The sequence below is a fragment of the Bufo gargarizans genome, chromosome 2 (genome assembly GCF_014858855.1).
Source record: "Bufo gargarizans isolate SCDJY-AF-19 chromosome 2, ASM1485885v1, whole genome shotgun sequence".
Lineage (NCBI taxonomy): Eukaryota > Metazoa > Chordata > Amphibia > Anura > Bufonidae > Bufo > Bufo gargarizans.
The window spans coordinates 20,265,006-20,337,094 of NC_058081.1; the positions used below are offsets into that span (position 1 = coordinate 20,265,006).

The window sequence follows — 72,089 nt, forward strand, 5'->3', positions numbered from 1 at the left end:
ACTAAAGAAGGTTAAGACTGTCACGCACATCTCCTCAATTAAGCAGCCAAGCGGCAATCTGACCAGAGATACTCCAGAAATAGCTAATGCTTTTAAAGAGTTTTATTCAACACTTTACAATCTACACCAGAAAGGTTCCGTCGATGAGGAGCTCCAAAGAGAGAACCGCATCAACACCTTCCTAAACTCCCTTCATCTCCCGACTATCACACCAGAGGACTCAAAATGCCTTGTCAGACCGATATCAGCTGAGGAGGTAATTAGTACACTCAAAACCTTCCCCCCCGGAAAAAGCCCGGGTCCGGACGGTCTCCCCCTACTTTACTATAAAAAGTTTCAGGACATACTCATTCCTAGGTTTACCGAAGTGTGCAATTCACTCATACAAGGGAACTCTCTCCCTAAACAGACGCTCGAATCTCATATCACCCTGATACCTAAAGAGGGTAAGGACCCCCTGGACTGTGGCAGCTATCGTCCGATTTCCCTCCTGAACCTGGATTTAAAACTATGGGCCAAGATTTTGGCCGGAAGACTAAGTAAGTTCCTGCCAGCTTTGATTGGCAATGAACAATCTGGCTTTATCCAGGGTCGGGAGGGTAAAGATAACTCTCACAGAGTATTCCATGCTATCCACATGGCACGCAGAAAGGGGCTTCCATTAGCCTTACTAAGCATTGACGCCGAGAAGGCATTTGATCGAGTCAATTGGCTGTTCATGAAATTAACTCTCCAACGGTTTGCCTTCCCAGATGCATTTATTAGAGCAATATTTACTCTATATCAAAACCCATATGCTAGGTTGAAAGTGAATGGCACGCTCTCGCCATCTTTTGACATAACAAATGGAACTAGGCAAGGTTGTCCCTTGTCCCCCTCATTATTTATTTTAGTTGTGGAGTCACTACTGCAGTTAGTTAGACAATCTCCAGAAATCTCGGGTGTTAAATATGGAGACGGGGAATTGAAATGCACTGCATTCGCTGATGACTTGCTGTTCCTGATAATGGAACCGGAGAAAGGGTTAGATCCACTAGTTGGGAAAATAGCCGAGTACAGCTCCCTATCAGACTTTAAAGTCAATCATTCTAAATCAGAGATACTGAATATCTCCCTTCCCGAATCCAAAACTACTTCATTGAAGGCTAGGCTCCCGTTCCACTGGACCAAAGGCCCAATTAAATATTTAGGGATACTAATCCCCAGGAATGTCAACGACTTATATCAACAAAACTACACCCCTCTCTTGGGAGATATTCAGCGTCTGTTACATTCATACAATCTCCCTTATCTCTCTTGGATGGGGAGAAAGAATGTTCTGAAGGCATATGTTTTACCAAAAGTCCTTTACACCATGCAGCTGGTCCCGATATGGCTTCCCAAATCATTCTTTCTGAATATGAAAAGTCTGTTCTCTAAATTTTTATGGAACGGCAAGAAACCCAGGTTATCACATGAAATTCTAGTCAGAAGCAGGGAAAAAGGAGGACTAGGCTTGCCAGATGTTGCTAAGTACTATAAAGCGGTACAACTTAATAGGTGGATTGAAATGGCGGAGCCAAAAAGACGTCCAGATGTTCAAGCCATTTGCAGACACAGCGTAGGGAAGGACTTTCAGAAACATCTATGGCTCCCAGAAAGGAGCATTCAAAATGACATGAGTTTAGACCCATTGTTTAGAGGTCTCTGTGGGGTATGGAGAGAAGTGAAGGGACATTTGGCACCTGACCCATCACCTCTACTACCACTGAGTCTCTTACCAGACTTGATGCACCAGGGCAACGTAGATAAATCGCACATATGGAACCTACTTCAGTCAGTGAAATTAGGAGATATTGCCCCGATTTTTGAAGACTCCATACTAAAAAAGCTTCCGAGCTCGACCACTGAATCCCCAGGTTTCTTTATAGTTAAGCCACATATTAAAGCTGTGTGTGGGGAGTTGACGGCAAAGTACCCTACACAGAGGTCCTTGACTGACTTCGAAAAAATTATCTTGTCACCAGTACCTGCGGTTAGGAAAGTGTCAAATCTCTACCCGGAGGTGGGAAGTGAGGGTGAGGCTTTGAAGCAGGTGTACAGTGGAGGAAATAATTATTTGACCCCTCACTGATTTTGTAAGTTTGTCCAATGACAAAGAAATGAAAAGTCTCAGAACAGTATCATTTCAATGGTAGGTTTATTGTAACAGTGGCAGATAGCACATCAAAAGGAAAATCGAAAAAATAACTTTAAATAAAAGATAGCAACTGATTTGCATTTCATTGAGTGAAATAAGTATTTGAACCCTCTAACAAAAAAAGACTTAATACTTGGTGGAAAAACCCTTGTTTGCAAGCACAGAGGTCAAACGTTTCTTGTAATTGATGACCAAGTTTGCGCACATTTTAGGAGGAATGTTGGTCCACTCCTCTTTGCAGATCATCTCTAAATCCCTAAGGTTTCGAGGCTGTCTCTGTGCAACTCTGAGCTTGAGCTCCCTCCATAGGTTTTCGATTGGATTAAGGTCCGGAGACTGACTAGGCCACTCCATGACCTTAATGTGCTTCTTCTTGAGCCACTCCTTTGTTGCCTTTGCTGTATGTTTTGGGTCATTGTCGTGCTGGAACACCCATCCACGACCCATTTTCAGTTTCCTGGCAGAGGGAAGGAGGTTGTCGCTCAGGATTTCACGATACATGGCTCCGTCCATTTTCCCGTTTATGAGAATAAGTTGTCCTGTGCCCTTAGCAGAAAAACACCCCCAAAGCAAAATGTTTCCACCCCCATGCTTGACGGTGGGGACGGTGTTTTGGGGGTCATAGGCAGCATTTTTCTTCCTCCAAACACAGCGAGTTGAGTTAATGCCAAAGAGCTCTATTTTGGTCTCATCAGACCACAGCACCTTCTCCCAGTCACTCTCTGAATCATTCAGGTGTTCATTGGCAAACTTCAGATGGGCCTGCACATGTGCCTTCCTGAGCAGGGGGACCTTGCGAGCCCTGCAGGATTTTAATCCATTGCGGTGTAATGTGTTTCCAATGGTTTTCTTGGTGACTGTGGTCCCTGCTAATTTGAGGTCATTAACTAACTCCTCCCGTGTAGTTCTAGGATGCTTTTTCACCTTTCTCAGAACCATTGACACCCCACGAGGTGAGATCTTGCGTGGAGCCCTAGAGCGAGGTCGATTGATGGTCATTTTGTGCTCCTTCCATTTTTGAACAATCGCACCAACAGTTGTCACCTTCTCTCCCAGCTTCTTGCTAATGGTTTTGTAGCCCATTCCAGCCTTGTGCAGGTCTACAATTTTGTCTCTGACATCCTTGGACAGCTCTTTGGTCTTTCCCATGTTGGAGAGTTTGGAGTCTGCTTGATTGATTGATTCTGTGGACAGGTGTCTTTTATACAGGTGACTAGTTAAGACAGGTGTCCTTAATGAGGGTGACTAATTGAGTAGAAGTGTCTAACCACTCTGTTGGAGCCAGAACTCTTAATGGTTGGTAGGGGTTCAAATACTTATTTCACTCAATGAAATGCAAATCAGTTGCTATCTTTTATTTAAAGTTATTTTTTCGATTTTCCTTTTGATGTGCTATCTGCCACTGTTACAATAAACCTACCATTGAAATGATACTGTTCTGAGACTTTTCATTTCTTTGTCATTGGACAAACTTACAAAATCAGTGAGGGGTCAAATAATTATTTCCGCCACTGTACATTAGGGAATGGGAGAAGGAGTTGGATAGGGTTCTGTCGACTTCTGAAACAAAACAGATACTAAGAGGTTCACATGGAATCTCTAGATGTACACGTTTACAGGAAAACCATTTTAAACTCCTATCAAGGTGGTATAAAACCCCTGATTTTCTATACAAAAGAGGTCTATCGTCCAATAGGGAATGCTGGAGGTGTGGAGAGGGCGTAGGGTCTCTGTCGCATATCTGGTGGAACTGCACACTGATTCAACCCTATTGGAGAGAGGTAGAGGCCCTGATTAGGAAACTCACAACCCCTGGATTTAAGCTCACTTTGGAATCAGTAGTGCTTGCACTCCCAACGCCGCAATACTCCCCCTCAAAAAAGAGCTTAGTCTCGCATATCATTGCAGCTGCAAAAACATTGATCCCCCTTCACTGGCTTGACACCAACCCTCCATCCATACAGGAAATGTCAGCTAAGGTGAATCAAATCTGCAAATTTGAGGAAATCTCTAGCTGGATCAATAGGACGCATGATAAGTTCACACGAATGTGGAGCCCTTGGAGATCTTTGGCGCAGGTTGGTCCTAGCGATTCGGACATAGCTGAATGAGGCCCTGGATATAAACATTGTGGACCCCGGCCTTTCCCCCCCCCCCCCGCCCTCCCTCGTCCCTTTCCTTCCTCTTCCCCCTCCTTCTTCTTTTCTTACTTCATCTCTATTCTTTTTCCTCTCCATCTTTTGACTCTATCTCTCTTGTTCTTACAAACATTATTTGGTGTTATTGTTCATGGCTGGACTGAGAATAACGTGAATATACCGGAGGAAACAAGTAGAAGATATATACTCTATCCTCCTCTGGGCTTAGAATCGCACTAGCCAAGTTTCTTAGGTTTTAAGTTGGTCACATGTATGTACTCTATACAAAACCAATTACCTGTTATCCAAGTCCTATGTACATGTGACTTACCTGCTTATGATACTTTGTTTATTCATTGCAACCTGACTGATTGAATATCTGAATACTTGAAAAAATTGAAAATAAAGAATTGATAAAAAAAAAAAAAACAGCACATGGCCCTTGCTGAGGCTGTCTGGTGCATGATGAAATCAGCGTACATACGCTCCAGGATATGCAAAGTGGAATTCCAGAGATTTGGAATGTCACAGATCAAGTAACCATTCTGTCACTGCAAGTCCAGGAGGAAGTTCCTTGCCATGTAAGAATTGTTGAAATGCAAGGACAGTCTTCTGGACATGGTAAGCCCCTTCTGCAAGCCACAGTACTAAATGAAAAATCATTGCACAATGAAACAGTACTCATGCCTTTTTTTTTTGGCCCGTATGCGGAACCATTGACTTCAATGGGGCCTAAAAAAAAAGGGAAATTAACCCATGTCCGCATGATCATTCTGCTAAAAAACTAAGTAGAACATGTCCTATTTTTGTCCGCATTACAGACAAGGATAGGATTGTTCTATTAGGGGGCGGCTGTTCCGTTCCACAAAATTCAGAAAGCACACGGCCGGTATTTATGTTTTGCAGATCCCCAATTTGCAAACCACAAAAGGTACAACATGCATGAGCCCTTATATTGTGCGCCATGCAGGGATCATGTGTTATTTCCCCCAAATGCCACAGAGCCATGTTTCTGTTGGGGATGGGGGATGTCCATTAAGGATGGTGTGGATGAGGTGGATAATTAGTGTTGAGCGAATCAAAGTGAAACAAATTGACTTTGATCTGAATTTCAATAAAAATTGGATTTGCCACAAATTCGAATTTTCTCTTGTTTTGTTGTAAAGAATGTTTTATTTTATTTTTCTAAAATGGCGCTACACATGTTACAAAGTGAAAGAAAGAAGCCAGAGAACATGATATGTCCCATACTGTTGTGCATTCAGCCAATAAGCAGATCCGTCCCCTGTGATTTCAAAGTCCTATAAAAGCCTCATCCCGAGCAGTCATCGCCATTGTACTGTGAACTGAGCATAGGAAGAGACATGGCAAGTACTAGGGACAGTGTTTTAGCAAGCTTTTAATTGTAGACTATTAGATAGGGAGACTGCAGGGACAGTACAGAGACAGTACATTTGCTACACCATTTATACTTAATCTGTTCTGTTATACATAGACTCACTGTGCATCAGACTCATTGTTAACAGCTAGTCTAATATATCGGTGCATGTACCTAGTTCACCTACTATGTTATTTATACCAAATATGTTCTCTTATACATAGACTTACTGTGCATCATACTTATAGGATCATTTATCAAACTGGTGTAAAGTAGAAATAGCTTAGTTGCCCATAGCAACCAATCAGATTCTACCTTTCATTTTCCAAGGGAGATATAAAAAATTAAAGGTGGAATCTGATTGGTTGCTATGGGCATCTAAGCCAGTTCTACTTTACACAATTTTTATATATGACTCCATTAGTCTCCACAGGCGGTCTAACCTATAGACTAGTGTTGAGCGAGCATGCTCGGTCGAACTGCTGTTCGGCTCGAGCATCGCTATGCTCAGCACATTGGAGTGCTGGGCCGAATACTGCGGGTGCTCGAGTACAATTAAATACAATAAAAGTCAATGGGAGACCCGAGCATCAAACAAGGCACCCCCTGCTCTGAAGAAGAGAGGTTGTCTGGTTCACAAAAAAAGGTTAGAAATTGATGGAAACCCCATCAAAATGTTTTTCAACCAGCATTAAGAGGATAGCTGGATGCGTCTTGGACTCCGATTATCTACGACATACAATAGACAACCACACAAAGGCTATATGCCAAAAGCCAGGTATATGCAATCCATCAATCTATCCATGAGACAGATGACAGGCTGGGTCAGCATACCTTACAATGGCAGTCTTGTGCACTATTCCAAACCAGCTCTCATCTGACTGAGAGCCAGTAAGCCTCAAAGTTGCTTCACATCTGTTGGATGGCTTGGGTGGACCTGGCACCTAGATCAATATCATTAGGGTGACAAAAAGTTTTCTGATTGTCATAACATAATGTTCAATAACCTTTCTATACAGTTTTGTTATATACAAACTAATTTGCATAAACATGGGCATATGGGAAAGACATGCAAATGGGCAGAATCTAATACATGGCGCTGTTCACTTTTGGCATATAGCCTTTGTGTGGTTGTCTATTGTAAGTTGTAGATAATAGGAGTCCAAGACGCATCCAGCCATCCTCTTAATGCTGTTTCCAAACCATTTTGATGGGGTTTCCATCAATTTCGAACCTTTTTTTGTGAACCAGACACCCTCTTCTCTTCCGAGCAGGGGGTGCCAGGGGTTCTCCCATTGACTTTCATTGGGCTCGGTAGAGCACACGAGCATACTGATGTATTCGGCCAGAGCACACTAGCACTTTGGTGCTCGATCAACACTAATATAGACGTGTTTGTCTGATTCATCTACTGTGCCATTTATACTTAATCTGTACTGTTATACATAGACTTACTGTGCATCAGAATTAGTCTCCATAGGTGGTCTGATATATAGGTGGTTTACCTAGTCCATCTGCTGCGTCATTTATACTTAAACTGTTCCGTAGAGTTGAGTGAACACCTGGATGTTCGGGTTCGAGAAGTTCGGCCGAACTTCCCAGAAATGTTCGGGTTCGGGATCCGAACCTGAACCGAACTCGTCCCGAACCCGAACCCCATTGAAGTCAATGGGGAACCGAACTTTTAGGCACTAAAATGGCTGTAAAACAGCCCAGGAAAGGGCTAGAGGGCTGCAAAAGGCAGCAAAATATAGTTAAATCCCCTGCAAACAAATGTGGATAGGAAAATGAATTAAAATAAAAAGAAAAAAAAGAAAAATTAACCAATATCAATTGGAGAGATGTCCCATAGAAGAGAATCAGGCTTTATGTCAGCCAAAACTGGAACAGTCCATTGTCATATATTTAGGCCCCGGCACCCAGAAAGAGGAGAGAGGTCCCATAGCAGAGATTTAGGCTTCATGTCAGCAGAGAATCAGTCTTCATGTCATAGCAGAGAATCAGGCTTCACGTCAGCCAAAACTGGAACAGTCCATTGTCATATATTTAGGCCCCGGCACCCAGACAGAGGAGAGAGGTCCCATAGCAGAGATTCAGGCTTCATGTCAGCAGAGAATCAGTCTTCATGTCATAGCAGAGAATCAGGCTTCACGTCAGCCAAAACTGGAACAGTCCATTGTCATATATTTAGGCCCCGGCACCCAGACAGAGGAGAGAGGTCCCATAACAGAGATTCAGGCTTCATGTTAGCAGAGAATCAGTCTTCATGTCATAGCAGAGAATCAGGCTTCACGTCAGCCAAAACTGGAACAGTCCATTGTCATATATTTAGGCCCCGGCACCCAGACAGAGGAGAGAGGCCCCATAACAGAGATTCAGGCTTCATGTCAGCAGAGAATCAGTCTTCATGTCATAGCAGAGAATCAGGCTTCACGTCAGCCAAAACTGGAACAGTCCATTGTCATATATTTAGGCCCCGACACCCAGACAGAGGAGAGAGGTCCCATAGCAGAGATTCAGGCTTCATGTCATAGCAGAGAATCATGTTTCCCGTCACCCAACACTGGAACAGGCCACTGTCAGATATTTTTAGGCCCCGGCACCCAGACAGAGGAGAGGTTCATTCAACTTTGGGTTGCCCCGCAATATAATGGTAAAATGAAAATAAAAAGAGGATTGAATGAGGAAGTGCCCTGGAGTACAATAATATATGGTTAAGGGGAGGTAGTTAATGTCTAATCTGCACAAGGGATGGACAGGTCCTGTGGGATCCATGCCTGGTTCATTTTTATGAACATCAGCTTTTCCACATTGGCTGTAGACAGGCGGCTGCGTTTGTCTGTAATGACGCCCCCTGCCGTGCTGAATACACGTTCAGACAAAACGCTGGCCGCCGGGCAGGCCAGCACCTCCAAGGCATAAAAGGCTAGCTCTGACCACGTGGACAATTTGGAGACCCAGAAGTTGAATGGGGCCGAACCATCAGTCAGTACATGGAGGGGTGTGCACACGTACTGTTCCACCATGTTAGTGAAATGTTGCCTCCTGCTAACACGTTCCGTATCAGGTGGTGGTGCAGTTAGCTGTGGCGTGTTGACAAAACTTTTCCACATCTCTGCCATGCTAACCCTGCCCTCAGAGGAGCTGGCCGTGACACAGCTGCGTTGGCAACCTCTTTCTCCTCCTCTGCCTTCGCCTTGGGCTTCCATTTGTTCCCCTATGACATTTGGGAATGCTCTCAGTAGCGCGTCTACCAACGTGTGCTTGTACTCGCGCATCTTCCTATCACGCTCCAGTGCAGGAAGTAAGGTGGGCACATTGTCTTTATACCGGGGATACAGCAGGATGGCAACCCAGTAGTCCACACACGTTAAAATGTGGGCAACTTTGCTGTCGTTGCGCAGGCACTGCAGCATGTAGTCGCTCATGTGTGCCAGGCTGCCCATAGGTAAGGACAAGCTGTCCTCTGTGGGAGGCGTATCGTCATCGTCCTGCGTTTCCCCCCAGCCACGCACCAGTGATGGTCCAGAGCTGCGTTGGGTGCCACCCTGCTGTGAACATGCTTCATCCTCATCCTCCTCCACCTCCTCCTCATCCTCGTCCTCCTCATCCTCCAGTAGTGGGCCCTGGCTGACCACATTTGTACCTGGCCTCTGCTGTTGCAAAAAACCTCCCTCTGAGTCACTTCGAAGAGACTGGCCTGAAAGTGCTAAAAATGACCCCTCTTCCTCCTCCTCCTCCTCCTCCTCCTCCTCCTGGGCCACCTCCTCTTCCATCATCGCCCTAAGTGTTTTCTCAAGGAGACATAGAAGTGGTATTGTAACGCTGATAATGGCGTCATCGCCACTGGCCATGTTGGTGGAGTACTCGAAACAGCGCAACAGGGCACACAGGTCTCGCATGGAGGCCCAGTCATTGGTGGTGAAGTGGTGCTGTTCCGCAGTGCGACTGACCCGTGCGTGCTGCAGCTGAAACTCCACTATGGCCTGCTGCTGCTCGCACAGTCTGTCCAGCATGTGCAAGCTAGAGTTCTACCTGGTGGGCACGTCGCATATGAGGCGGTGAGCGGGAAGGCCGAAGTTACGCTGTAGCGCAAACAGGCGAGCAGCGGCAGGATGTGAACGCCGGAAGCGCGAACAGACGACCCGCACTTTATGCAGCAGCTCTGACATGTCGGGGTAGTTGTGAATAAACTTCTGCACCACCAAATTCAGCACATGCGCCAGGCAAGGGATGTGCATCAAACCGGCTATTCCCAGAGCTGCAACGAGATTTCGCCCATTATCGCACACCACCAGGCCGGGCTTGAGGCTCACCGGCAGCAACCACTCGTCGGTCTGTTGTTCTATACCCCGCCACAACTCCTGTGCGGTGTGGGGCCTGTCCCCCAAACATATGAGTTTCAGAATGGCCTGCTGACGTTTACCCTGGGCTGTGCTGAAGTTGGTGGTGAAGGTGTGTGGCTGACTGGATGAGCAGGTGGAAGAAGAGGAGGAGGAAGCCGAGTAGGAGGAGGAGGCAACAGGAGGCAAAGAATGTTGCCCTGTGATCCTTGGCGGCGGAAGGACGTGCGCCAAACAGCTCTCCGCCTGGGGCCCAGCCGCCACTACATTTACCCTGTGTGCAGTTAGGGAGATATAGCGTCCCTGGCCGTGCTTACTGGTCCACGTATCTGTGGTTAGGTGGACCTTGCCACAGATGGCGTTGCGCAGTGCACACTTGATTTTATCGGATACTTGGTTGTGCAGGGAAGGCACGGCTCTCTTGGAGAAGTAGTGGCGGCTGGGAACAACATACTGTGGGACAGCAAGCGACATGAGCTGTTTGAAGCTGTCTGTTTCCACCAGCCTGAATGACAGCATTTTATAGGCCAGTAGTTTAGAAATGCTGGCATTCAGGGCCAGGGATCGAGGGTGGCTAGGTGGGAATTTACGCTTTCTCTCAAATGTTTGTGAGATGGAGAGCTGAACGCTGCCGTGTGACATGGTTGAGATGCTTGGTGACGGAGGTGGTGGTGTTGGTGGTACATACCCTGTTTGCTGGGCGGCAGGTGCCAACGTTCCTCCAGAGGCGGAGGAAGAGGCCGAGGCGGCAGCAGCAGAAGAGGCCGAGGCGGCAGCAGCAGAAGAGGCCGAGGCGGCAGCAGCAGAAGAAGCCGAGGCGGCAGCAGCAGAAGAGGTAGCAGGGGGAGCCTGAGTGAGTTCCTTGTTTTTAAGGTGTTTACTCCACTGCAGTTCATGCAGGTGCCTGGTCTTGCAGGTTGTGCTAAGGTTCAGAACGTTAATGCCTCGCTTCAGGCTCTGATGGCACAGTGTGCAATCCACTCGGGTCTTGTCGTCAGCACATTGTTTGAAGAAGTGCCATGCCAGGGAACTTCTTGAAGCTGCCTTTGGGGTGCTCGGTCCCAGATGGCGGCGGTCAGTAGCCGGCGGAGTCTCTTGGTGGCGGGTGCTCTGCTTTTGCCCACTGCTCCCTCTTTTGCTACGCTGTTGGCTCGGTCTCACCACTGACTCTTCCTCCGAACTGGGAAAGTCAGTGGCACGACCTTCATTCCATGTGGGGTCTAGGACCTCATCGTCCCCCGCATCATCTTCCACCCAATCTTCCTCCATGACCTCCTGTTCTGTCTGCACACTGCAGAAAGACGCAGCAGTTGGCACCTGTGTTTTGTCATCATCAGAGACGTGCTGAGGTGGTATTCCCATGTCTTCATCATCAGGAAACATAAGTGGTTGTGCGTCAGTGCATTCTATGTCTTCCACCGCTGGGGAAGGGCTAGGTGGATGCCCTTGGGAAACCCTGCCAGCAGAGTCTTCAAACAGCATAAGAGACTGCTGCATAACTTGAGGCTCAGACAGTTTCCCTGATATGCATGGGGGTGATGTGACAGACTGATGGGCTTGGTTTTCAGGCGCCATCTGTGCTCTTTCTGCAGAAGACTGGGTGGGAGATAATGTGAACGTGCTGGATCCACTGTTGGCCACCCAATTGACTAATGCCTGTACCTGCTCAGGCCTTACCATCCTTAGAACGGCATTGGGCCCCACCAAATATCGCTGTAAATTCTGGCAGCTACTGGGACCTGAGGTAGTTGGTTCACTACGACATGTGGCTGTGGCAGAGTGGCCACATCCTCTCCCAGCACCAGAGGGTCCACTAACACCACCACGACCATGTCCGCGTCCCTTACTAGATGTTTTCCTCATTGTTACTGTTCACCACAATAAGAAAAAAATTATTTGCCCCATTGTATTGAATTAAAATTCAGGCCCTTTTTTACAGACACCTAACACTATCTGGCTATCTATTTAGGTACCGTATTACACTAATACAGGCACAGCAGTAACGACAGATTTAGCTGAATATAAATTGTAGGCCTAGTATTTAGGCGCTGGATGACAGTTATACGTTTACAGACAGAATTAGACTTAGAAATGTACGGTAGCGTGTGAAGTTATTGAGGATGACCCTATCCGCACCTTCATTCTAATATACCCTTTTATGGATAGATTTAAAGTAGGCCTGATACAGCAGAAACCACTGATTTAGGGAATTGCTAAGTTGGGAATTGTATTTCAACCCAGAACAAAAACTGTGCTTTGGCGGACACTAAATGAATTGACCAGCCACAGCAATAATGACAGATTTAGCTGAATATAAATTGTAGGCCTAGTATTTAGGCGCTGGGTGACAGGTATACGTTTACGGACAGAATTAGACTTGGAAATCCACGGTAATGTGTGAAGTTATTGAGGATGACACTATCCGCACCTTAAATCTAATATACCCTTTTATAGATCGATTTAAACTTGGCCTGATACAGCAGAAACCACTGATTTAGGGAATTGCTAAGTTGAGAATTGTATTTCAACCCAGAACAAAAATATATCCTTTGCCAGACAGCAGACAGTATTACAATTGGCTAGCCACAGCTGAAACACCAGATTTAGGGTACTGATATTTTGGTAATTGTATTTCACCCCTCAATAAAATAGCAAGCACAGCCAAGCCCCTGATGTAGGATATAGCAAAAAAATAACCACACTATTGATGGTTAAATGGACTTGGTGGCAGCTTGTGCTGGCGCACCACAAGACACAAAATGGCCGCCGATCACCCAAGAAAAAAGTGACATAAAAACGCTCTGGGCAGCCTAAAAACAGTGAGCAATTGAATAGCAGCAGTTCAATGATCCACAGCTGCAGATCGATCACTGACTTAAGTGTTTTTGAGGAGTTAATCACTGTCTAATCTCGCCCTAACAGCAGCTGCAACCTCTCCCTACACTGATCAGAGCAGAGTGACGTGCGGCGCTATGTGACTCCAGCTTAAATAGAGGCTGGGTCACATGGTGCTCTGGCCAATCACAGCCATGCCAATAGTAGGCATGGCTGTGACGGCCTCTTGGGGCAAGTAGTATGACGCTTGTTGATTGGCTGCTTTGCAGCCTTTCAAAAAGCGCCAAGGAAGCGACGAACACCGAACCTGAACCCGGACTTTTACGAAAATGTGCGGGTTCGGGTCCGCGTCACGGACACCCCAAAATTCGGTACAAACCCGAACTATACAGTTCGGGTTCGCTCATCCCTACTGTTCAGTTATGCATAGACTTACTGTGCATCAGACTCATTGTCAGCAGGCAGTCTAATATATAGGCAAATTTATCTAGTTCATCTGCTGCACCATTAATAATTAATCTGTTCAGCTTCACAGAGACTTACTGTTCATCAGACTCACTGTCAACAGGTGGTTTAATATATAGGCAAATTTTTGGAGTCTATCTATTCATACTTCATCTGTTACATTACTGATTCAATTACTTTACACTATGGCCAACAGACAGTTGCCTGGGACCTCAAAAGGAATGGGCAGTGGCAAAAATGTTGCTGTAGCTGGCATAAGTAGCTGCAGAAGAAGGGGGTGGTAGCAGCAACAAGCCAGAGCTGTCGTGTTTTGATCAACAATCCAACTGTACTGGAATGGTGGACCTACTCTTCAACATCATCTCAAGCGACAACAGATACACACAGCCAGGAATCGGTGGTTTCCGTTGACACCACACAGTTGGCATGTCCCAGGGACAACCTCTGTGCCATCACCTGTCCTGAACTGTCTCTTTTGCTGCTCCTTCTGCTCGGGAAGTGCAACGGACGCCTCTCCCCAGGACCCTCCTATATACCATCCCAGGTTTGGTAGGAATGCGTAGTGGAGTAGTGCGGCCTAAATATCTCTTTATGTGTGTCACGATGCTCTTACCTGGATACGGGTGGACCCCAGGCTTTGGCTCCAAAGCAATAGATAGGGGGATAATTGAGGGGTTTGAGGAAATAAGGAAGTCCAGACCTTGATATGAAGTTCAATGGCAGCTTTGCTTGAATAAACATTTCTCGAAACAGTTTTAGGCTTGTACCTTAGTTCCAGCATGCTTTAGCATTAAACTGGCAAGTAAATTCAACTCTGCTATATCTTTCTCTCACTCTGCTGTACTGACAAGCTAATATGGTGTCTTTGTTTCCTCTTTATGCTGCACTTCACTCTTGTAGTTGGACTTATGTTCAGCCAAAAAGTAGGTTAGAATCCTGGCAGCTCCAACATGGAGTCTCAACCTAGAACAATACAGAACTGCCCCACCTTCCTTCTGGTAGCCAGCATGACTCACCCACTTCTGTCCAAAAGGGGGGAGAATGGAATGGTGAGTTCTATTCTGTCTAAGATAGCTCTGCCAGAAACTTCTGCCACCTGCTGATTAACCAGGCACATTATACACTGCCCTGTCCCCGAAAAAATCGTCCACCTGGATTTAACTAAGCAAATAGTTATGAGCCTCCTATTGGATAATTACTGCATGGGCGATTATCTTTCAGCTAGCAATAAGTTGTTTAACCCCAACTGGTGCAATGAGTTGCTTCTCATTTTTTAAACAACCATGTCGAAATACACATCTCGTGGTTGTGGAAAAGATGTTCGTTTGGCATGCATCACGCAGAGAAAACATCTAAGGAGATTGCAGAAACTACAAAAATTGGGTTAAGAACTGTCCAACACATTATTAAAAACTGGAAGGATAGTGGGGACCCATCGTATTCGAGGAAGAAATGTGGTGGGAAAAAAATCCTGAATGATCGTGATCAGCGATCACTTAAACCTTTGGTGAAATCAACAGTAAGAACTCAGGGCTATGTTTAATAGTGAAAGTAAGAGCATTTCCACACGCCACGCACAATGCGAAGGGAACTCAAGGGATTGGGATGGAACAGCTGTGTAGCCGTTAGAAAACCACTAATCAGTGAGGCTTCAATTTGCTAGGGAGCATAAAGATTGGACTCTGGAGCAATGGAAGAAGGTCATGTCATGTGGTCTGATGAGTCCAGATTTTCCCTGTTGCAGAGTAATGGGCGCATCAGGGTAAGAAGAGAGGCAAATGAAGTGATGCAGCCATCATGCCTAATGCCTACTGTACAAGCCTGTGGGGGCAGCGCTATGATCTGGGGTTGCTGCAGTTGGCCAGGTCTAGGTTCAGCAACAGTATGTGCTCCAAGAATGAGGTCAGCCGACTACCTGAACATACTGAATGACCAGGTTATTCCATCAATGGATTTGTTTCTTCCCTGATGGCACGGGCATATTCCAAGATGACAATGCCAGGATTCATCGGGCTCAAATTGTGAAAGAGTGGTTCAGAGAGCATGAGACATAATTTTCATTTTCACCACAGAGTACAGACCTTAACCCCATTGAGAATCTTTGGGATGTGCTGGAGAAGGCTTTGCGCAATCAATTCAAGATCTTGGTGAAAAATGTATGCAACACTGGATGGAAATAAATCTTGTGACATTGCAGAAGTTTATTGAAACAATGCCACAGCGAATGCATGCCATAATCAAAGCTAAATGCTTTTTTTTGGTGGCGACTTTTTTGTTTGGACAGGCAGTGTATATGAACAATTGCAATTAGGAATGCACATTGTGGAGGACCTGAACAAAATACATAGGATGATGTTTTGTTAGCCCATTAGAGATAGTAGCATGATGCAGGAGTGGTAACACCACTCTGGGGTGTTACAGAAGTAATGCATGCTGTCGTCTGTTCTGCTTTTCAGAAAGGACGAGCTTAGATAGGATAGTCAGCAGCTACAGGCCAACACAGGCTTGGAGGAGAGGTTCGCTGCATCCTCTCTTAGGCATGCAACTAGCGATAATGACAGTCAGGTGGGAGTACGTGTTGAGAACGGTCAGGGAAATGGCCATGAAGCTGGTAAGGGTGACATAAGTGATGAACAGATATTAGTGTATGATGATTTTGTCGATTACATGTGGGAGCCGGGTAAAGAGGGGACATCATCATCTTCAGCGGGTAAGGGTGGCAGCAGAACCATGAGACTATTGGCAAAGGGATGACTATTTGCTCTCCACAATGTTAGACCCTTGCTACTGGGTCAAAATGGGGGCCTTTTTTACACCTTCTGAGGGATGAAAAACGTAATCACTATCGAGACATCCTTTGTATTCGTTTGGTTGCTGCCTACACATGCCATCGCCCATCCTCACAAAGGTCTAACCGGGGGGAACCCTGTGAGCTCATTCTCCACTGCCATGTTAGCCTAAAGGGGGGTGAGGGTCGGGGGCAAGAGCAGCACCAGCTCTATCAGCAGCAACTTAAGTCTTGAGCCTCTAATGAGCACTTTTCTTGCCCGCCTCACCAAAGAAGCCACGCAGCAGCAGGAAATGAAGCAGAACCTGAATCTGGAGGTGGTGACCTACATGGACTATACCCTGTCACCTAAGATCCAAGATCCCCTGATTACTGGGCAGCCAAACTTGAATTCTGGCTGCAAGTGGCCGAGTTTGCCCTGGGCAAGCTTTCCTGTCTGGCCAGTAGTGTGACATCAGATCAAGTATTAGTGCGGCGGGTGGCATAGTTACCCCAAAGAGAACTCGCCTTTCAATACCAAATGTTGAGCGACTAACCTTTATAAAGATATATCAGTCCTGGATCAACCAGGATTTCCAGACACCGGTACCTGATACAACAGACTAATAATAATAATCTTTATTTATATAGCACCAACATATTCCGCAGTGTTTTACAGTTCAGGGCTTCATGTACAAACAGTCAAATAGCATAGCAATAGACAATTCAATAACTACAACAAGAGGAATGAGAGCCCTGCTCGCAAGAGCTTACAATCTATGAGGAAATACGGGTGACACAAAAGGTAAAAGTTCTTGTTTTGTACAATGGTAGAGCCATCTTGAGAAAATAGGGGAGCAGCTATAAAGCTGCATGAGCCAGTCACCAGCTGATATATAAAGTGCTTCTGGGTGCATGGATGCAAAGGAGAATTTAGTGTAGGATCAGGTTCAGGAAATGATGATAAATGGGCTATATATGGAGAAGGGTTAAATCAGGGGATGTTATAGGCCACCCCCAAAAAAGATGTGTTTTTAGGGAGCACCTAAAACTGTTATTGTATATTGTTATTTAACCTCCTAATTTTTCGGGGTAGGGCATTCCACAGAATTGGTGCAGCTCGGGAGAAGTCTTGGAGCCGTGAGTGAGAGATTCAGATTATGGTGGAAGTCAGTCGTAAATTGTTTGCAGAATGAAGGGCACGGGAAGGGTGGAAGACAGAGATGAGGGAGGAGATGTAGAGGGGTGCAGCACTGTGGAGAGCTTTGTCGGTGAGAACAAGCAGTTTAAATTGGATTCTAAAATGTGTGGGCAACCAGTGCAATGACTGGCACTGGGCGTAGATATCGGAGTAGAGGTTGGACAGATACATGACCCTGGCTGCTGCATTAGGGATAGATTGGAGAGGGGAAAGTCTGGTGAGGGGGAGGTCAATTAATAGCGAGTTACAGTAATTGAGGCGTGAATGGATCAGGAAAACAATGAGAGATTTAGTTGTTTCCATAGTGAGAAAGGAATAGATTCTAGAGATATTTTTAAGGTGCAGGCAACATAGGTAGGTGAGAGATTAAATATAGGGGGTGAAGGAAAGATCAGTGTCAAATATAACACAGAGAAATCGGGCATGCCACCTAAATGTGATGGTAGTGCCCCACACTTTAGGTTCAGCTAGGACGGGTTCACAGCAACGTTACAAATTCCATTATTGTTTTCCGTTATAACATAGTTAAAACGGAAAATGACAGAATTTGCAAGACGGAATTCAAAACGGAATTATAGAGGTCTATGGGCAGCATAACAGATCCGTCTGGTTTCCATTACCCAGGACGGAAAACAAAGTTCTGTCTAAAGGACTTTGTTTTCCATCCTGGTATGTGGGTGGCCTGCACGATGATGTGCACATCCGTATATGAGACCTGCCTGTCATTCTGACGCACAGTAACTGTTTCGCTACCAGAAAGGACTAGCTATGCATGTTTCTGCATTGCACAGTGATGTACACCAGGATACATTCTCCCTAAATTTTAACTGCAGGCCGGGTAAGACCTGATTTAACATGCTTCGTGAAAATTAATTTGCTATGAAGCAAATTTTTGGGAACAATTTGGCTTAGCGACCGAGTAGAATTTTTTAAAACTTTGCTCATTTCTAGTCACCACTGTAGACAATGAATGGATGAGCGAACATTTTTTTCCATTTCTTTTGTGTCAGGCTGGGCTTAGAAAGTGAACAGCGGCAGGGACTGGAGCAATATCAGAATAGCAGCAGTGGGAAATCATTGAGGTAAGTAATGTTTCTTGTCTATTTTTAAAGGGCTTGTCCATGGTTTTACTATTAAGGACCTATCCTCAGGATAGGCCATCACTGTCTGATCAGGGGGGATCAGGCACTGGAAATAACTATACAGCTTCATCTATTGGTTACTGAAGCTCTGCTCCTATTCACTTCAGTATGACCTGTACTATAGTAGCCAGCTCCGGTCTCTACACAATGGAACTGTGTAATTCCAGCACTGACATCAGGGTACTGGAGCTTCTGCAGAACACCTGATCTGCAGAACCAGTTATTTACCTCTCCTCTCTTCTATGGTGTCCACACGGCCCTCTTCAATCTGTAGATATGCACGCACAACATGCTTATGCTGAGAACAACAAGCATTTTTTATTGTAACCTGGGACAACAAATTTTAAAGAGAATGAAGAAATTTTGAAATTAGCAATTTAAAATGTGTTGGGATTTGTGTTTTATTAGTGGAAATAGTGAGAAAAATATACAGATATCTTAAGCTATTATGTAGGTATTTTTTTGCTTTTCCCCATTAGATATTCTCTGGAGTTCATTGTCGGCCTGAATAACACTACGAAACATTTAGGCAGAAACATACAGACCACCAATGCCCAACTTGATGACTGAATGGCGAATATCTCCATGGCCACAGTGTATTTCCCACTGGCACTCAGATAGGCTGGAATAAAGGATATCCAGACACTAAGGAATGACACCATGCTGAAGGTTATGTACTTGGCTTCATTAAAACTGTCCGGTAGTCTTCTAGCCACAAAGGCAACAATGAAACTAATGGCAGCCAAAAGACTAAGATATCCCAACATGCACCAAAAGGCGATGGCTGAACCTTCGTTGCACTCAATTACGATGACCCCAGGCTTTGCATTTATGTTCTGTTCTGGAAATGGAGGAGAAAGAGACATCCAAAGAACACACAAGGTAAACTGCAAGCAGGTGCAGAGCATGATGGTTATGTAGGACACCCAAGTACTAGCTAACTTTTTTAGTTCACTTCCTGGCCTAGTTGCCATGAAAGCAAAAACCACCATGATAGTTTTGGCTAAAATACAAGACATGCAAAGAGCAAAAGTCAGACCAAAGGTAGCCTGGCGTAGTAAACAATTCAAAGCCACAGGGTATCCAATGAAGGCTAAAGAACAAAGGAAGCAAAGACAAAGAGATCCTAGAAGAAGACAACTCAGTGAGTAATTATTGGCTCTTACTACAGGAGTCTTCTTAAAATGAAAGAAAAGTCCAAAAATAGAAACTGGAATGCTTGAGGAGAAGATGCTGGTGGCTGCTAATGCAGCTCCCAGAGGTTCTTCAAAGGAGAGAAACTCTATCTCCTTTTCAAAACATCTGTCTTTTTGGAGATTAGGCCACTGATCCCATGGACACTGCATGCAAGCAAGAGAATCTGGAATACAATAACAGATACATGTAAGAGAGGGTCAATCTATGTAAAAAGATCTGGACTTTAGTCATGTATTTCACCTGTTTGGTTGGAAATCTCTCCTTGAGGGCAAGGAACACATTCGAAGCAACATATAGGTTGTCCTCTTCTCGAAACTTGTGTGAAGCCTGGAAGGCAACTCTTACTGCATACAGAATGGGGAATCTGAATGGCCAATGCAAGGAAAATACATCAACAGTTACACATTTTTCATTTTACTTGTTTATAGTAGACATCTACATGTGCTATTTCTGTGTTACTCAAGACTGTTACATGCAATAAGTGTAGACCCACTGTACCAGCCAACTGGTTTAGATTAGGGCTAACCCTAAGGGCGTTATCCCAATATTCCCCGTAATTCAGCCTTTAAACCCTATACAGTGATCTGGACGGGAGGAATCACTGGGCTGCTATCTCTTGAAATAACCCCCAGTGTGGTTTGTGGCTTACCCATTGTGTCAGAGACACAGAGAGGGATCAAAAAATATGCATAATTTGAGGCGAGATAAGTCTGAGGTCAGGGCAGGGGGCAATGGAGCAATACAAGGAACAGGCAAAAGTCAGGGCAGGTAGTCTGGCAGGTATTCGGGACAAGGGTATTCAGACAAATATTTGCACCTTCACTTGCATCTAGAGACTTGGAACCTAAACCTCAGGCATCCTACCCTTGGGAAAGGTTATTATATACCATTGGGGGGGCAGCCATGTGATGGGGAAAAATTTTGCATACCAGAAGACCTTCCAATAGGGATAAGCACACAGAGCACAGCCTGCAGAAGACTCCACATGTACTGTCAGTCAGTAAGACAAGAGGGTCTCTTGGGTGAGTAACGTGATGTCTGTGCCCACAAGGGACAGCAGGGCAGCGGTGGGCACACAACACCAGCTCAACAAAAATATGTCTCACCATCCAAGGTTAGGACTTGGTTAGATGCCTCTATCTATAAAGCTACTGTACATAACAGAAGTTAATGTATTATGTATGAAAAAAGCTTACTTGACCATGATTAAATGTCCACATTTCAACACCTGGGTCAAAATTAAGGGTCTTTCCTTCAGGCAATGTTATATCATAACTCCCGACTTTGACGTGTTGTATAATCCCATTCTCATTGGTCTGCCAGTAAACAATATCATAAATTGCAGGCGGGTCACCGTTTTCATCAAAGAATACTTCACGTCCACTGCCCAACTTTACTCGTGCAACCTGGATGAAGTGAGAAAGCTGCCAAGAAGGCAAATCAAATCTGTGTACTGTGTATGTATATTTTAATCATTGATGCTCCTAAATCCTTGCCCATCCTTGCTCTAGAGATAAAAACATCTGTCTAACAATCCCAATTAACATTCTATGATGCACCTAACTTGCAGTTGCCCCTATCATCAGGTTTCTGAGGGGATTCAAATGCACACCTGCCATAAAGAAAAGGATAGCCATGCTACAAGTTAAAAGTAACAGTGGGGGTGGGCCCCTGGCAAATGGCATTGTGACTCAACAACTTGAAACTTCTTCCACTAGTCACTCCATCATGGATCATAATAGGGTTAAAATCCATTATAAATGTAAACAGTGAGCAGAAGCTTCTTTTCTTAGTCCTTCTATTCATCATTTAAAGAGGACCTGTCACCAATCCAAGATATTTGATTTCTGACACTGCATATGTCAATCTGTAGTGACTAGCCACAGAGGTCTGGCTAGTCACTTTGCTTCTTTGCTAGGGGAGAACTGGGACTTCAGTTGAGACCATGCTGTAACATCACTGTACTATCTCTTCCGGGGCAGCATCTCACTCAGAACAAAGTGAAACGCCACTGTAGAGAAGGCTGTCTGATGAAGATCATCACAGCAGAGAAAAACTTCCCCTAGCAAAGAAGCAACATTACTAGCCACATTTCTGTGTTTATTCACTTCAGATTGGCATATTTGGTGTCAGAAATCTTGGGACATTACTAAAGAACGGAGGAGCACATAATCATAAGAGAAAATATCTCACGTTTTTTGGATTAATGATCGGTGCTCTTTAATTATTTCGCAGGGTCGTTCAATCAGATCTATTGTTATTTTCTCAACATAGATACTCTGCAAATGTTAAGAAACATTCCCCTATCAACCCTTCTCCAAAGAAAGATTTCTACCTGCCAGGGCTTTAAGTTCTTAATTTTTCCACAGCCCTCATTTTCAAGTGGTTCATTCTTCATATGACACTTGCACAAGTCATGAAAAGCCTCAGCTATGACATACAAGGCAGCATATAAGTTGTGTGCCCCTGGTAAGCTGGAGACATTACTGAAACTATTGAAGAAAGTCTTCAGGTCTTCCTTCTTGCCACACATGTTTATAGAATTATTGAGTAACTCAGTCACCATTTCCTTATTGTTAAGCTCACAGTCATATGTCCAAATATCTCCTGGTCCATGGAGGGGATGGATATTGTTGAGGTATTGTTGAAAATTGGGAATGACTGAGCTGTGAAAGGAAAAGCCAATTGATCCAGAAAGTATTGAAGAATATTTACTATCTGACAGTAATAGTGATGTAGACCAGGCCTCACTGGCTACAAAGATCTTCTCTGTTACATTGTTCTTTAACATCTCATTTAGAAGAGGCACCATTTCTGCATCTGTGGAGAAGACTATGACCACCATGGCAGATGACTCTCGAATGACTTTTGTAAGGTGTTGAGCATTCTTATCCTGACGGTTGGTCAAGATGTATTCCATAAAGGCAACACAAGCTCCAGCCTTATGGAGTTCTTGCTTAATGACTTGGATCCCCTGTTGGCCATAATCTTCACTCACGGCTACTAATCCAACCCAAGTCCATCCAAAATGCAACACAAGTTGTGCCAGACCCCTGGACTGAAAGACATCACTAGGTACAGTCCTGAAGAAGGAAGGAAATTGTGATCTTTCACTTAGAAGAGAGCTGGTTGAGTAGTGGCTGATCTACGATGAAAAACAAGAAAGTGTTCTTCAGGGTCTGGTCTTAAAAAGTTAAGGTCATAACAATTATAATATAAACAGGATTGTTAATATATTAGGGTTCTCCCTCCTGACCAGACCTGCAAATGGAAGCACACTTACCTGCAGTGTCAGACTGTGGTGCCTATCGCCCACCAGTGATTGTAGAGCTGCATGCAAAAATTACTTGACCCCCATTTTTAAATCTCTTAAATATCAATATATTTATTTTCAGTAGCAGTCATCTGCTTAATATAAGTATCAAACAGTTCTGAAGCTAACACTAAGCCTCAGAGTCATAAGAGTTATCTCAGCCACACAATACATCTATAATAATAAATGGGTTAGTTAGTTAGTTAAAAAATCTGTCCAGCTTTTTATATGATCGAATACGTTGTTTTAGATGCTGTACACGGAACAATGTAGTGCAGTCAGTGTACTGTGCAATGTGCCACCTGTCCAAGAGGTTGGGGAAACAAATTGCCAACCTACATCAGTGGCATAACTGGGGATTCACCTGTTCCCCTGTTGACCAGTCCAAGCCTGCTTACCTGCTTCCCAGTGCTTAGTCCAATCCCCACTATCGCCTATTCACTCAGGTCCCCTGTAGGGCTGAGCGAACCCGAGCGTTCGGGTTCGTACCAAACTTTACGGTGTTCGGCACCCGAACCCGAACATTTCAGTAAAAGTTCGGGTTCGGTGTTCGGGTAATATTAATATACCATCAGATCTGAGTTTTCTCCAATCTGATGGTATATTTTAACTTGAAGCATCCCCATCACCATGGGAACGCCTCTATGTTAGAATATACCATAGGATTTGAGTTAGATCGTGAAAACTCAGATCCGACAGTATATTCTAACACGGAGGCGTTCCCATAGTGATGGAGACACTTAAGTTAGACATAACTGCCCCCTGCTGCTTGGCAGCACCTGATCTCTTACAGGGGGCTGTGATCCTCACAATTAACACCTCAGGGCCAGACCCCCCTCCCTCCTCAGTATTAAAATCATTGGTGGCCAGTGCGGCCCCCCTTCCTCCCTCCCCAGTATTAAAATCAATAGTGGCCAGTGCGGCCCCCCCTCCCTAATAAAATCATTGGTGGCTAGTGCGGCCCCCCACCCCCACCCACCCCCTATTAAAATCATTGGTGTCTAGTGCGGCCCACCCACCCCCTATTAAAATCATTGGTGTCCAGTGTGGCCTCCATTCTCCCCCCCCCAATTAAAATCATTGGTTAACAACCCCCCTCTCCCCATCATTGGTGGCAGCGGAGTGGCAGTTCCGATCGGAGTCCCAGTTTAATCGCTGGGGCTCCGATCGGTTACTATGGCAGCCAGGACGCTACTGCAGTCCTGGCTGCCATGGTTACTTAGCACAGACCTGTCACTTACCAGTGGGAAGAGCGACCGGGCGGCCACAGACAGCGCATGTAAGTATAATGCTGCTAAAAGTGCTAAGTAACCATGGCAGCCAGGATTGCAGTAGCATCCTGGCTGCCATGGTAACCGATCAGAGCCCCAGCGATTAAACTGGGACTCCGATCGGAACTGCCGCTATGCTGCCACCAATGATGGGGCGGGAGGGGGGTTGTTAACCTGTGGCCACTGCCACCAATGATTTTAATTAGGGGTGGGGGGGAGGGGAGGCCGCACTGGACTCCAATGATTTTAATAGGGGAGGGGCCACACTAACCACCAATGATTTTAATAGGGGGGGGTTGGGGTAGGGGGGTCGCACTGGCCACCAATGATTTTAATACTGGGGAGGGAGGGAGGGTGGGCCCACACTGGCCACCAATGATTTTAATACTGGGGAGGGAGGGGGGTCTGCCCCTGCTGCCTGCGGCACCTGAGGGGTTAATTGTGCGGATCACAGCCTCCTGTAAGAGATCGGGTGCTGCCAGGCAGCAGGGGGCAGTTATGTACACAGTTCTTAGTATATTCTAACTCGAAGCGTCCCCATCACCATCGGAACGCCTTTGTGTTAGAATATACTGTCGGATCTGAGTTTTCACGTTTGTGAAAACTCAGATCTGAAAAAGCTAATACTATTATATTATATAAATAATAAAGTGAAGTTCAGGTCCCCATTGACTTCAATGGGGTTCGGGTTCGGGTCCAAGTTCATATCAAGTTCGGGTCCCGAACCGAACTTTTTTTTAAAGTTCGGCCGAACTCCCCGAACCCGAACATCTAGGTGTTCGCTCAACTCTAGTCCCCTGCTGTCAACATCCACTTTGAACAAATTGCAGCCAATGATTGGACAACTAATGTGATGCAAGGGAGGAAGGTCACTACTGTGACCAGTCATTGTCTGCACCCACGTCAAAATGAATTTTAACAGGAGGGGACCTGAGGAAGCCAGCCAGTGAGCAAAGGAGCTGGGACGTAGCATCAGGTACCAGGTAAATATTATTCCCTTTGCAGGTCTGACCACGAAGCAAGGTCTGGCCGAAAAAAAAACAAAAGATGAGCAACTCCTTTAAATTGTTTTTCTGTGGTCCTAATATTGATGACCTAACCTCACGATGAGTCATCAATATCTGTGGTGTGTCGTCACCTTTTGCCTGCAGCGGCCAGTGCCAAAACTGCCACCTTGAACAGAACTGAAAGCATAGTTCCAAGCAAAGTGTATTGGCTGTGTCGGATTAATGCAGCTCAGCTCCCATATCTTCTGCTGGATCTTAGGACCAATTAGTTTGGCAGAGCCTAATTCATCTGGAAAATCCTATCGATTTGATTGTACAATCCTTCCATTATAACACATATAAAGTTTTACCTATTTGCCTATAAGGTATTTTTCTGCTTCCCTTCCGCAAAAAACAGGCCCACTTGGACAACCCCATTTCTAAATGAAGATTCATTGACATTGAGCTCTCCTTTGACACATAAGACACTAGAGAAATCTGTTGGCAACCATATGTTTCTCCTGCCAGGGCAGCTAAAATGTGATCTGAATCACCAGAAGCTCAGGACACTCTGCTATCTGCACCAAATATTTTATACTGCAGCACTCATTATTATGATTGTCTGCAGTGTAAAAACACAAGCCCACCATGACTTACCAGGAAATCAGTGATAGAGAGCTGATCTCCATCTCAACATGGACAGAATGATTCCAAATTACAAGCCACTAAACCAGACAAAGAGGAATACCAGATAACTTCAGCACATGTCAAGAACTATCAGGCTATACCTGTGGGTATCTGTACAAGCCAAGTATATGAGCCATTAATATTGAAAAGGTTGATATTGAATGTCCAATAATAGCAGCCACTGATGGTCCATCCTGGCAAGAATAATTGGGGATCCCTTTTTCCTGTCCTGTTAGAAGCATTTGAGTAGCATCCACTTCTTGGTGGAGGCCAGCACAGGAGTCATACACCCAGAATCCCAAAGTAGCATTTGGCAAAAGATCTGGACTTCTATTAATTTCCTCCACGGTAAAGCGTAAGGCCTGGAATTGCTGTAACACCTCAAAACTAAACCTGTAATAGACAAAAGAGAACCTGACTCAGGACATCCAATGGAAATACTTTATCAATTTGAATAACTTAATGAATTTTAGGAATTGTCCTTCTTGGTGTTGCAATTTTGATCAGTGTAGATAAAAAAAGACTTTCTGGATTACAGTAATTTAGTGGGATATTATTATCCCCATTGATAGCTACTAACCTTGCTCTTGAGAGAAAATGTATTTTCTCTTCCTCCTTCTGACTACAGACTTAACATGTCCTTCCATTTTTAGCAACTTTTCACACATTATAAATATGTGAGAAGATGACATTGAGCTGTTATCTCCACCAGTAACTAGAACCAAAGGGTACCAGCTTAATTTCCATTTTCTCCCATGGTAGCAGCAGTATCGTTAGTGCAGAGGTCCTGTGACCTCCAAGTCAAAAGCCAGAGAACCATGATTCTACAACACTACAATACTGCAATATGTATTTTGGAGATCTTAAAAAGCAGAAGACATTACTCACATTTTGCAGGCTCCTTGTGGAGGACTGATTGTGAAGTCAATCTCTGGATATTCTTTGTCAAGATGAATTGGAAGGATGACCCCAATCAGGACATTTCCCCTCTCCCGGGAACCCATGAGGGTTAAGCCACTCAGCCTACACCCAAGCTGGTCTGAATGAGAGGTTGGCATCATAAAAGAAAGGATAAGATGCCACAGAGACAAGTAGACATGGAATATGAGTCTAGGATAAAGGATATGGTAAAATAATGAAGATAGCCAGCAATATTCTGTCATGTACTGTGGATATTTCCAATTAACCAGGCCCAGAATGCTAAGGTAGGGCATAAACAGATATAGCAGTGTTGAGTTATGTTACTGAACTGTTTTTCTCCACTACAATTACTCACTGACTTACGATAACATATCAGGTTTAGGAGATAACACACTGAGATATTTTCATGCATTACGTCAAATGAGAAGTGCACCGCTACTACACCAATACCCGATGATGAATGGGTTAGTATAGATGTACATATACAGCCTGAAAAAGTGGATAATCACAAGGGTAAAATATAATTCATTTTACGGGCCCTGCTGTAACTGACTATGGAACAATGGGTCCCCTATGGACATGGGCCACTGGGCACTGTCAGTCAATGCTTGGCTCCCTAATAACTCAAGCAAAATACTGTCACAGTTTTACTAAATTGGCATCGACAAACTGCATTGGCCAAACCTGGAAGTGGAATATAAGGCTACTTTCACATCAGCGACTTTGAGATCCGGTAGGGGATCTCAAAAACACAGAAAAAAAAAAGCTTCCATTGTAAAAATAAAACTGGCTGCATCCATTCAGAATGGAAGCGGTTGTATTATATGGCAAATGAAGAAACCGTATCCGTCACTAAAACCATTTTAAGTCATTGGGTGCCAGATCCGTTTTTTTTTTTCGTGTCTTTTCATTGACTTACATGGTTTTTGGTGCCGGATCCGACTTGTTTGCAGCGATTTTGTGTCCAGCATGGGAACACAACAAACCCTAATGGAATGCATTCTGGTGCACTATGTTCCATTTTGGTCAGTTTTGTCTCCATTGAGAATGAATAGGGACAAAACTGAAGCATTGTGCTGTGGTTTTGAGAGCCTGTGTCGGATCTCAAAACGGACAGTGCAACACTGACGTGAAAGTAGCCTAAGAGATTACCTGGTATTCAACCTTTAACCCCAATACAAGAGTCTAGACTTCACTGCAGAGAATTCTCAGGTCATAACTAATGGAGGTCAACAGCTGATGTTATGCTAGAATGTGATCTCAGAACACAGTACCGAATTGGTAGGTAGAAGTCATAGTCAGGCCATCACAGGTCAGGGCAGCCAGAGTCTGGACAATATGGTAATGAGGCGGACAGGTAAAGCAGCAAGGTCAAAGGATAAGCCAATCACAAGCCAGGATTACAATTCAACAGGATACCTTAGCAGGATACAGGAAGCAAATGGGCCTATTACTCAGGCATAAGAAACTGGGGGAAGGGCCCAAAATAAGGCAATTGACTGAATAAATGGATCTTGGTTTGTGCAAGTCCTTTAAAAGACAGGAGTCCATGTGTGTGCTAGGGACTAGGGAGCAACAGGAGATCTGACATGAGAGGCATAGTGGCAAGGAGGTGTCTAAACCCAGCATCCCTAGGCTTCAGTATAGGAAAGATGCCTAGATTGCCAGGCATACAAATACTCAGGCAGAGGACAGTGGGATGGACATCCTGTGGAGAGCAGCAAACAGAGGCAATGGGAGGTTTAGCGGACAAAGAATGACACATGATAAATGCACGCATAGGCACTCATAAAATCCAGGCTTCACTACTTTAACACTATCATCTGTGGTGTCCAACAATCAAACTAGTACTGCAAACCTGACTAGATAACAGCTAAGGCAATGGCTTATTTCTTGCGGCAACAAAGGATAAGGAATATTGAAATCAGGACACTATTGTACGCAATAAATAGTTGGTTAGTGGGTGGATTCAAGCAGCTTTCTTGTAAAGGGTATGGGCACCTACAACAGTGCTTGAAAGTTTTCTGAACCCTTCAGAACTTTTCTGTATTTCTCAGATTTTTACACAAGCCTTATAGTAGATAAAGATAACCAAGTCAAAAAAATTAGCCAAAAATATTAGACATTTAATAGACATTAATTTATTGAGAAAAATGATCCAATATCACATACATGTGAGTGACAAAATAATGTGAACTTTTAAGATTAACAGATAATCTAATGGTAAAATGAGTCGGGTGTTTTGATCAATCAGGTGTGAGTAGGTGAGCTGCTTATTTATATAGATATAAATATAGATATATTATTGTGGGAGTGTATCATGGTATAAACAACGGAGATTCCTGAGGACCTCAGAAGAAGAGTTGTTCATGCTTATCAGGCTGGAAAAGGTTACAAAACCATTTCTAAATAGCTTGAACTTCACCAATCCACAGCCAGACAGATTGTATACAAAAGAATGAAATTTAAGAGCATTATTATTAGTGTTGAGTGAACTTGTGTTTTAAGTTCGGCGTCTAAAGTTCGGGTTATCAAAGAATCGCGTTATGGATTCCGCTACCACGGACCATAACGGAATTTAGAATCCTCATTCGATTTGTGAAGCACGGTGGTGGTAGTATTATGATATTGACCTCTTTTGCTGCATCTAGGCAAGAATGGCTTGCTATCATTGGTGGAACAATGGATTCTGAATCATACCAGCAAATTTTAAAGTAAAATGTCAGGACACCTGTGAGATGAATCTCAAGAGAATGTGGGTTATGCAGCATGAAAAGGCCCCTAAGCACACAAGTCGTTCTACCAAAGAAGTTAAAGTTTTGGAATAGCCAAGTTAATGTCCTGACCTTATTCCAATGGAAATGTTGTGGAAGGACCTGAAGCGAGCAGTTCATGGGAGGAAACCCACGAACATAACAGAGGTGAAGCTGTTTTGTAGAGAGAAATAGAATAAAAAATTCCAACAAGCCGATGTGCATGACTAATATACAGCAGTTGGTGATTTGTGGGGGTCCTAGTGGTCTAGTTATTAGTGATCAGATATTGATCATCTATCCTGTGGCTAGGTTAAAGTGTCCTTTATGGGACAACACCGTTAAGTAATGACTTGGATTGTCCACAGAAGATAATGTAACATCCAATCTAATATCTTTCAGTTTTGAGTTATCCTTCTAGCTAATGACTGCACTCTCATCAATAGAGATGAGCGAATTGAATCCCACAATGTGGAATTCGATCCGAATTTGAGGATAAATTTGATTCGCCTCGAAGCCGAATTTCCCTGTGCTTTGTGTCAGCGAATCAATTTAGGCTGAAATAGTGTAAAAAACTAAAAAATTCAAACTTACCTCCTCCATTTGCTCGTGACGGGCCGCCAGCCTCCATCTTAATTGAAGATCTCGGCTGAAATCCCGTGCGTGGTGACGTATGATGTCACCACGCTGGCCAGCGTGATGACGCACAGATGTAGTATAGTTGACACTCATGCTTTATGAGACGTATTATCTAAACTAAATGCTTTAAGCAAACACCTTCAATTGCTTTTCAATGGCTTTTGTTTCAAGATAACACGATGAGTTAAGAAATTTGAGTTTAAGTGTTAACCCTGCTACATCTGTAATCTTGCGCCGTGTGAGATTTTGCTCGAGATCTTCAAGCAAGATGGTGGCGGCCGGCCCGTCGCGAGCAAATGGAGGCAGTAAGTTTGATAGAAAAAAAAATATTTTGTTAATTTTTACTGTTTTTACACTCAGATGCCGCGATCATGTATGAACGCTGCATCTGAGTGGTACAATGACGGGGGCGGCGCTATCGCAGCTCCCTATCATTGCATCCGCTAAAAAATGCGCTTCGTGATGAAGTAATTCGTCACAAAGAAAAATATTTTTGTAAAATTCTGTAAATCAACCGAATCAAACTTTTTAATTATTTGATCATCTCTACTCATCAAACTTCATGGACTGCTACCAAGGCCACTCTATTCCCTCTCGAAACCCACCTCTAATATTGTGGTCATCCTTACCTCATCTCCACTTTCAAGATAAAGCTTTCCTCTCGTCTCTGCACATCCAGCATTTATATGCACAATAATTAAAATTTCCCAGTTCTCAAGGGTTTGTTCATGTTAACCCCTTGTTGGTAGCTGTCTGGTCTGTTAACTATAGTCGGTGTGTCTCAGCTGGTGTCAGAGTGTGGCAAGGATATTTATAACAGCGATTAATTCATTCAAGGAAAATTCCCTGGTCGGGCTTAATAGACAGAACTACGACTTATTTCCCAAAAGTATATTTACTAGGGAAATGGAAAATTCTATTTTATTTATCATAATATCTTTAATATTATTTGTTCTTTTCCAATTTTTTTTCTATTTTATTTACACATACAGTACACTCTATGATTTTTTGTTCATATTGCAATTATTGTTTTCGAATGTAGGTGGCCATAATGGAGAATTAATGATATTCAGTAGAGTAGATTTTCTGTATATGAAATAACGCTGTACTACCAACAAAGGAGGCATCGTCTATTTTGGATCCTAAACCACTGACCAGAGTGGACAGGGGCAACAAAAAGCTTCTCACTGTGGAGGACCTGTCCAGTCCTGTATTACACAGACAACTCATTAATTTGAATGTGCTCCAGAGAAAATAAACAATTTCTTAGAGATTAGAGCTGATCACACTAGGGGGCCAGTAGGTGGATACTCTATGATCAGCTGATAGCCAAAGGATCCTTAGAACAGATATGAATTGCTCAAAAGTTGAAGATCTTTAACCCCTTACTGACACGGCCATATTTCACCTTAAGGAACAGGCCATTTTTTGCAAATCTGACCAGTGTCACTTTATGTGTGAATAACTTTAAAACGCTTTTACTTATCCAGGCCATTCTGAGATTGTTTTTTTGTTTTGTTTTATATTGTACTTCATGTCACTGGTTGGTAAAATGGAGTAAACAAAATTCATTTTTGTTTATAAAAAAAATACTAAATTTACCCAAAATTTAGAAAAATGTCTCTACTTCTATAATACATAGTAATACCTCCAAAAATAGTTATTACTTTACATTCCCTATATTTCTACTTCATGTTTGGATCATTTTGGAAATGCAATAAAAAAAATTGTGCATGTTACAAGGCTTAGAAGTTTAGAAGCAAATCTTGAAATTGTTCAGAAATTTTCAAAAACCCACTTTTTAAGGACCAGTTCAGTCACTTTGTGAGGCTAACATAATAGAAACCACCTAAAAATGACCCCATTCTAGAAAATACACTCCTCAAGGTATTCAAAACTCATTTTACAAATGTCGTTCACCCTTTAGGTGCTCCACAAGAGTTAATGGCAAATGGAGATAAAATTTCAGAATTTCGATTTTTGGGCAAATTTTAATAAAGTTTTTCCAGTAACAAAGCAAGGGTTAACAGCCAAACTAAACTCAATATTTATTGCTCTGATTCTTTAGTTTACAGAAACACCCTATATGTGGTTGTAAACTACTGTACGGGCACACGATAAGGCGTAGAGAGAAAGGAGCGCTGTGTGGTTTTGTCACGACCATGGCCATGGTCGTGACTCCTGAACCACTTGCTATTGCCTGCGGTTTGGTTGGTTGTTCAATCACAGGTGAGGGCCGCTAGTTTGTTACCTCACTTGTGGTTGCCGCTGGCAACATTAGGTATGTGGCAGTAGAGCAGCTGGAGCTGGTTGCTAGGCTGCTCGCTGTCATAGCAGGCGGTTGTCTGTGGCAACTTGTGTGATAGGTGTGCACTTTCCATGTTTGGTGTGCACGGGGTTGTTTGTGTGTTCACTTCCCCTTTAAGTTGCTGTCTTCCCTTCCCTGGTGTTGAAAGGGTTAACTTCCTTCCTAGTGTGTGTGCACTGGGTGTGTCTGAGTGTGGGTGTGGCTAATTGGGCCTATATAGCTTCTGATGTGATTAAGAAGTCTGAGGGGTACTTCAGCTATGTAAGCTGGAGTCATCCTCCTTATTATTTTAAATCTGCCAGTGACGGCCACCCTTGTGGTCATAGATGTTTATATGTTCAGTTGATGTTGTATTCCTTTTGTTATTTAATGCAGCGATGGATCTGGGTTCCTGTGTGTGTATGTGTGTTGGCTGTGTCCATTTAAGTATGGTGTGGACATCAGCGTGTCAGCACAGGGATTTAGTCAGCAAGGCTGTGGCAGGTAGGTGGAACTAGTGCAGTTCACCTGCCATATCCATAGGTCTGTTTTTGTACCCCTTCTCCTTGTAGCTTGGCCAGTGAGACTCCTGTTCCTCCGTGCCTAGGAGGAACAGGTCGTCTTATCCTGCTCCTTGTTCCAGGGCAATCCTGAGGGCTAGGAGGGAATATTAGGTTCCGGTGTATGAGCCCTCCCACCATCAGGGTTGGCTCATATGGTTAGGAGTCAGGGTCAGGTTAGGGACGCGTTAGAAGGTGACCTGCTCCCTAATTCTGTCGTCCTGGCCGAGCAGCGACCAGCATCATCTGGCATGGCACGGCTGAGGGTTTTCCCCATCCTCAGCCGTGACAGGTTTTTGTAAGACAGATTTTGCTGGACTGGTTTATTTACAGCATGTTCCATTTGAAGCCCCCCTGATGCACCCCTAGAGTCGAAACTCCATAAAAGTGACCCCATCTAAGGAACTACACCCCTCAAGGTATTCAAAACGGATTTTTACAAATGTCGTTAACCCTTTAGGTGTTCCACAAGAGTTATTGGCAAACGGAGATCAAATTTAAGAATTAAAATTTTTGGGCAAATTTTCCATTTTAATCCATTTTTTTCAGTAACAAAACGAGGGTTAACAGCCAAACAAAACTCAATATTTATTGCCCTGATTCTGTAGTTTGCAGAAACAAGCCATATGGGGTTGTAAACTACTTTACGGGCACACGGTAGGGTGTAGACGGAAAGAAGCGCCGCGTGGTTTTTGAAAGGCAGATTTTGCTGGACTGGTTTATTTACACCATGTCCCATTTGAAGCCCCCCTGATGCACCCCTAGAGTAGAAACTCAATAAAAGTGACCCCATTTTGGAAACTACGGGATAAGGTGGCAGTTTTGTTGGGACTATTTTTAGGGTACATATGATTTTTGGTTGCTCTATATTACATTTTTGTGAGGCAAGGTTACCAAAAATAGAAATTCTGAAACTTCATCTCCATTTGCCATAAACGGTTGAGGAACACATAAAGGGTTAATAACGTTTGTAAAATCAGTTTTAAATACCTTAAGGGGTGTAGTTTCTTAGATGGGGTCACTTTTATGGAATTTTTACTCTAGGGGTGCATCAGGGGGGCTTCAAATGGGACATGGTGCCCAAAAAAAAGGCCATTAAAATCTTCCTTCCAGAAACCATACAGCGTTCTTTTCCTTCTGTGCCCTGCCGTTTGGTCATACAGCAGTTTACAAACACATATGGGGTGTTTCTGTAAACTGCAGAATCAGGGTAATAAATATAAAGTTTTGTTTGGCTGTTAACCCTTGCTTTGTTACTGGAAAAAATGGATTAAAATGAAAAATTTGCCCAAAAATTGCTGTTTTTACACAGTTATTATTTTATTTTTTGGACTGTGTTCATCTGAGGGGTTAGGTCATGGGGTATTTTTATAGAAGAGATTCTTACTGACATGGCAATGCCTAATATGTCTACTTTTTTAAATTTATTTAGGTTTTACACTACATCATCCTTTTATAAACAAAAAAAAATAACATTTTAGTATCTCCATAGTCTGAGTCAGTTTATTTTTTATTTTTAGTCGATTGTCTTAGGTAGGAGCTCATTTTTTGCGGGATGAGAGGACGGTTTTATTGGCACTATTTTGGGGGGCATATGACTTTTTGATCACTTGCTATTATACTTTTTGTGATGTAAGGTGACAAAAATACCTTTTTTTGCACCGTTTTTATTTAATTTTTTAGACTGTATTCATCTGAGGGGATATGGCCATGGAATATATTTATAGAGCAGATTATTACGGACGCGGCGATACCTAATATGTCTACTTTTTTATTTATTTTAGTTTTACAAAATAATACAAAATAATATTAAAAAAAAAATTGTTTTAATGTCTTAAGTCTGAGAACAATAGTTTTTTTTTTTTCGTTTGCCAGTGGCTAAATGGAATTAAAATTGGGGAAGGGGATTATAAATTTAGTACTCCATGGAAGTGTGGTACTCCCCGATAGTGATGTCCCGAGCTATTCGCCGGCGAACAGTTCCCGGGGAACATAGCTTGTTCGCGTTCGGCGCGGCGGGCGAACATATGCGATGTTCGGTCCGCCCCCTATACATCATCATTGAGTAAACTTTGACCCCTCCCAGACCCTCCCACCTCCTGGACAGTATCCATTTTAGATTCATTCTGAAGCTGCATTCTTAGTGAGAGGAGGGAGAGTGTAGCTGCTGCTGATTCAATAGGGAAATTGTTAGCTAGGGCATTGTTCTGTGTCCACAGACTCATCTGCTGTAAGGGCAGCATCCTGACAGCACCCCAAAAAGCCCTTTTTAGGGCTGGTACATCAGTCTGCTTTTTTTTATTTATATATATAAATAAAAAATATATATGTACTGGGTGGCCACGCTACTAGAACCAAATTACTAACAGTCAGAAAGGATGCAGCAGTTCAAAACCAAACTAAAAAATATGCTTTACACACCTTCTAAGGGGGATGTCACAGCACAAAGGGAATCTAACTGGGGAAGAGGTCAAAGTAATCCTCCTTCTACCACGACCACGGCGGCAAGGACAGGACGCTTTACAGATGTGTTGTTGATGGAGGACATGCAGAGCTTTTTCAGTCCTACACATCGCCACAGCCCTTCGCGATCCAGCCTTAGAGAACGACTCGACTGACAGGTAGCAGTCTACCTCGCCTTAACTGCAGATATCGAGGAGCGATGAACCCCTTGACTACTGGGTGTGCAGGCTTGACCTGTGGCCTGAGCTATTCCAGTTTGCTATAGAACTTCTGGCCTGCTCCGCTTCAAGTGTCCTGTCAGAAAGGACCTTCAGTGCAGCAGGAGGCATTGTCACTGACAAAAGAAGTCGCCTCGGTCCAAAAAGTGTTGATTACCTCACCTTTATTAAGATGAATGAGGCATGGATCCCGAAGGGACTGACAGTGGGGGATACGTTTGACTAACAAAAGGCCTGATGACATGCCTTGGCCTCAAAATGGTCCCCACGCTGCTGTATTTAATGTCTGCATACCGGATGACTTTCGTGAATTCTACGCCACCAACTAGGGTTCAAGCCGCAATGTTTTAGTCACCTTTCTGCCTGGAATACATCAATTTTTCCGGCCGCTGCTCCAGCAGCGGCTGCAACAATACCTAATTTTTCAGGCATGTGTACATGCCTAATTTTTCTGGCCTCTGGTGCTGCACTGTGGCTGCAAAAACAAAAAACAAAAAAAGGCACATACATGTGTCAATTCCCCTTCGTGATCGGTACCTTGTTGTGGTGAAGGGGCTTGCGTATCACAATGAAGCGATCATCACCTCTATGAGTGTGTTGGCAATGTTGCCACACCCCAGATGATAAGGCCGTTGCTTCATTATGATCAGACTAAAAGCGATCGGCTGGATAATTTTTTATAGAAAAAACATAAATTTTCTTTTTTTTTAAGTTGTATGGGTTTTTAATACATAAAATAAAACAAATCATAATAAAGTCTCTTAATAGTTTATTAGAAATAATGCAGACAATTTAAAAAATCCCCATCAATTCCAATACAAAGCAAGTACAAAGCTCAGAACTAAATTATTTCAGGATGTCGTAATGGTTCGTTAATTCGACAATAGTTAATCAATTCGACACACGTCCCCGGATAGGGGACGTAACAGGGATTAAACTGATAGGAATAGTACTAGTTAAGACACCACTCATATAGGGTGTCACAGCACATTGCTCCGTGCACGCGCAGTGCCCCAACTTGGGAGTAAGAGGACCGACCAAGCTGTTTTTTCCATCTCCCGGTTCCTAAAATTAATTCAGTTTGGTGTATCAGAGTTTGGTCTGTCACTGTGAAGGCAGTCAAAGGTACCTGGCCTAATTTTTTTTTCACAAAAGGCAATCCCTGATATGGGGTGTAACAGGGATTAAACTGATGAGAAGAGAACTACAGAAAATACCACTCATATCGGGTGTGACAGTAAATTGCACGGCGCAGACGCAGTGACGGTGGATTCAAACAAAGGGGAGGGAGCCAGCGTTTTTTTAACCATCTCCCCGTTCGAAAAATCAATTCAATAAATGGACCCCAGATTGGGGACGTAACAGGGATTAAACTGATGAGAAGAGAACTACAGAAAATAACACTCATATCGGGTGTGAGAGTAAATTGCACGGCGCAGACACATTGACCGTGGATTCAAACAAAGGGGAGGGAGCCAGCGTTTTTTTAACCATCTCCCCGTTCGAAAAATCTATTCAATTCACCTATCGGGGACCCTTGGTGTTGTACGTGGCTGGGTGGAGGAAGAAACCTTCAATGACATCAACGGGACATGGCTAGCTTGGTATCCAACCTTGTGCAAATGGGGAGTTTGCGGTTGGGCAAATGGACTGTTTGCGGTTGTTTGCGGTGCATTAAAAGGGGAGTTTGGTCTGTCAATGTCTGTGAAGCGGGCGTAACCCTTACACTACCTGATTGATACAACATCATACCTGATCGTATACACACACTGGATGTTTTAAACCACATTGTTCAAAAAAATTTAGGATTGTTAGGTGATTTATGCCCTTTATGGATTAAAACCCAACTCTGCGTCAACTATGTAATTTTCCATGAGAGTTTTGCCATGGATCCCCCTCTGGCATGCCACAGTCCAGGTGTTAGTCCCCTTGAAACAACTTTTCCATCACTACTTTGGCTAGAAAGAGTCCCTGTGGGTTTTAAAATTCGCCTGCCTATTGAAGTCAATGCGGTTCGCCCGTTCGCGAACATTAGCAAAAATTTGCGTTCGTGAACGGAAAATTTTATGTTTGCAACATCTCTACTCCCTGAAGCCACCATCAATGCAGAGGCCCGGATGATCGGGGCACGTGTCACATTGAGTGGTGGTGTCCTTCCGTATCCCCCTCCTGTGACACACTCTGCACTTTTTTGGGGACCGTCCATTCTTTCCAGTATGGGGGACTACACCTGGAAAGTGTTGGCCAGGGACGATCCGGGCGCCTCCAGTTCCCGAAGTACTCCGGCCTATTCTTTCCCGGTCAGAAAAGATCAGGGCCTTGAGGACTGCCTCATAGAACTGCAGGAATTTCCCTGTGTTGCCAGCACTCCAGGACAGCACAAAAGAGTTGTACAAGGCAACCTGTACCAAGTAGACTGCAACTTTTTTGTACCATGCCTGGGTTTTGCCCATGGCATTATATGGCTTGAGGACTTGATCAGAGAGATCAACTAATCTCATATACTGATTGTAGTCCACGATACAATCGGGCTTGAGGACTGTTGATGCGGTACCTTGCACAGGGACAGGGGTGATGCAGTTACTGTGAATTGTGGACAGTACAAGGACATCCCTCTTGTCCTTATATCTGACCAGCAACAGGGTTCCACTGGTAAGGGCACGGGTCTCACCCCTGGGGATAGGTACCTGGACGGGGTGGGTAGGGAGGCCACGTTGATTTTTCCGTACTGTCCCACACCTGATGGCACAAAAAAACTCACAGTGCAGCCAAGCTCCTTTCTCTCCTGCTCCACTGACCTGTTTGAGCGGGGAGAGAAGCTTTGGCAATTCAAAATTGCAGCTGCACCCGCCTACTTGCCCAGCCGACCAATCAGAAGCGATCCTGAGAGGTGGCGTGACCACCACCTCTCAGGATCACAGGACGGTGATTGGTCATTGACCTGCGGTTTGCTGCAATCGCCGACACGGGGGGGGGGGGGGTCACAGGACCCCCCTGGACATTGTACAAAGGTGCCTGCTCAATGATTTGAGCAGGCACCTTGTTCCGATTACCGCCCGCCATGCGGAAATACACAGGGCATACAGGTACGCACTGTGTCCTTAAAGAGGACCTTTCATTACAATAAAAAATCTAAGCTAAGTATGCTGACATGCGGCGCCCAGGGATTTCCCTGCACTTACTACTATCCCAGGGCGCCGCTCCGTTCTCTTGGTATAGGTTCTGGTATCTTCAGATTTTCAGCTTAACTGGGAGGAGACTGCTCTTGTTCTCCTGGGCGTCTCCTTCTCCCAGGCTGGAGTGCTGGCCAATCACAGCACTCAGCTCATAGCCTGGGTGAAAAAAAAACCTCTCAGGCTATGGGCTGAGTGTTGAGATTGGCCAGCACTCCAGCCTGGGAGAAGGAGACGCCCAGGAGAAAGAGAGCAGGCTCCTCCTAGTTGAGCCGAAAATCTGAAGATACCGGAGCCTATACCGGGAGAACAGAGTGGCGCCCTGGGATAATAGTAAGTGCAGGGAGATCCCTGGGTGCCGATCTCCATGTCTGTATGCTTAGTTTAGATTTTTTTTATTGTAATGAAAGGTCCTCCTTAAGTACCAGGACATCAGGGCGTACCTGTACGCCCTGTCTCCATAACAGGTTAAAGAAGACCCAACCGGGTACCACACAGGAAGCATTTGTTAGTTGCTCATTAAATCTGCCAGTCCCAGAGATTACTATCACTGGTGCAATTGGTCTCATAGAATATGTATCCTGCCCCGTTCTTGATGCCTCAATAACAATTGTGGCATTCCAAGTATTAAAGGGGTTTTCCTATCTTAGGATATGCCACAAATGTCAGATTCAGGTCCCACCCCTGGAACCCACTCCTATCTCCAGAATTGGATCACAGAAGCGAAGAAGAGCAAGCGTTCACTGCAATGGCAGTTCCAAAAGTAGCTCAGCAAGCTCTCTGGTAAACAGACTGGGATTACGTGACACAGCTGTCCATAATGAAAGATTAAAAATGTATGGGTGGACCTGAGTTCATGAAAATTTCTGGACAGTTGTCATTATATGGCAAATAAAAAATATCCTGCAGTGCTTCATTAAAAGGGTTGTCCTAGATTTTGGTATGGGTGGCCTAGCCTCAGGATAGGCCATCAAGATCAGATTGGTGAGGGTCTTACACTCAGCACCCCAGCAAATCAGCTGTTCCATTCTAGCTGTGGTATTGGAAGTCAGCGCTGGAACTACACTGCTCTGTAGGGGGTTGAAGCTGGAAACTACAGCACTGCTTCCATTTACTTTAGAGAAAGCAGCGCTGCAGGTACCAGCATTGTCCACTACACCATGGACAGAGCTGTGTAGTTCCAGCACAAATTTATATAAAATCAAAGGTCACAATCAAGGTCATCTCCATGATGTCAAGTTGACCCCGTCTACTGTAAACCAGTGCCCTGTTTAATCTACAATCACAACTTATCTCTTTTAGGTTGATTATAGATGATATTTTACAGCTTTTAGAAAATTATACAAATAAAATAAAATTAAAATAAAGATAATTTAACTAGTGTTGAGCGTGAATATTCGAATAGCGAATATTAATTGCAACTTCGATAATTCGCGAATATTACGAATATACTGCTATATATTCGTTATATTGAATATTCGTCATTTTTTACATCTGAACAAATGATTCCTCCCTGCAAAATGCTTGTGGTCAATGAGTCAGGCATACTCCTCCCCACAAGCGTCCCCGTCACCATGGGAACGCCTGGTGGTTAGAATATACCATCGGATCTGAGTTAGATCGTGAAAACCCAAATCCGATGGTATATTCTAACACAGAGGCGTTCCCATGGTGACGGGGACGCTTGAAGTTAGAGTATACCAACAGGCGCATACATACTGGCCCCCTGCTGCCTGGCAGCACCTGAGGGGTTAATTGTGCGGATCACAGCACCCTGTTAAAGGTCGGGTGCCGCCGGGCAGCAGTGCGCCCCCCCCCACTATTAAAATTATTCATGGGAAATGCGCCCTAACCCCCCCTCACCAGTATTACAATCATTGGTGGCAGTGCGCCCTCAATCCCTCCCCCCGTTTTACCATTTTAATCATTGCTGGCAGTGAGCTGACAATCCCCCCTCCCTCCCCAGTATTAATCATTGGTGGCAGTGCGCCCTCAATTCCCCCTCCCTCCCCAGTATTAATAATTGGTGGCAGTGCGCTGACAATCCCCCCTCCCAGTATTAATCATTGCTGGCAGTGCGCCCTCAATCCCCCCCAGTATTAATCATTGCTGGCAGTGTGCTAAAAATCCCTCCCCCCTGTATTAATCACTGCTGGCAGTGCGCCCTCAATCCCCCCTCCCTCCCCAGTATTAATCATTGCTGGCAGTGCGCCCCCCCCCCCCCCTCATTGGTGGCAGCAGCAGTTCCGATCGGAGTCCCAGCAGTGTAATGCTGGGGCTCTGATCGGTTACCATGGCAACCAGGACGTTACTGAAGTCCTGGCTGCCATGGTCAGTTAGTCAGCATTGTACTTACCTGCGCTGGGGCCGCCGGGCGCTCCTTCTTCTCAAACTCACAGGTCTGTGCGGCGTATGCTTATAGCAATGTGCCACACAGACCTGTGAGTTTGAGAAGATTGAGCGCCCGGCGGCCCCAGCGCAGGTAAGTACAATGCTGACTAACTGACCATGGCAGCCAGGACTTCAGTAGCGTCCTGGTTGCCATGGTAACCGATCGGAGCCCCAGCATTACACTGCTGGGACTTCGATCGGAACTGCCGCTGCCGCCAATGATGGGGGGGGCGCACTGCCAGCAATGATCAATACTGGGGAGGGAGGGGGGATTGAGGGCGCACTGCCAGCAATGATTAATACGGGGAGGAGGGATTGTCAGCACTGGGAGGGGAGATTGAGGGTGCACTGCCAGCAATGATGTTTAATAAGGAGGGAGGGGGATCCGCACTGGCCACCAATGATTGTAATACTGGTGAGGGGGGGTTAGGGCGCACTGTAATACTGGTGAGGGGGGGGTTAGGGCGCACTGCCCATGAATGATTTTAATAGTGGGGCTCACTGCTGCCCGGCGGCACCAGACCTCTGACAGGATGTGGCACCTGAGGGGTTAATTGTGTTGATCAGAGTGCCTTGCAAGAGGTCAGGTGCCGCCAGGCAGCAGGGGGCCAGTATGTATGCGCCTGTTGGTATACTCTAACTTCAAGCGTCCCCATCACCATGGGAATGCCTCTGTGTTAGAATATACCATCAGATTTGAGTTTTCACTATCTAACTCAGATTCGATGGTATATTCTAACCACCAGGCATTCCCATGCTGACGGGGACGCTTGTGGGGAGGAGTATGCCAAAGGGGTTTAACTGTACTGTTTGGAGAAAAAAAATAAAGACGAATATTCTAAAAAATGTCAAAACGAATATATTCGCTATAGTGCTGTATATTCGTTTTTTAGAATATTCGTCTTTTTTACAACATCTAAAGTCATGATTCCTCCCTGCTTCTTGATTGTGGGACATGATTGTGTGACTTATTGACCACAAGCATTTTAAGCAGGGAGGAATCATGTGTTCAGATGGAAAAATTGCTGAATATTCTAAAAACAAATATATAGCAGTATATTCTGTAGTGCCATATACTCTTTTTTGACCTTTTTTTTTCGCATAAAAATGTGCATTATACGATTAAATTTTTTTATTACAGATTTTTCGAATATTCTACCATATATTCGCAAAATATCGCAAATTCAAATATTGCCCCTGCCGCTTATCACAAAATTTAACATGGTACCCAAGTCATGTGATATTGACTAGTTAAGAGTTGTATTATATGACTCTATGGCAGGGCTCATATATTGTAGGTTTAAGGTATTGAAAAGATTGTGCTTCTATGTGTTGTCAGCATTTGATAGAAAACAATACCAATATTTTCATTAATTTCATCTCATTTGCTATACATTTTATTTTTCTGTAACACAGTGTATATGCATGTTTCATATTTGAATTTATAGGCTTGTCCAGAATTAGAAAAAAATTGCTTTCTTCCGAAACCAGTGCTTCAGTTGCCCTTAGGTTGTGTTTTGCATTTCAGCTCATCTCCTTTGAATTGATGGTGATGTGCTGCAATAGCAATATCACACACAACTTATGGACAGATATGGTACTGTTTTGGGAAGATTGCATCAATGTTTTAAAAACCCTGGGCAACCCCTTTAAGTATATACACATTGAAGAAGCTCATGGAGAGAGGTTCCAGTTTAGGTTCACACCTCTTTACCAAATGGGATTGGCTAAAGTGCAGCATCATACACAGCACATGGACATTTGTTGTCCTGTTTTGGGAAGATTGCAGCCATGTTTTTCAATCCTGGGCATCCATTTTAAGAATATAAACAAAATTGAAGAAGGTCACATCAAGATGTTCCACCTTAGTCCAAATCCTCTTTTCCAAAGGGTAGACTGGTATGATCCTTGTCAGAACTTCCCATATTCCATGCATTAAAGGAGGAGATGAGTTACCTTAATTTTCTACAAGAATTGAGAATTGAGTTGGGAAGCGCTTTTCCATACTGTTTTAAATTGTTCTAAAGGTAAGGTTGTCACATAATCCAGTTGATGAAGGTTCATAATGGGCATGCTCTCCACCATGCATACCTGTACTTAAGTCTATTTTTGAGCTTTGTTTTTACCTAAGAGATGTTCTTTAGTGTTCATATGTGGTCGGAACAATATGATAAAGCATTTTGGTACAAACATACAGATCACAAGAGCCCAACTTGATGATTGGATTGCAAAGATCTCCATGGCTACTGTATACTTTCCTTGTGAACTGAGGGATGCTGGGATATAAGACACCCAAACACTGAGGAAAGCCAGCATGCTAAATGTGATAAACTTGGCCTCATTGAAGCTATCTGGAAGCCTCCGGGCCAAAAAGGCAACAATAAAACTGATGGAAGCCAAAAGGCCTAGATAACCTAACATACTCCAGAAGGCAATTGATGAGTTCTCATTACATTCAATGACAATAATTCCAGGTTTGCTTTCAGTGTTCATTTGTTGAAATGGAGGAGAAGTCAAGTTCCACATGAGACACAAGAGTAACTGAAGAAGCAAACAACAGACGATAATCATGTAGGACACTTGAGGACTTGTCCATCTTTTAAGACTACTTCCAGGTTTGGTGGCCATGAATGCAAAGACTACCATGACAGTTTTAGCTAAGACACAGGAGACACAAAGGGTAAACACCATGCCAAATGTTGCCTGTCGTAGAAGGCACTTCTCTGTTTGGGGGTAACCGATGAATGCCAAAGAGCTCAGGAAGCAGAATGTCAATGATAACAACAAGATACAACTGAGGGAGTAGTTATTTGCTCTGACCATTGGGGTGTTCTTGTAGTGAAGGAAAAGTCCAAGCATAGATAATGGGACCATAGAGGAAGAAACACTGGTGGCTGTTAAAGTGAACCCCAGTGGCTCATCATATGAAAGATACTCAATGGGTTTTGCAAGACATTGGTTCTTTTGGTTATTTGGCCACATATCCCATGGACACTTTGAACAATCAATGGAGTCTGAAAGTATAGTTAAGCCTTAAATAGTCAGCAAACATATTAAAACACATACTATAAATAGTAATTATAAAACCCCTTTCATATAACAGCCAACATACAATGCATTCAGAAAGTCTCTAGACTCTTTTTTTTCTCCACATTTTGTTATATTGCTGCCTTGTATTAAAATAAAAAGTTTTCCCCTATCATTCTGCACTCAATACTCTATAATAAGAAAGCAAACATGACATTTTGAAAATGTTTGCAAATTTCTTAAAAAGGAAAAACTAAAATGTTGCATGGGCATAAGAATTCAGACACTTTGCTATGACACTTAACATTTTGTTCTGGAGCCTCACCTTTCTCTTAATCATCTTTGAGATGTTTCTACACCTTTATTGGAGTTATTGGAGTCACCTGTGGTAAATTCAATTGATTGGACATGATTTGCAAAGGCACAGCCCTGTCTATTTAAGGTCTCACAGCTGACAATGCATATTAGAGCAAAATAAAAACAAGCCATGAGAAAAAAGAACTGCCTATAAAGCTAGTACAGGATTATGTGGAAGCACCAATCTTGAAAACGGTACATAAATGTTCTGCTGCACTAAAAGTTCAATAAAGCACAGTGGTCTCTTTAATTCTTAAATGGAAGAATTTTGGAACAACCAGAACTTTTCATAGAATCGGCTGCCCCACCAAACTAAGTAATCAAGGGGAAAACAGTCTTGGTAAGAGAAGTTTAAAAAACACAATAGTCATTCGGGTTTAGGTCCAACGATCCTGCGTGCAGATGGGAGAAACTTCCAGAAGGTCAACCATCATTGCAGCTCTCCGCCAATCTGAGCTTTATGGCAGAGTGAAAGAAGCCTCTCCTCAGAGAAGTCACATGAAAGTTTACAAAAAAGAACTTCAGACTGTGAGAAACAAGATTGTATGATCTGATGAAACCAAGTTTGAGCTTTTTGGCCTGGCACTTCCCAATCACCTGCCCAAAAACATCCCTAGAGTGAAGCGTAATGACGGCTGAATCATGCTGTGGGGGTGTTTTTAGTGGCTGGGAAATGGTGGCTGGTGAGGTTGAGGGGAAACTGAAGGGAGCAGAAGTACAGAGATATTTTTAATGAAAACCTGATCCAGAGTGCTCTGCAGACTGGGCCAAAGGTTTACCTTCCAACAAGACAATGACCCTAAGCACACAAGACAACACAGGAATGACTTGGGGACAACTCTGTGAATTTTTTTGAGCTCTGACCTGAACCCAATCAAACATCTCTGGAGAAACCTGAAAATTTCTGGGCACCGACAGTTCCCATCCAACCTGACAGAGCTTGAGAGGATCTGCAGAGAAGAGTGACAGAAAATCCCCAAACCCAGATGTGCAGACCTTGTTGCATCATACCCAAAAAGACTGGAGACTGTAATCTCTGTCAAAGGGGCTTCAACAAGTCCTGAGTAAAGGGTCTGTATACTTATGTCAATGCAAGATTTAAAATTTTCCTTTTAATAAATGGGCAAGGAATTCATATATTCAGTTTTCACTTTCTAATTATGGGTTACTGAGTGAATTGATGGGGGAAAAATGATTTTGCACATGACTGCAATATTAAAAAATGTGGAGAAAGTAAATGCATTGTATTGAGTAGCCGATTGCTATGGGTCTGGCTCTCGGTGGTTGGCCAAATATTTCCCCTGCATATGCTGTTACATGATAATCATTCATTTACATATCTCACCAGTTTGGCTGGAGATCTCTCCTTGTGGGCAAGGGACACATTCAAAGCAACAAATGGGTTCACCAGTACGAGGAGCCTTCCTGAATCCAGCAGGGCAACTCTCACTACAGATAGAAATAGGAACCTAAATGGGCATCCAAAATATGAATAATATTACTGTGAAGTCTTAGGCCTCCCATCAATACCATCTAGAATAAATGACCTCCAAAACATCTACTGTACAAAAATGATATGTTAATCACCAGGTGTCCCACTCTTGGACCCCTTCGTGATCAGCTGTAAATTGTAGGAGATAAAAAGCAAAAAATCAATTTCGAATTGTTAATCCTGCTTTGCTCACTGCAGGTTACGGGTGTGGTGGATCCTGTTCACACTTAGTTCGACTCTTCACAATATTGAAACCGCGCTTCTCTCCTATAACACACCTCAGACCACTTCAGCATGTGCAGACATTCATTAATACGCCAATTACTGTCTTCCTTCCACACATCTATTCGCCTCTCCTATATTGGTCAAGACCAGATAGGCAAAGATAGTGAATCACTGCAATGAGTTTTAATCTCAAACCAGCTTTTATTATACTTACAAACTTGAGACTTATCACACTTGAGGCATATCACACAATTTGACTGGTTTCCCGTCTATCACCCGACCAATATATTTAAATATATTTAGGTTTTAAATATTTATTGTAACACACAAGCAAATTAAGAGGATGTTAGGTAGGTGGAAGGAGGAGCTGAATCTGTATATAAAAAACACGCCCTTGATGGGCGGGATATGCAGCCCTGATGAAGCAAAGGTGAAACCCGGGTTGGGTGATAGACGGGAAACCGGTCAAATTGTGTGATATGCCTGTATTCCTCTCAAGTTTGTGAGTATAATAAAAGCTGGTTTGGGATTAAAACTAATTGCGGTGATTCACTATATTTGCCTATCTGGTCTTGACCAATATAGGAGAGGCGAATTGATGTGTGGCAAGAAGACAGTAATTGGCGTATTTATGAATGTCGGCACATGCTGAAGTGCTCTGATTGGAGTTATTGGAGAGCAGCGTGGTTTCAATATTGTGAAAAATTGTAGGAGAGCCTGAAAGCAAGTGTCAAGAGTCAGAGACATTCTGTGTAGTTAATTTCTTCTCTTTTAGATAACAATCTGTAATGTCGGGATCGATGATATGTTTCCTCTTCAGAGAGTTGCGGTGGAATGTGCATGTTTGCTGTGCTGCCGCCGGAACTCCATCCCGCCCCTATAATAGTCAATGAGGCACGTGTGCACTAGCGGCAGCATGGATCCAACAGGCTGTTCACCCGCCGGAACAGCCTGCCGGATTTCCTTGCCACTAGTGTGAAACTAGCCTAAGAACATTGGATTACCTCTTTTGGTAATAGTTAACCCTTTGCAGTAGTCCTCTGGGCTATGGAAACTCTATTAATTTAGGATTTTCTGTACAGGTTTCTAAACCAGATGAACCCTTCAACCAACATGAATTATGTTCACTAAAGATTTTAAGAGTTACTTTTTAATTTACCTCATGACCTCCATGTGCCCACCAGACTAAACTTGAGTTGACAGTGATACTATGATTAGAGTCAACCACAGTGTCATAATGTCCAACTTTCACTTGGGTCATTGAACCATCTGGACGTTTCTGCCAGTTGACGATGTCATACATTGCTGGTGGATCGCCGTTTTCATTGAAGAACAGTTCTCTCTGATTTCCGAAAGACACTTGTACTTTCTTGAAGTAGTATAAAAGCTAAGAGAAGAAGTGGGACAAAGAAAATGGACAATCTTGTTTTATGTGATTGTTATGAATAGGAGTATCATCCTAATATTTTTAAAGGCCACTTGTCAGACTGTCCTTGACGATCAGTCATTTGCTAACATTCTTGAAGTGTAATTGTTTCCTGGAATTAACTAAATAATTGACATATAACTGCAAACAAGATGTTCCCTCTGAGGGTTACACGAGCAATGTACTCAAGTAATAAAGTAGAGAAAAGTTTAATCTTTATCATTTGGGGTCGACTTGACTGTAGTGTTGATCACGAATATTTGAATTTTGAATTTTTATCGCGAATATAGGTACTTTGTATATATATTTTTTTAATAGTACACATGATCCCACCCTGCTTCTAGCTTGTGGGCCAATAAGAAGGCTGAACTATACTTAACTTTAGGAGTAGTGCTGTTTGCAAATTTTGCTCTATATTCGTTTTTTTTCGAATATTCGCTATATTGCTATATATTCTTGTTTTAGAATATTACGAATTATCAAAAAAACGAAGTTATAGCACTATAGTGAATATTCGAAAAAAACAAATATAGAGCAATTTAGCTAATATAGTGCTATAATCTTTTTTTATAGTTGTAATTTTTTTCCAATCTGAACTTTAGATTGGAAAAAAAATTACAACTATTAAAAAAAAAGAATATAGCACTATATTAGCTAAATTGCTCTATATTCGTTTTCTTCGAATATTCGCTATATTGCTATATATTCTTGTTTTAGAATATTGCGAATATTCGAAAAAACTGAGTTATAGCAATATGGCGAATATTCATTAACAAAATCGAATATAGAGCAATTTAGCTAATATAGTGCTATAATCTTCTTTGTCTAATAGTTGTAAGTTGAAAAATGTGCAATAAAAAATTTGAATTACGAAAATTCGAATTACGAATATTCACATATTACACAATCATTACCTTGCCGATTTTTCGAGTAAAAAAAAATCGTAGAATATAATGAATATTCGAATTTGCGAATATTCGACGAATATTCTACAAAATATTCGCGAAATATCGCAAATTCGAATATGACCCCTGCCGCTCATCACTACTTGACGGTCCATAGTCCCCTGACATCTACAGAATCCGTTGTGTTGGAGTTCGAAAGCTGGCCATACACATTAGGCTCTGTTCACATCTTGGTTTTTTTTTCGGCACAATGTAGGTATATGTTGAAACTATTCCCTGACATAAACCTCTGATGCATGTTTAATGGCCTTCTCTAAATTGAAATAAATGCTTGGCCAAGACTAGCATGCAAATTTATGGTGAAGATGATTAACTGACACCTAAATTATATGTATGTTTGTGGCCCATGACACCATCCTATTTTAATGCTACTCTATATCATGTCAATCAGATTGGACTCTATAGAACCTAAACCATAGGACCCCCAACCGTTGTCTAAAATGAGGTGCCCTTGACTGGCTATTTCTGATAGTCCCATTTATGTTTACATAGGGGGATAATGCATGCTGTTCCTGCTCTACAGCTGAGAATGAGAATCAAGGTTCCCCATTGTAGGCAACAGTTGGGGTACCAGATATTGATCACTCATTTAACTTACTTTTAACCTGTTTGATATGATCACCTAGATACATAAATTAGGGTTTTACCAACAATTGTATTGGAAATCTTGTAATATTCACCTGCCATGGTTCAAATTTCCTCAAATCAGTACATTTTCCACCTAAAAATGGCCCATCAAATGCATTGCAGTGTGTAAGGTCCTCAAGAGCTTTTGCTATCACGTGTACAGCAGAATAGACATTGTAGGAAGTTCTTAAATTTGAAATGTCATTATAGAGATTTTGGTTGCTTGATAGGTCCTCATAGCCTGTACACAAATTAGACTCATTATTATGACCATTGAGGTCACCTTCAATGGGAAAAGTACATCCAAATGCCTCTTCCCAGAATATCTTGGCCCATTCAACCCCTGGAACATTGTAGGGATTTACATTGTTGAGATATTCTTGAAACCCTTTTATATTAGCGCTACCGAAAGCAAATCCAATGGTCCCGGTAAGTATGGAAGAGTATCTATCTACTGATAGAACATTTGAAATGGACCATGCTTCACTTGCTACAAAGATTTTTCCTGATACATTTTGTGCCAACAGCTCTTCCAACAATGGTATGAGGTAAACGTCTGTTGAGAAAGCCACCACCACTTTAGTCGTTGATCCTTTGATGACTTTGGCAATGTTTTTAATATTGCTGTAGGACAGAATACTTGATATATATTGTGTGAAGGCCAAGCAGGCTCCAGACCTTAAAATTTCCTGTTTCATGACCTTGATGCCCTCTCGGCCATAGTCATCATCAGGGGCAATAAGCCCAACCCAATTCCATCCAAAATGTTTGACCATTTGAGCCAATCCCAAAGACTGGAAAGCATCACTTGGGACAGTTCTGAAGAAGGAGGGAAATTGTGTTCTGTCACTCAGTAGAGGGCTGGTTGAGAAAAAGCTAACCTACAATGTAGAAAGTGGTGTTAGGTTTTAATATATAATCAATACTGGATCAACTTGCAGGAAGACAGGCCGAACTGGATGGACAAATGTATTGTTCGGCCTTATATACTATGTTACTATTACTCTTTAACTAAATATCACATACATATTGACATAAGCCAGGATTTTCACTCTTATCCACTAGACACAAGAAAATAGAGCTCCCTTAACCCACATGGAGGATTCATCTGAATTAAAAGATGCCTGAAATTCAGCGACCAAACTGAAGAACCAATTGGTGGACCAATTTGTTCTATCAGTGTAACCTATGCATTATGTACATGGGAACAGGAGCATAACTAAAGGCAGCTGTCGCATTGGACCTGGTGCTTGATGGAGCCCAAAATACAATCACCCACATAAGAAGACACTAGTGTTATACATGTAAATAGTGCACTGTAGGTTTGAGTCTGATTATGGCACTTGTGTACAAATCCAATCCATGGCAGAAATCCATGTTTGCATTCAATGGATATGGTTTTGCGGCATACATGTAGGGGGTGGCAGCTCCTGCACTACAAAGTAATGTGGTTGACTCAATTAGTAATGTTCTGCATTAATTTGTTCTTGTTTCCATTTGACGCTGGACTGGTTGGGGGATAATGGTCTATGTCTTTCAGATGTTAATTCATATTTGTTGAAAAATGTGCATTGTAATGCTAGTTTCTATTAAGATGCAGGTTATTCACCCGGTTCTCCAGTTGGAGATGGTAGCCTAGGGTAGGGGGATCTCCTAGTGGCTGAGAGCTACAGCAGTGATGCCACTAGGAAGTTGAGCTGCAATAGTGAACTGATAAAAAGGGTTCTCTCCAACTAAATAGTGTGTGACATATCCTGTAGCTGCTGTGACAGAAGGCTAAGAATAAGTAATGCCCTGGTGGCAGACTGTACTTGAGTTCACCTGGAGAGTGACAAACTGGCCTTAAAGAAGAGGTCTGGAGAGATGTTTCCATGGCTGAGAGGTGCAGGAGCCAGGCTGCATCCCCAAACAGTAGTATACCTGTCATCATTATCAGCTAATTCTTCCTCTGTTCAGACTACTCCTCCTTGTCCTCCATTACATCATGAAACATCCATATTGGAATGTGTGGCCATGACATAACTATTCACGACAAGCAATTAGGTTCTGTGCAAGCATAACTCCCATCTGGCCAATGAACTCCTGGAGCAGCTGTTACAACAAAGGATAGTACATGTCTTTCATGGCCCACTAGGCTTTGCATGGCAGTGGTGATGCAGCACCACAGCACCTATTGACACTTCTACATTTCAGTTGGTCTGGTTCCCACACCGGACACTTATCTGCCTCTTCTACATCCTCCTCAATAGACATCCTCCTGTCCCCCACAAAATCAGGGCAGAATGTCACTTCCGCAACCCCTGCTTTTTACTATATGTGAAAAGTTAAAGGGGTTGTGCAGGAAGTTTATATTGATGACCTATCTCCAGGATAGATAATCAATATCTGATAAGTGAGGGTCCGACACCAGGCACCCCAACTGAAAAACTTTTTGAAGAGGAGATGGTGCTCCATGTGAGCACTGCTTCCTCTTCAATACACTATGTGTCATTAATATATACAGCCTTAACAACCCCTTTGAGCCTGCTATGTTAGAGCTGATCAGGCTGGGTGATAGTATCCACACGGTGGTTCAGTTGGTAAAGTGCATCAAGCAGCAAATATTGTTGTGGTGCAATGCTTCCTCGCATTTCATCTTCAAAGAGGCCACCAGATTTGTCGGTAGGGACAACTGAAGCATCAACTATAGCATCCCCCAATACTGATATTAGAGAAAGCTCTCATGCAAGGGGGGATGGTGGAAGAATAACTTTCTCATCTTCCTTGCCGCCCAGTAGCTTTTGAAGACCCACATGGAGAAAGTGCCATGGAGGGTGAATTGGAGGAGAATAAGTTGCTACCATTGGAGCAGGAGGAGAAGGAGGATAAGCCTAATGATGACACTGGCCATGATGACCAATAATCAATGTGGAGGGAAGAGCCGGAAAGTACTGGGTTCCCAGGCACGCTGGTGTGCATGGCAAGCTGTATGCTTGTTAGGGTATCCACTGACTGGTGTTTCGTTAGCATCAATCAGTTGATTACTGGATAGCCATATTTTTAGACCCTTGCTATAAAACCAAAATGGGGGAATGTTCTGTTGCCAAACAAAAGGCAAAATTGTAGGAAATAGTGTGTACACAGATTGCCACAGGTTTTGGAAAGCAGGCGCCCATCACTCGCGTGTCTAACATGAGGGCCCTCTCTGCCATCCGCTGAGTCAAGCAGCAGAAGCCACAGCACCACCAACAGCATATGGGATCATTTTTTAATGTGCCGAGCTGGGCAGATGCAAATCGGCAAACAGAGATGCACTGCCTGAACATCCAGGTTCAGTTCTACCTGTACTGTGGCCTTTCTCCAGCATATACCCTGTTTCCTGACCCCATGTACTTCTATTCTTCTGGAGAGGATTTTAAGCGTGATAAGTGGTGTCATGACATCCAAACAGACAAAGTTGTCCTCAGCAAGTGCACAATACATTACATTTGTCAAAATGAATAGGGCACGAATATGTAAGGATTTTTGCACGCCTGCGTTACATCCCATGCTGGCACTAACACAGCCGCGCATCTAGTGCCTTGTCTGTTCCAGGCTGTGCTGCTACTGCTGCCACTATCATAACTGCCACTATTATCCCTACACATCTTACCCCTTCCAAATCCACACTGTACTGCTGCTGCTTCCAAAAAAGGGAGAATTTTTGGAGGCTTGCTCAGAACAGGCCTCTCTTCTGACATTAACACTTATGTGTATAAACAGGGGCAGGCATCTGCCTCCATTAAGGAATAACTTTTGGACCTCTTGCTTTTTAAGATAATACAGTGTGTGTTTATACACCATTTGCCCCAAATAAGAGACACTTTTTGAAAGATTTTTCATTTAAAAAAAATTGCCACATGCGACTGCATAATGTGTTTTTAACTATGCTGTTTGTTAACGTCAATGTGATTACCCTTAGCTTTGTGTCACTCTTACATTATTTAGCATTGCTTAAAGGGATTAAATGGGGGGTACAGAGAAAGAAAAAAAAGAGAGAAAGATGAGAGAAGAAATATGATTCTTTGGAGAACTGAGTGTCCTTATACAAATTTTCAGGGCAATTGGAGCACTTTTAACTCCGATAGCATTGATGTAAACCTGAATCACATTTTTTTACTGATTCTCAGAATTGGACCTGAAAATAATTTCCCGAAATTTGGTCATCTCTACAATTGAGCATTTCAAGCAAAACCTGCAACTTTGTAAATGTTACCTGTGGGTATCTGTATAGTCCCAATATATGAGCCATGAGAATGGAATACGTGGATGCAGAGTGTCCAATGATGGCAGCCAGAGGTGGATGTTTGCGACAACAGTAATTGGGTATTGCATGATCAAGTCCTGTCAGCATCCACAAGGTTCCCTCTAACTCGCCCTGTAGCACAGCACAGGAGTCATAGGCATAGAAGCCCAGGCTGACATTTGGGAGAAGTTCAAGGCTTCTATTAATTTCATCAACAGCAAACCTCATGGCATGAAACAGCTGGTAGTGTTCAAAGCGGAACCTGAAATCAGTAAATAGTGAACTTGTTATCATTTATACTAAATTTCACTTATCTGTATCACAAAGCCCTCAGGAAGCCAGGATGTAAGTTCATTGCGTCATAAAAGACTCAACAGTGAGACCTTTGCTTGAGAATTTGAAGGAAAAGAAAACAATACTTGGACTCCATGACTCCTCACTAGAGTTTATCAAAATATCATTTGTGGTCAGGCATGGGCTTCCTCATCTTTTCTGGGTATTGGTGTAAGTCCATGGGAGGTATTTCTACAGTGGTTTATCGCCTGTGTACCAGTGTTGAGTCCTGGTAAGCTTGATGGTTTGTCTTCAGCAAAGTAAAATTGAGCCTCAACATTGGGAACCCTAATAATTTCATATTTAGGGCCAGCTAAAGATGTGTGTGTTCTCTGGAGGTTATAGTCACTGTGGGCCCACAAGCATTATTCATATTTGACCATTGGCACAGCATGGTTTCCCCTGAAGGCTCTCCAATAATCCATGGAGAGACTCTTCTGCTCCACCTGCTCATGTAACTCTCTCAGTAGTACCTCTCGTACATTATTAGTGTTTCTGGCATGCCCTTTGATTCACAAAGCCTCTATCTGCTCTCTCTTGGTGGCTGCAACATTGGCCCTTACTATTTTTCCTTTTGCACAATCTCCCAATATTTGTTTTGTCTCCTGACTTACACAAGTGGCCTGTCTCCCCACTCACACCACAGGTACTGTATCTGAGCAACAACTTTGGGCACAAACTGCACTACAGTTTATCCCATGTTATTCTGTCTCTTAGAACAGGAAAGTATGGTGCCCCAATGCCTCTGTGTCCTATGTAAGACTACAGGGTTTCTTTATTGGAAAGGCCCCAAACAACTGAGGAGGTCCCAGCTCTAAGATAACTGCTACACCTCCAGCCCTGTGAAGAAATCAGTTCCATCATCTTACATTAACATAGTTGTGGATTTACCAGCACCACTGGATTATGTTATCAGTAGAAATGCCTGATAGGAATATATAAGTGACATGAAGATAAGTACATTTAATGATTCTTAAACTTACATTGTGCAGATATCTGCTGGTGGCTTCTCCTGGAAGGTCAACATGGAGTACAGTTTGTCAATGTGAAGAGGAATTACTGCTCCTATAAGGATATCTCCATCTACCAAAATCCCTCTGAGATCCATGGAAGCTAGGTTGCCACCTGAGTATGAGGAGGGGAACATTACTAGAAGATGCCATAGTGTTATGTATAGATGAGACAACAACCTGAAAAACAAAATTTTTCCACAATTATTACAGTACATAACAGTGGTCTCCAACTCCCAGTATGATCAGAGGGTGAAGTTTTTCTTCACTCTTTAAATTGATTATCTGATTTCAGAAACAACCCCCCCATTTGCCAGGCCCCTCACAGGTAATATACTTTCCCGGCTCCCTGCGGCGCTCCTGGTCCCTGCACCGCTGCTTCTCCCTGCACACGGATGAAAACATCCGGTGTCAGGGGAGCAGTCAATGGCAGGCAGGGTCAGGGACGAGACTCCCTAGCATTGAGGGTGACGCTAGGTAGGCTTGTCCCTGTCACTGCCTGCCATTGGCTGCTCCCTTCCGACACCGGATGTTTTCATCGGTGTGCAGGGAGAAGCAGCAGCGTCGGTGTGAGGAACAGGAGCGGCGTAGGGACCGGGGTTTGTATATTACCTGTGAGGGGCCCAGCAAATGTGGGAGATGTCTCTGAAATTGGATAACCCCTTTATAGGAGTTGTACTAAACTTATTTCTAATCCATGGGATAAGTATCTAATCCAGGCATGGCCAACCTGCGGCTCTCCAGATGTTGTAAAACTACAACTCCCACCATGCCCTGTTGAAGGCTCATAGCTGTAGGCAGTCTGGGCATGCTGGCAGTTGTAGTTTTGCAACAGCTGGAGAGCCTCAGGTTGGCCATCCCTGATCTAATCAGTGAGGTTTGACTGCTGGAACCCCCATGAATCACAGAAATTGGCGTCCTCCTCATCTCCCTGTATGAATGGAGTGAAATGTATCCTAACTTAGGTAACTTAAGTGGGGGCACTATGGGGGATACTGGAGGACTATAAGGGGACATTATAAATACTGGGAGCACGAAAAGGGGACATTATCGTATACCCGTAGTATAGCTCTAGTCAGACCCTGTTAAATTTACCACTAGTATAACTCTAGTATGACCCTCCTAAATCTACTCCTAGCATTTCTTTGATATGACCTTTTATACCTCATAGCATAGCTGTAGCCACTAGTCTGCCTGCCCAGAAATCGATGGGGTCAGGGAACAAGGTATGTGCCCGATTTCATGGCACATGGAAAAACTGCTTCTTAATGTTGAGGAGACTTAAATGGGTGCTGCTGCTACTGCTACTGTGTCTTCTGCTGCTTATAGTGGTGGGAGTGGGTCACTTTACGGGGAGCGGAGAGGGACCGATCTATCAGACAAGCTGATGGGAGGTGTCTGCTCGCCGTAAGCTGCGGCAGAGTGCATACCCAGTGTTTCAGAGTAGTAACATAATTTTTCCTCCTTTTCTGCCAGAGGAAAACATTCCCCCATTTTGCCTTCGTTGCGAAGGTCTAAAAGCATGGCTATCCAGTAATCTTAAGCAGTGTGCCCGAAGAGCCACTTCTTTCTGGCTCTGACCCCCACTAAGATGATTGGGTGTCTTTGCTCATGCCATCCTCATCATGGTTCTCTTGCTCCTCCACCTCTGACTCCTCCTCTTGCAGTGACAGCTCCTCCTCTTCCTTATATTCATCATCCTCCACCTCCAAGGCAGATTCCTTTTGTGTGCCCCCAACAGCTATAGGGTGGACAACTAGATTTGTCAGCTGCTCTTTTTCCGCCGTGATTCCCTGCTACATGAGCGTCAGCGTCTGTTCTAAGAAAAAATATGGGAGGGATGATGTTGTTCATGGTGCAGCTGTCTCTGCTGACAAACTTTGTGACCTCCTCGTAAGGCTTCAGCACCCAACAGGCATCTCGAATGAGCTGCCACTGCCTGAAATCGAAACGACACATGTTCCCTGCTGCTAATGCCATATTCACAAGTCAGTGTTTTGGTCAGTGATTTACATGATTGGAGCCTACACAGACATAAAGTATAAGAGAAAGATCTGCACATATTCTGTGTTTAGAGCCACACCTAGTTTTAGCTCAAAATCACTGATAGAAAACACTGACGTGTGAATAAGGCATAAGACTGTCTGGTGCATGACAAAATCATTCACAGCTTTCTGCTGCTTATACAGTCTGCTTGAGCATGTGCAACATTGAATTTCAGCTAGTTGGCACGTCATGGATTATGGAGTATAGAGACAGACTGTTCTATCGCTGAAGGTCCAAGAGAATGTTCCTTACCACGTAAGAGTGTCTGAAGTGCTTGTACAGTCTCCTGGACTTTGACAGCACCTTGCACAAGCCAGGGTACTTATTTAGAAAGTGCTGCACCAAGAGGATGATGACTTGTGCCATGCAGGGACAATGTGTTATTTCTCCCAGGTTTAGGGAGGCCACTATGTTGCACCCATTGTCACTGACCACCTTGGCCAGTTGGAGTTGGCGGGGTGACAGCCAACTGCATGTTTGCTTCTTGATGTATTGGAGAAACTGCTCGCCGGTGTGGCTACTGTCGCCCATGCCGATCAGCTCCAACACAGCCTGACAATGCTTAACCTGACACATGTGATAGGAAGGAGGGGTGGTTCGAGTGACCCGTGCCCTGCTGCTGTTGGTGATGTGAACTTGTCCATAGAGGAGATGGAGGCAGATAAGTGCCTGGTATGGGAGCCAGGAAAACAGAATTGTGGAGGGTCAAAACAACCTCGCCTCTGCTGGAAAAAACATTGACCCAGTGGGCCATAAAAGACATGTACTGTCCTTGCCCGTAAGAGCATTTCCAGGTGTCCACCGTTGCATGAACCTTGACACATAGTGATAATCGCAGAAACCAACCTTGCCCGCTACATGAGAGCACAAGGCAGGGATGACTTTTTGGGAAAAATAATGCCAGTGAAGAATCTTCCAGCGAGGATGAGCGCATGCCATTAGCTCGCTAAAGGCAGCAGACTTGACTAAATGGTACGGCACCAACTGTACCGCCAGCAACTGGGACAGGTGGGAATTAAGCTTGCGCACCATTGGATTGCTGGGCTTGTAGAGTTGTTTCCTGGCCATGCATTCCATTATCAATAGCTGACGATGGAGTGGAGAAGGAGGAAGAGTCTGAGCATGAGAAGCAGAAAAGGAGGACAGTGTGAAAGAAACCATACTGCTCGTGGATGCAGCCTGGCTGGCACAATGGGGACTGGGAGAAGGAGGGAACTCCTGCTGATATGGCTGGATGCCATGTGGTTCAATAGAGCTGTGGCTCCTACTGGTATTTGCTTATTTTGCTCTTGCACAGCTTGGACAAGGAAATGTTTTTGTCTTCCATCAGCATGGAGAAAAAATGCCAGACGGAAGATACTAGCACAGCAGTGGTAGAGCCAGCCCAGTTGGGCTTAGCTCAGGTACATTTTGGGCCTAACCCACACACATTGTCAGTGGCATCAACAGATACAGATTCAGACCTGGCCCTGGCTATTCTTTGGTAGGTACATGACCTCTGCTCTTTATTGCTGTCGCCATCACAGGGAAACTTGGTTGAATATCTGCCTTAGGGTGTGGTGGGGTTTTCTTGCAACTTCTTAGGAAAAAGGAACTTGTCCATGTAGGCAGGGGCAGAGAAGACTGGGAGGACTCCACTAACAGCCATCTTTGGGGTTGCAAGGAGGAGGAGCAGGAGGAATGCTGTGACTCCTAGCTCCACGGCAAGGTATCAGACTCTCAAGTCACCTCCACATCATCCTGCTGTGACTGAGAGGAAGAGTGAGCCATCCAATCCACAATCTCATCCTCTCTCATCCTCTTTCACCTTTGTAAAGCTAGCAGGGACAACTGCGGCCTTCTACTACTACTACTACTTCTGTCTGGATAGATGGTGTTGCTACTTCCCACATTCTTGGTCTTTTGTTTGGAAACCTTGCATAGCCCGGACATTTTTGGGCCTTTTAGATAATGTTGTGCACTACCTTATGTATTGGTGTAGTAAACACACACATATATATATACTGTATATATATATATATATATATATATATATATAGTGGCAATGTGAACATTGAGGTGTGCAGTAAAGTCACAGCGAGCAGGATAAAAGGGGTGTTGTGTCCACCGGGAGCATGTCACCAAGGGGCCCGGTGGAGTAAAAGCCCTAGTTCAGGTGTCCACTAAGGTAGTTGGAGGACACCATATAGATAGGGTAGCTGGTTCAGCTATTTCAGGGCGGGCTTTTACTGGGAACGTGTTGGGTGGGTGCCTGTTCCCCATGCTCCAGTCCGGGACTTAGGGCATGCTCATGTCCAGGGATCCTATTTAATCCTGCTACTGGATCTTGGGTGTGTCTCACTCTGGAGTGTTTGGTGAAGCAGAGTCCTGGTGAGGCTCTGTGTGGGCTGAGGGGCCACAAGGCTAGGCGCTAGCCTGAACTTTGGGGGAGTGTGTTGCCTGCGGACAGAGGCCTGGAGGCTCTTTGTGGTCCAAGCCAGGAGGGCTGAGGGACCACTATTCCCCAAGAGACACTGGACTAGAGACAGTGGGCGTACTGTGCTCTGTACAGCCAGGAGGCTGTGAGACATTGGCTGAGAAAGCTGCATGTGTTCACAGAGTGTGAACAGGGTCTTAGGTGCGTTAGGAATATTATGTTTAGTTAGAGCCTGGACGGGCGAGTGTTTATTATTTTGCTTGTGCTCGTGTATCACAATAAATGCACTGTTTGGATCTGAAACCTGGTGTCCTGAAGCCGTATCGGTGTGAATGACCCCCGGAGAAGAGCTAACCCCTCACAATATATATATATATATATATATATATATATTGTAAACAAGTATAAACACATATATTTGCTGCTAGTTTAAATATAGTCAACAACCTCAAAAAATTTAATTGATTAAAAACGTGTGAAATAGGGAAACAGATTTGTGCCTAAATTCGTTATCACTCCCAAATACTTGTGTGTACTTCCCTGTCTATTGGTGTAGTAATCATGTATATATACTGCTACTTTGAATATAATCAGTCCCCAATAAAAAAAAATAAAAAATAATAATAATTGGAAATGTGTTTGTGAATACAGAAATAAAGAGAAACTGAATATGTTATCCCCCACAGATACTTTTTTGTGCTGGCCTGCATGCTACGCGTTCCTTTCTATCTTGGTGCCCTTATTATATGTGTCTGATCTGCAGCTAGTTTGTATCAACAAAACGCTGTCCCCTGATGAACCATTTGGATATCTCCACTTGGGGAAACGCGTTGGGAAGAAGATTATCTTTTCAGCAGGGACATTTAGGGTGTCTGAGCGTTTAGCCACCGAGAAGTAGGGTCGCCCCTTTCAGGGCGGGTGCTCTGCTTTTATGCAGGGAGAGCCAGCAGGGACTACTTAGGGATTTTTGATCTTTCCCACCCCATGGTCCTGGCTGCTGATCCACAGACAACCCGATGATGTGTTTTCCTGGATTCTCTCTTAATCATGAGATTACATGTATGCAAGTAACCGTGAGTCTTTATCAGATAGATTGCTGGTTAATATGCAACTAACCGTGAGTCTTTATTACATAACTTCACTAATGTGTGTGGATTTATAGAGTCCACCAAAATACGTATGTGAGACTGGTTACTGCTCTTTACTTGCTGTTATTGTGTGTTTTTTACTGTGCTGATACTTTGTTTTCAGCACGGACATCGGATATAGGTCATCATACCTGTGTTTATTTAGATATAAGTTGGGGTTTATCCATTTATTTTTATTTTGTATATCATTAAAAGTTATATTTTAGGGCTTTATTTTGCTCAGTGATATCACCTACATGCTGGTTTAATTAAATTGAACAAGTCCCAAAAAATGTTAAAATTCCAACTGTGTGTAAACAGAATTCATGGAAACAAACAATTGAGGCCTGACTCTCAATTTCTCGTTATCACTCACGGGTAGGTTGCTGCCCTACCCTGTGTCTTGTAGTAATTATATATATGCTGGTTTAATTACATTTAGCAATCCCAAAAAAAACACATTTCAATTCCAACCGCATGAAAACTGAACAGACCTAAACGGATGTCTGAGGCTTGACGTTTAATTTCAACTTAACACACACAGGTAGATTTATACCAAACCCGGGTATTTCTGCTTTAATCATGTACATATGCTGCTTAATTAAATTGAAAGACCTTCCCCAAAAAAACATTAATTTGCGACCGTGTGGAAACTGAAAATATGTAAGCGGATGACTTGACGCCTAATTTCTCACTAATACACACAGAAAGCTTGCTAATATTCCTTGTGTTTTGTAGCAATCTCATTTATATGCTGGTTTACATTTAACAATCCCTCCAAAAAATGAATTCCATGCATGTGGAAACTGAAAATACGTAAACGGACGACAGAAGCTTGATGCTGAATAACACACACAGGTAGATTGCTACCACACCGTGGGTATTGCTGCAGTAATCAAATATATATGTTGCTTAATTATATTGAACCCCCCCCCCAAAAAAGTATTTCTGTGAAAATTTGGAAAAAAATTGAAAGCATTTGCCTGCAGGTAGCTGCTTTTGAGGTCTGCTGCACTTTTGATAGCAGGCAAAGCCCCAGGTCCTGTCTCCTCTTTTCCTGTCAGCTCTCCTGCTTCTCTCTATTGTACACAACACAAACAATTCTTCTTTGAAATTCTAGCCTTTCCCTTCACTGTCCCTGGCATGCTATGAGTAAGAACCATTGCAAGTAAGTTTGAGACATGTCAGCGAGATGACCATGGCTCAGTAGTATGTAAGAGCTTGCTATGAGTAAGAATCATTGCAAGTAGGTTCGAAACATGTCAGCAATATGACCAGAGCTCTGTGCCGTGTAAGTTTTTAATGAATTTCTTCAATAAATGATAGTTTTATACTTAAGACATTCCCCTTGAGCGTTAGAGATTTTTGATATCCTCTTTATTTGTTGAAGCTTTACCTACACCCAAGGCGAAGCGGTTTCTAGGACACCAAGTGGGATTTTATACAAGAAGCTTTTCTCATATCCCAGCATTTTATTACTCTTTGTCTATGCCCCAAATTTATAATCCTGGTATACCCGTATAGCTCTATTATGACCCTGCTACATTTCCAGTATACCCTTAGCACAGCTATTGGATGACCCTGTTACATCTCTACTGTGCACCTGGGAAAGCTAGAGTATGACCCTGCTGCATTTCTAGTATACCCCTAGTAAAGCTGTAGTATAACTCTGTTACATCTCTAGTATACCCCTAGTAAAGCTGTAGTATGATGCTGCTAAATCTCTATTATACCTCTAGTAAAGCTGTAATATGACTCTGTTACATCTCCAGTATACCCCTAGCACAGCTATTGGATGACCCTGCTACATCTCTAATACACCCCTAGTAAAGCTGTTGTATTACCCTGCTACATCTCTAATACACCCCTAGTAAAGCTGTTGTATTACCCTGCTACATCTCTTGTATAACCGTAGCACAACTATAGTTTGACCCTGCTACATCTCTATTATACCACTAGTAAAGATGTAGTATGACCCTGTTACATCTCTAGCATACCCCTAGTAAAACTACAGTATGACCCTGCCGCATCTCTATTATACCCCTAGTAAAGCTGTAGAAAGACCCTGCCTCTAATATAGATGAGCAAATTTCCTGAAATGCGTTTCAGGTTGTAACTAGGGATGAGCGAACTCGAACTGTATAGTTCGGGTTCGTACCGAATTTTGGGGTGTCCGTGACACGGACCCGGACATTTTCGTAAAAGTCCGGGTTCGGGTTCGGTGTTCGTCGCTTTCTTGGCGCTTTTGTGATGCTTTCTTGGCGCTTTTTGAAAGGCTGGAAAGCAGCCAATCAACAAGCGTCATACTACTTGCCCCAAGAGGCCGTCACAGCCATGCCTATTATTGGCATGGCTGTGATTGGCCAGAGCACCATGTGACCCAGCCTCTATTTAAGCTGGAGTCACATAGCGCCGCCCGTCACTCTGCTCTGATTACCGTAGGGAGAGGTTGCGGCTGCGACAGTAGGGCGAGATTAGGCAGATTAACTCTTCCAAAGGACTTGATTATTGATCGATCTGCAGCTGTGGATCATTGAGCTGCTGATACTCAATTGCTCACTGTTTTTAGGCTGCCCAGACCGTTTGTCAGTCACTTTTTTCTGGGGTGATCGGCGGCCATTTTCTGTCTTGTGGTGCGCCAGCACAAGCTGCGACCAAGTGCATTTAACCCTCAATGGTGTGGTTGTTTTTTGGCTAAAGCCTACATCAGGGTGAAGCTGTCACCCCAAGTGCATTTAACCAGCAATAGTCTGTTTGTTTTTTGGCAATATACTACATAAGGGGCAAGCTGCGCCTGTCACCAAGTGCATTTAACCCTCAATGGTGTGGTTGTTTTTTGGCTAAAGCCTACATCAGGGTGAAGCTGTCACACCAAGTGCATTTAACCAGCAATAGTCTGTTTATTTTTTGGCCATATACTACATCAGGGGCAAGCTGCGCCCGTCACCAAGTGCATTTAACCCTCAGTAGTGTGGTTGGTCAAGCTGTCACACCAAGTGCATTTAACCAGCAATAGTCTGTTCATTTTTTGGCCATATACTACATCAGGGGCAAGCTGCGCCTGTCACCAAGTACATTTAACCCTCAGTAGTGTGGTTGGTCAAGCTGTGACACCAAGTGCATTTAACCAGCAATAGTGTGGTTATTTTTTGGCCATATCCCAGTCTAATTCTGTCAGTAAATCTATACCTGTCACCCAGCGCCTAAATACTAGGCCTCAAATTTATATCCCGCTAAATCTGTCGTTACTGCTGTACTGTTCTGGCTGGGCAAGTTATTTAGTGTCCGTCAAAGCACATTTTTTGTTCTGGGTTGAAATACAATTCCCAATTTAGCAATTTCCTAATTTAGTGGTTTCTGCTGTATCAGAGCTATTTGAAATCTATCCCTAAAAGGGTATGTAATATTCAAGGTGCACATAGGGTCATTCAGAATAACTTCACACACACGCTACTGTGCATTTCCAAGTCTAATTCCGTCAGTAAATCTATACCTGTCACCCAGCGCCTAAATACTAGGCCTCAAATTTATATCCCGCTAAATCTGTCGTTACTGCTGTACTGTTCTGGCTGGGCAAGTTATTTAGTGTCCGTCAACGCACATTTTTTGTTCTGGGTTGAAATACAATTCCCAATTTAGCAATTTCCTAATTTAGTGGTTTCTGCTGTATCAGAGCTATTTGAAATCTATCCCTAAAAGGGTATGTAATATTCAAGGTGCACATAGGGTCATTCAGAATAACTTCACACACACGCTACTGTGCATTTCCAAGTCTAATTCCGTCAGTAAATCTATACCTGTCACCCAGCGCCTAAATACTAGGCCTCAAATTTATATCCCGCTAAATCTGTCGTTACTGCTGTACTGTTCTGGCTGGGCAAGTTATTTAGTGTCCGTCAAAGCACATTTTTTGTTCTGGGTTGAAATACAATTCCCAATTTAGCAATTTCCTAATTTAGTGGTTTCTGCTGTATCAGAGCTATTTGAAATCTATCCCTAAAAGGGTATATCAGAATCAAGGTGCACATAGGGTCATTCAGAAAAACTTCACACACACGCTACTGTGCATTTCCAAGTCTAATTCTGTCAGTAAATCTATACCTGTCACCCAGCACCTAAATACTAGGCCTCAAATTTATATTCAGCTGAATTTGAATACAATACATTGGGCCAAATAATATTTTTGTTGTTGTGGTGAACGATAACAATGAGGAAAACATCTAGTAAGGGACGCGGATGTGGACATGGTCGTGGTGGTGTTAGTGGACCCTCTGGTGCTGGGAGAGGACGTGGCCGTTCTGCCACATCCACACGTCCTAGTGTACCAACTACCTCAGGTCCCAGTAGCCGCCAGAATTTACAGCGATATATGGTGGGGCCCAATGCCGTTCTAAGGATGGTAAGGCCTGAGCAGGTACAGGCATTAGTCAATTGGGTGGCCGACAGTGGATCCAGCACGTTCACATTATCTCCCACCAGTCTTCTGCAGAAAGCGCACAGATGGCGCCTGAAAACCAACCCCATCAGTCTGTCACATCACCCCCATGCATATCAGGGAAACTGTCTGAGCCTCAAGTTATGCAGCAGTCTCTTATGCTGTTTGAAGACTCTGCTGGCAGGGTTTCCCAAGGGCATCCACCTAGCCCTTCCCCAGCGGGGGAAGACATAGACTGCACTGACGCACAACCACTTATGTTTCCTGATGATGAGGACATGGGAATACCACCTCAGCATGTCTCTGATGATAACGAAACACAGGTGCCAACTGCTGCGTCTTTCTGCAGTGTGCAGACTGAACAGGAGGTCAGGGATCAAGACTGGGTGGAAGACGATGCAGGGGACGATGAGGTCCTAGACCCCACATGGAATGAAGGTCGTGCCACTGACTTTCACAGTTCGGAAGAAGAGGCAGTGGTGAGACCGAGCCAACAGCGTAGCAAAAGAGGGAGCAGTGGGCAAAAACAGAACACCCGCCGCCAAGAGACTCCGCCTGCTACTGACCGCCGCCATCTTGGACTGAGCACCCCAAAGGCAGCTTCAAGAAGTTCCCTGGCATGGCACTTCTTCAAACAATGTGCTGATGACAAGACCCGAGTGGTTTTCACGCTGTGCCATCAGAGCCTGAAGCGAGGCATTAACGTTCTGAACCTTAGCACAACCTGCATGACCAGGCACCTGCATGCAAAGCATGAACTGCAGTGGAGTAAACACCTTAAAAACAAGGAAGTCGCTCAGGCTCCCCCTGCTACCTCTTCTGCTGCTGTCGCTTTGGCCTCTTCTGCTGCTGCCGCCTCGGCCTCTTCTACTGCTGCCCCCTCGGCCTCTTCCTCCGTCTCTGGAGGAACGTTGGCACCTGCCGCCCAGCAAACAGGGGATGTACCACCAACACCACCACCACCTCCGTCACCAAGCGTCTCAACCATGTCACACGGCAGCGTTCAGCTCTCCATCTCACAAACATTTGAGAGAAAGCGTAAATTCCCACCTAGCCACCCTCGATCCCTGGCCCTGAATGCCAGCATTTCTAAACTACTGGCCTATGAAATGCTGTCATTTAGGCTGGTGGACACAGACAGCTTCAAACAGCTCATGTCGCTTGCTGTCCCACAGTATGTTGTTCCCAGCCGCCACTACTTCTCCAAGAGAGCCGTGCCTTCCCTGCACAACCAAGTATCCGATAAAATCAAGTGTGCACTGCGCAACGCCATCTGTAGCAAGGTCCACCTAACCACAGATACGTGGACCAGTAAGCACGGCCAGGGACGCTATATCTCCCTAACTGCACACTGGGTAAATGTAGTGGCAGCTGGGCCCAGGCGGAGAGCTGTTTGGCGCACGTCCTTCCGCCGCCAAGGATCGCAGGGCAACATTCTTTGCCTCCTGTTGCCACCTCCTCCTTCTCGGCTTCCTCCTCCTCTTCTTCCACCTGCTCATCCAGTCAGCCACACACCTTCACCACCAACTTCAGCACAGCCCGGGGTAAACGTCAGCAGGACATTCTGAAACTCATATGTTTGGGGGACAGGCCCCACACCGCACAGGAGTTGTGGCGGGGTATAGAACAACAGACCGACGAGTGGTTGCTGCCGGTGAGCCTCAAGCCCGGCCTGGTGGTGTGTGATAATGAGCGAAATCTCGTTGCAGCTCTGGGACTAGCCGGTTTGACGCACATCCCTTGCCTGGCGCATGTGCTGAATTTGGTGGTGCAGAAGTTCATTCACAACTACCCCGACATGTCAGAGCTGCTGCATAAAGTGCGGGCCGTCTGTTCGCGCTTCCGGCATTCACATCCTGCCGCTGCTCGCCTGTCTGCGCTACAGCGTAACTTCGGCCTTCCCGCTCACCGCCTCATATGCGACGTGCCCACCAGGTAGAACTCCACCTTGCACATGCTGGACAGACTGTGCGAGCAGCAGCAGGCCATAGTGGAGTTTCAGCTGCAGCACGCACGGGTCAGTCACACTGCGGAACAGCACCACTTCACCACCAATGACTGGGCCTCCATGCGAGACCTGTGTGCCCTGTTGCGCTGTTTCGAGTACTCCACCAACATGGCCAGTGGCGATGACGCCGTTATCAGCGTTACAATACCACTTCTATGTCTCCTTGAGAAAACACTTAGGGCGATGATGGAAGAGGAGGTGGCACAGGAGGAGGAGGAGGAGGAGGAAGAGGGGTCATTTCGAAGTGACTCAGAGGGAGGTTTTTTGCAACAGCAGAGGCCAGGTACAAATATGGCCAGCCAGGTCCCACTACTGGAGGACGAGGAGGACAAGGATGGTGGAGGAGGATGAGGATGAAGCATGGTCACAGCGGGGTGGCACCCAACGCAGCTCGGGCCCATCACTGGTGCGTGGCTGGGGGGGAAGGCAGGACGATGACGATACGCCTCCCACAGAGGACAGCTTGTCCTTACCCCTGGGCAGCCTGGCACACATGAGCGACTACATGCTGCAGTGCCTGCGCAACGACAGCAGAGTTGCCCACATTTTAACGTGTGCGGACTACTGGATTGCCACCCTGCTGGATCCACGCTACAAAGACAATGTGCCCACCTTACTTCCTGCACTAAAGCGTGATAGGAAGATGCGCGAGTACAAGCGCACGTTGGTAGACGCGCTACTGAGAGCATTCCCAAATGTCACAGGGGAACAAGTGGAAGCCCAAGGCCAAGGCAGAGGAGGAGCAAGAGGTCGCCAAGGCAGCTGTGTCACAGCCAGCTCCTCTGAGGGCAGGGTTAGCATGGCAGAGATGTGGAAAAGTTTTGTCAACACGCCACAGCTAACTGCACCACCACCTGATACTCAATGTGTTAGCAGGAGGCAACATTTCACTAACTTGGTGGAACAGTACGTGTGCACACCCCTCCACGTACTGACTGATGGTTCGGCCCCATTCAACTTCTGGGTCTCTAAATTGTCCACGTGGCCAGAGCTAGCTTTTTATGCCTTGGAGGTGCTGGACTGCCCGGCGGCTAGCGTTTTGTCTGAACGTGTATTCAGCACGGCAGGGGGCGTCATTACAGACAAACGCAGCCGCCTGTCTACAGCCAATGTGGACAAGCTGACGTTCATAAAAATGAACCAGGCATGGATCCCACAGGACCTGTCCGTCCCTTGTCCAGATTAGACATTAACTACCTCCCCTTAACATATATTATTGTACTCCAGGGCACTTCCACTTCCTTTTTATTTTCATTTTACCATTATATTGCGAGGCTACCCAAAGTTGAATGAACCTCTCCTCTGTCTGGGTGCCGGGGCCTAAATATATGCCAATGGACTGTTCCAATGTTGGGTGACGTGAAGCCTGATTCTTTGCTATGATATGAAGACTGATTCTCTGCTGACATGAAGCCAGATTGTCTGTTACGGGACCTCTCTCCTCTGCCTGGGTGCTGGGCCTAAATATCTGACAATGGACTGTTGCAGTGGTGGCTGACGTGAAGCCTGATTCTCTGCTATGATATGAAGACTGATTCTCTGCTGACATGAAGCCAGATTGTCTGTTACGGGACCTCTCTCCTCTGCCTGGGTGCTTGGCCTAAATTTATGAAAATGGACTGTTGCAGTGGTGGGTGACGTGAAGCCTGATTCTCTGCTATGACATGCAGACTAATTCTCTGCTGACATGAAGCCAGATTGTCTGTTACGGGACCTCTCTCCTCTGCCTGGGTGCTGGGCCTAAATATATGCCAATGGACTGTTGCAGTGGTGGCTGACGTGAAGCCTGATTCTCTGCTATGACATGAAGACTGATTCTCTGCTGACATGAAGCCAGATTGTCTGCTACGGGACCTCTCTCCTCTGCCTGGGTGCTGGGCCTAAATTTATGAAAATGGACTGTTACAGTGGTGGGTGACGTGAAGCCTGATTCTCTGCTATGACATGAAGACTGATTCTCTGCTGACATGAAGCCAGATTGTCTGTTACGGGACCTCTCTCCTCTGCCTGGGTGCTGGGCCTAAATTTATGAAAATGGACTCTTACAGTGGTGGGTGACGTGAAGCCTGATTCTCTGCTATGATATGAAGACTGATTCTCTGCTGACATGAAGCCAGATTGTCTGTTACGGGACCTCTCTCCTCTGCCTGGGTGCTGGGCCTAAATATATGCCAATGGACTGTTGCAGTGGTGGCTGACGTGAAGCCTCATTCTCTGCTATGACATGCAGACTGATTCTCTGCTGACATGAAGCCAGATTCTCTGTTACGGGACCTCTCTCCTCTGCCAGGGTGCTGGGCCTAAATTTATGAAAATGGACTCTTACAGTGGTGGGTGACGTGAAGCCTGATTCTCTGCTATGATATGAAGACTGATTCTCTGCTGACATGAAGCCAGATTGTCTGTTACGGGACCTCTCTCCTCTGCCTGGGTGCTGGGCCTAAATATATGCCAATGGACTGTTGCAGTGGTGGCTGACGTGAAGCCTGATTCTCTGCTATGACATGAAGACTGATTCTCTGCTGACATGAAGCCAGATTGTCTGCTACGGGACCTCTCTCCTCTGCCTGGGTGCTGGGCCTAAATTTATGAAAATGGACTGTTACAGTGGTGGGTGACGTGAAGCCTGATTCTCTGCTATGACATGAAGACTGATTCTCTGCTGACATGAAGCCAGATTGTCTGTTACGGGACCTCTCTCCTCTGCCTGGGTGCTGGGCCTAAATTTATGAAAATGGACTCTTACAGTGGTGGGTGACGTGAAGCCTGATTCTCTGCTATGATATGAAGACTGATTCTCTGCTGACATGAAGCCAGATTGTCTGTTACGGGACCTCTCTCCTCTGCCTGGGTGCTGGGCCTAAATATATGCCAATGGACTGTTGCAGTGGTGGCTGACGTGAAGCCTCATTCTCTGCTATGACATGCAGACTGATTCTCTGCTGACATGAAGCCAGATTCTCTGTTACGGGACCTCTCTCCTCTGCCAGGGTGCTGGGCCTAAATTTATGAAAATGGACTCTTACAGTGGTGGGTGACGTGAAGCCTGATTCTCTGCTATGATATGAAGACTGATTCTCTGCTGACATGAAGCCAGATTGTCTGTTACGGGTCCTCTCTCCTCTGCCTGGGTCCTGGGCCTAAATATATGCCAATGGACTGTTGCAGTGGTGGCTGACGTGAAGCCTCATTCTCTGCTATGACATGCAGACTGATTCTCTGCTGACATGAAGCCAGATTCTCTGTTACGGGACCTCTCTCCTCTGCCTGGGTGCTGGGCCTAAATATCTGAGAATGGACTGTTCCAGGGGTGGGTGACGTGAAGCCAGATTCTCTGCTATGGGACCTCTCTCCAATTGATTTTGGTTAATTTTTATTTATTTAATTTTTATTTTAATTAATTTCCCTATCCACATTTGTTTGCAGGGGATTTACCTACATGTTGCTGCCTTTTGCAGCCCTCTAGCCCTTTCCTGGGCTGTTTTACAGCCTTTTTAGTGCCGAACTTCTCGAACCCGAACATCCAGGTGTCCGCTCAACTCTAGTTGTAACCTGTCAGTTAAAAAATTTCGGTCCAAATGATTCTACCCATATCAAAAGTCTTCCATTTGCCATGAAAATATGATATATGACTCTTTGAGGTCTCCTAGGGCTTATATTTTTCCTCTCCCTCTGTCAGCACAATACATGCAGCGGGCACCATTGCCCTCGGCATGTAAAGTGTTAAACAGCCCAGATCGGCACTCCTGCAGGTCCGGGCTGTTAGAGCAGGGCCGAGGCTCTCATGTGAGAGCCGGGTCTCCGTGCCCCACTGCACCCCCGGGTTCCCTGTAAAAAAGCAGCTGCCCAGCCTAAGGCCCCTTAGTGACCACCATAAAAAGGTGTATCACTAAGGGGTTATGACAGCAATAGTAAATAATGTCATATTGGCTCTGACATACATAGCCATTGGTAAATACATGGTTGGCAGCATTAAGAAACAGCCTGTTTACCCCCTTTAAGATCAAGCCACTTATCACCTTTCTGATCAGGCCTATCTTTGAAAATCTGACTTGTCAAATTATGTGCTAATAATCTTGGAATGTTTTTACTTATCTAACCAATTCTGGGACTGTTTTCTCGTGACACATTGTACTTCATGTTAGTGTTAAATTTGGGTTGATCTGTTTTACGTATATTCATTAAAAAAAATAGTGCACAAATAGTCCCACAACATGGACAGTGACATACCAGATATATTATTCGAATTTGCGATCTCCATAAAAAAAAATAATTATGCGAAATATCTGCAATATAATTTTTGCGTACGCGCATGCGCAAATTCACTATACAATACCCAAATGCACTATAAAGAAAGTATATTGGTATATAACAACTGCAATCAGTTTTTTGGGGGGGACGACTGGTATATCACACCAATAGAAATTATTTGTTCCAATAACACGTGTCCCTCTATATACCTGCAGTATCGCAGCAGAACCGCACACAACTGCCGCACAATACAAATGCACTATAATATACTGTCTAACATAGAAAGTATATTATAACATTGTGCAAGGAAGGCAATCCATTAGAATATACATGAAGATAAAACGTAACCTTTAATAATTTTACTATGAGGGTCCATTCACATGTCCGTAAGCACATTCCGGACCCATTGAAAATAAATAAGTCTGCACCCGTTCCGCAAAATTGCGGAAAAAGCATAGATGTGGTCGGCATGAAACAGTGCTCGGTGGCACCAAATCAGAAACCATATGTCCTACCACAATCCGGGGGGTTCCAGTGCACATCGATGAATCCAGGAGGGAAAGCAAAAAAACATCCATCCCTGGGCTACATGATGATGTGGTATTTAAGGACAGGGTGGGCAAAGAACTGTCCCTGATATTACCCTACAGGGGGTGCTATTCTGGCCCTGATAGCTTAACCACAGACCACCGTCCTGATAAGAGCGACCCCGTCCGGAACCTTACACTATATAAAAATGGCCCTAGTAAGCCCCTAGGCCCCTGACTTCCAGG

At 44.2% G+C, this 72,089-nt stretch overlaps 1 protein-coding gene and 1 pseudogene across 1 annotated transcript; both read right to left on the minus strand.

Moving 5' to 3' along the window:
- Window positions 1-18,894: 18,894 nt before the first annotated feature.
- LOC122925509 lies at window positions 18,895-26,906 on the minus strand (annotated as a pseudogene).
- A 16,504-nt stretch (window positions 26,907-43,410) lies between these two features.
- LOC122925510 (extracellular calcium-sensing receptor-like) lies at window positions 43,411-58,147 on the minus strand. The gene is made up of 7 exons (XM_044276864.1): window positions 57,847-58,147; window positions 55,007-55,148; window positions 53,661-53,952; window positions 49,480-50,307; window positions 47,568-47,795; window positions 46,037-46,160; window positions 43,411-44,321 (listed from the first exon to the last, which is right to left on the minus strand). Exons 1-7 carry the CDS (start codon window positions 58,145-58,147, stop codon window positions 43,411-43,413), a joined length of 2,826 nt encoding a protein of 941 aa, XP_044132799.1.
- Between the last annotated feature and the right edge of the window lie 13,942 nt (window positions 58,148-72,089).

What these genes read in the sequence shown, in the direction of transcription:
- LOC122925510 (XM_044276864.1), bottom strand. Translation starts at nt 58,147, where the DNA reads ATGGCCAGGAAACAACTCTACAAGCCCAGCAATCCAATGGTGCGCAAG. An exon ending in CCAGCAGATATCTGCACAAT is followed by an intron (nt 53,953 to 55,006) that starts GTAAGTTTAAGA and finishes TACTGATTTCAG; the next exon opens with GTTCCGCTTTGAACACTACC. An exon ending in GACTATACAGATACCCACAG is followed by an intron (nt 50,308 to 53,660) that starts GTAACATTTACA and finishes TCTACATTGTAG; the next exon opens with GTTAGCTTTTTCTCAACCAG.